Below are 72,089 nucleotides of genomic sequence, written 5' to 3' on the forward strand. Positions count from 1 at the left end.
ACCGCCATATTGTGAGTGGCACTACTGCGGAGTGAAGTTGGGAATAATGTGCTGCTTGGAATTGTACAAACCACTGAACGCTTTACACCAAATACAAACACAATACAGCTCCACTAACGGAAATAACAAATAAAACAACAAGCCCATACCGAACGCCACGGCCACAGAACAAACAAACACAACAGGATTCGGCGCCCCGCCCAAAGTCAAACTGGAGAGAGTATGGACGCCGTAAACGTACACACTACACAGCATAGTGAAGCAAAGCGGGCACGGCTCCAGAAAGAGACAGCTCGACTCACGGAGATACAAACACCAGCCCGCCTGCATGAAAACAGTGCACCATGGTAAGATCAATGAACGCAGGCGCCTACAATGCGCGTCTGAAACTGCGGAAACACAGCAGGCACGGGTTCAAAACGAACGAGCTCGACTGACGGATATACAAACACGAGCCCGCCTGGATAAAATCGATGAATGCAGGCGCCTACAACGTGCGTCTGAAATGCCGCGGGCAAAGCGGGCACGGCTCCAAAACGAACGAGCTCGACTAATGTATTTCAGGATACCCAACGCCAGGGGTAGGCGAGCAGAGGGTGGAGCCCCCTTGTTGGTTATCTAATGTCTGATTAAGAAAGTAGGCAACAATTCAAACTTAAATGCAGCTGCTAAAATCTAAAATAGACAATTAAGGGTTGTGAATGGTAACAGGCAAAAACGTATTGCTTCAGTAGTAAGTATAAGAGTTCTGATTAAGAAATTGGTTAAAGTGAAAACCAGCAGCCACTGCGGCCCTCCAGGACTGTAATCGAGGACCTCTCATTCACCAAAGACAAATTTTAGTTACGTTGTTGATCAAAGTGCTAACTAGGCCTAGAGTTCAAAACCAACTCTCATTATCATAATTAGGACACTGGCGGGAATGAAAACCAGCAGCCACTGTGGAACCTCCAGGACCGTGCTTGAGGACCCCTGATCTAGAAACTTCCCTGAAGCACTTTCTCCTAGTTTCCTAGATTTACATGCATATTACACTACGGATTTACATTTACTTACTTTAGTTGAGTTCCAAATGCTTACATGTACTTGTATTCTTACTTCTGTCTGTCCCTTCATGTACTGTTCTAAATCAGGCTGGGGATGGAGGGATGGGGGAATGGGGGGGGTCTTCGAATAACCTACTCCTATGCATCCCCAGTACATTGGTGCACCTCCTGTTGAAATGTAACTGGTCATGCAGGAGAGGTCATCTGTTCCAGAAGAAGGACAAATGTCCCACAATTCTGTGTTTCACTAACCTAACCGAAAATGTGAGTATTAAGCCTTCAGATCTTCTGTGTCTTACTTCTCTGTTACTGGCATGTGGCACAGGCATAATTTTGAAGACCACCACCTTCACAGCTCTGCTACTCAGCTTGACCCATAACGCTTTACATTTGGTTTGAGGAACCAACAGCCTGCACCTACATATTTCATTTGTTCTAACAAGTATAAGTACAACTGGATTGACCCATACTGCTTCAGCCATTTCACCCTTTAAGGTTGACATACCACCACCACCACCTGTGCTTCCAGAAGAAAACACATGTACTTGTATTTATACTTCTGTCTGTCCCTTCATGTACATTTCTAATCCTGGCTGGGGGGCAAATCCTCGACTAACCTAACCCTATGCATCCCCAATACATTAGAGCCCCTCCTGTTCAAATGGAACTGTCATGGCAGGAGAGGTCCAAGAAGGAGCCCAAATGGCCCATAATTCCATGCCCACCTTTCCTAAACCACAATTTCAGTACTGAGCCTTCTAAATCTCCTCCATTTTTACCTGTTACTGGTATGTGGCAGAAGAAGAGCACCTTGCCAGTTCTGTTCCTGAACTTGACCACGAACTCTTTAAATTTGGATTGAAGAAGTAACAGTCTGCCCCCACATATTTCATTTGTTCCCACATGTAAAAGGGCAACCAGATTGAGAGCCCTTCCCCTGCCCACCTCCCCACCCTGCTGCAGCCAGAAGCCCTTCCACCCTTTCAGGGTGTTCTCCCCACATGTGCACCCAGAAGACAACACACTGTGAGAGGCTCTCTGTCACTGGAGGAAACCTGCACCTCAATCACCTGATGAGTCCCCCTCAACTATGAATACCTCCATCTCTTGTGGGGATTGGCTTTGACCCACTGGTGCTCCCCATACCTGTTTACCACCTCAGAGTTTTCAGAGTGAACATGCCGCTCCTTCATTAATCCCAGAGTATGTTTGCTGTGTTACTCCATCACAGCACTTTTATAGCAGTTCCTGGAAAAAACAACAAGGCTAAACAGGAATTAAATTAGTTAACCTGGAAAGCAGAAAGAGTTGCACTGACATGTGAATCATGAACCTCAACAGACACAGTGGGCTTTGTTACAGTAACATCACATCATAAAATTAAAATATGGTGCTTATCCTCATGTCCTACAAGCAGTCATACATGACAGTCACACCAGGGCTAACATGGCTGAGCTACTTTGCTATGTCACTGAGGAATCGGGAACTGAAAAAGAGCTGGCGTTAGTTGTGTGGAATAAACTTGCTATACAGCTCAGGGTGGTGTGCTTTCCTTACATTTAAATGATATGCACAGACAACAAACTTGGCAGCTCAGTGAAACTACCGGCTCTTGTGTGGCTGCTAAGAAGAATAAAATGTGTCACTGGGATTTTCCATAGAGGCACCCAAGGCCTTCAGGCTTTGCAGCAAAAGCAGAGCTGGTCAGATGTTCCACAGTACAGGATGATTACTGATGTGCCAACCCGATATTGTGAGAAAATTTCTTCATTCCATACCTTTTATTGATAGGGACGCAGTTATGAAGGTTACTTGATTCAATGAAAACACTTTAATTTAAATTGTAACATTTACTTGCATTACTCACCAAGACTTCAAAATGTCAATTTGGAGACAAATTCTCATTTCAATTAGAAAAGAATCAGCAATAAATTGCAATATTCAATCACATTACACAGACCATCACAGTACTTTAAAAATCACAATACATGTTGAATCGGCAGGCAAAAATCCTCGTAATATCAAATCGAGAGGCCTCTGGCGATTTCCACCTCTATCCAGTAAGATGATTTGTTATTCTTCTTCACTTCTTCTCTTCTTAATGGATAGGTGTACGGAAATCATTAAGTCCATAAGTTCTTCTTTAATTTCCTGAATGACTTTGTCCTCTCATAATTGTGTCATTTTTTCTGCTGTAGTATTCTACTTATGCTGGTTCACTTTTTTCTGTCTGTGTGACTGTATGCTGTTTTTCCTGTTGATTTTTTGTAATTCTCACTGCTCCTCTTCTTTATCCATTGGGGTGATCTTCTCTTGTGGTTTTCCTTCAATTTCTTTTAAGTGTAAACTTTTGTTGTCACCTTCAATCTGCTGTACCTCCATCCCTTCCTTTCTCAACTCCTCCTCCTCGCTTTACTGTAAGCATTGCACTGTTTGAGAATCGCTTACTTCTCAGGACATTCCACTTCTGGGAAATATTTCTCTGGTTGTCTTTGTTCACATGTGGTTGTTAATTTCAGATTTTCTAATGTGTAAATATCTTTTTTTTGTGCAATTCTCTGCTGATGCATCCATCCGATATATGTTTGCTTCCTTTCCTGTATTATTTCTTCTTTTGCTGTTTTTTGGAGGCATTCCAGTTTCTCCACACTAATTTCTTTTCATTTTTAATTATTGCAGTTAAGTATCCTAAATTTGCATCAGTTATCTAATTTGAAAATTAAAATTACATTTCTGCCCTGCAGTTTTGCACAAACTGTCCCAGGTTACTTTTCAGTTGAGAGCTCAGGACCAGCTGTATAGAAGTAGCAGTACTTGGTGTCCTCTTTATCTTCACATGAACACTGGACTGTGTCCGGTTCTCTTATTTTCTTACTCACGATACACTTGTGTGCTCCTGTCTGTTCCACTGTGGTGATGCCACTGTTAATTCATTTGTGGCGCTCAAGTTTACTCCTTTGCAATAAGCAGTTGCCACTTTCAAAAAAGCAATATGGCTTCACTCAATTATGCATTTTTCGGTGGGTCGAAAGAATGCTCCTTTGTGAAAAGCATTTGCCACATTCAGAGCAACGATAAGGCTTCTCTCCAGTGTGAATTCTTTGGTGAATCTGAAGACTGGTTTTGAGCGAAAAGCACTTACTACATTCAGAACAACAATATGGCTTCTCTCCTGTGTGAATTATTTTGTGTGTCTGTAGAGCCGATTTTTGCAAAAATTTCTTGCCACAATCAGAACAGCAATAAGGTTTCTCTCCTGTGTGAATTCCTTGGTGTCTATGAAGTGAACTCCTTTTTAAAAAACGCTTGCCACATTCAGAACAGCAATAAGGCTTTTCTCCTGTGTGAATTCTTTGGTGTCTCTGAAGATTCTTCTGAAGAGAAAACTGCTTATCACACTGAGAACAGCAATAAGGTCTCTCCCCTGTGTGAATTGTTTGGTGGTTCAGAAGACTGTCCTTTTCTTTAAAGCGATTGCCACATTCAGAACAGCAAAAAGGTTTCTCTCCAGTGTGAATCGTTTGGTGTCTCTTAAGATGGCTCTTCTGTGAAAACCGCTTGTCACATTCAGAACAACAGTAAGGCTTCACTCCTGTGTGAAATCTTTGGTGTCTCTGTAGACTGCTCTTCTGCCAAAACTGCTTGCCACATTCAGAACACCAATAAGGTTTCTCTCCCGTGTGAATTATTTGGTGGATCAGAAGATTCTTCTTAAGCGAAAACTGCTTGCCACATTCAGAACAGCAATAAGGTTTCTCTCCTGTGTGAATTCTTTGGTGGACTTGAAGATGGATCTTTCTGGAAAACTGCTTACCACAATCAGAACAGCAATATGGCTTTTCTCCCGTGTGAGTTCGTTGGTGGATCTGAAGATTCCATTTTTGTGAAAAATGCTTGCCGCATTCAGAACAGCAATAAGGATTATCTCCTGTGTGAATTCTTTGGTGTCTATGGAGTATACCTCTTTTTAGAAACCGCTTGCCACATTCAGAACAGCAATAAGGCTTCTCTCCCGTGTGAATTATTTGGTGGATCTGAAGATCGCTCTTTTTCAAAAACTTCTCGCCACATTCAGAACAGCAGTAAGGATTCTCCAATGTGTGAATTGTTTGGTGTCTCACAAGACTGCGCTTTACTGAAAAGCGATTGCCACATACAGAACAGCAATAAGGCTTCTCTCCTGTGTGAACTCTTTGGTGTCTATGAAGAGTAGTCTTTCGTAAAAACTTCTTGTCACATTCAGAACAGCAATAAGGTTTCTCTCCTGTGTGAATTTTGTGGTGTCTATGAAGTAAACTCTTTTTTAGAAACTGCTTGCCACATTCAGAACAGCAATAAGTCTTCCCTCCCGTGTGAATGATTTGGTGGATCTGAAGATCAGTCTTTTTCAAAAAACTCTCGCCACATTCAGAACAGCAATAAGGATTCTCTGCTGTGTGAATTGTTTGGTGTCTCAGAAGACCACGCTTTTGTGAAAAGCGATTGCCACATTCAGAACAGCAATAAGGCTTCTCTCCTGTGTGAACTCTTTGGTGTCTATGAAGAGTACCCTTTTGCAAAAACTTCTTGCCACATGCAGAACAGCAATAAGGCTTTATTCCTGTGTGAATTCTTTGGTGGATCTGAAGATATCCCCTGGACTTGAACTGTTTGCCACATTCAGAACAGCATGGATGTTGGTCTCCTGTATGAAGTTTAAAAGAAAAAAATACAGGTTTATTCTTTAAGTAGACATTAAATTAAACATTAAATGCTGGATGAAATAATCAACAGCCTTTTAGAAGCATAAGCAACTGTAAAAGTTAGGTTGCAAAAGGAAAGCCATACAACTTCATAATGTTCCTTTCTCTATTACAATAACTCATTACATGAGCACAGTCACTGGACAGAAGAAGATAAAATAAATAAACTAAAGACATAATTTGTGTGAGAGACCCAACTGACAAGACTCTTGGTCACATTTATTCAACTACATTACAGAATTACATCATCATGTCATCATTATACTATTAAAATATTATTTAGAATTATATCTTGCTCTTATTTTATATTTTAACAGAGGTGAAGAGTGATAATCTTTAATTTCATTTATAAAACAGGGCACCATGCCAAACATGTGAAATGCACCTTTAATTATCAGAATCTGTTCTGACATTTCCCCAACACCAAACTCAGTTGACTTCAAAACACGTCAAAATGACTCATTTCAATCAGAAAAGCAAAACCGAGGAATTAACAAAGTGTTAATGAACACCAGAAAAAAAATATGGAGATGAGAGAAATCAGATTAATACAGTTATTTGTGTTTGCTCTGGATAGGGAGTGGCAGTGGAAACAAGGCTTGGTCAGCTTTGTGACACACCGGTGACATTCATACTCTCCATTATAATGTTAATAGAAGTGTAGCGTCACAGTTTATTTATGCCAATCACATTAATACAAGGGAAGCCCATCTGGAGTTGAACTCATTCTGATCATTTGGTCCATCCACCAAACAGATGCTGAGAAAGGTGGTCTGGACGGACTGGAAAGACAGGGCCCAGCTCCTCCCTCTAGTCCTGTTTGCCTTCCAGGAAGTACCTCAGGCCTCAACAGGGTTTTTTTGCCCTTCGAGCTCCTGTACGGAAGACAGCCTCAGGGACTGCTTAATCTCATTCAGGAGGACTAGGAAGAGGAGGCCCAATCATGTTCCCGTAGTGTGTTAGAGCATGATGCCGAGCTTAGGGACCACTTCGAGCAGCTAAGACCGGCTGTCCGGGAACAGGGGCACAGTGTGCGCAGGCCTTACTGTAACAACCGGATATCCCGCCTCTGAGAGTTCCACCCTTGGTTACCGCGTCATGGTACTTTTCCCGACAAGCCATTCCAAGCTCCTAGAACACTAGCAGGGCCCATTTGAATTTCGTGAAAGAAAAGGATTGGTAGATCATCTAGTCTATCAACCCAATCAGCGTCAAAAAGAACGGATATACACATCAACCTACTAAAGCTGAGGATAAATCATAACTCTCAGGAGTCAGCAGCTACTTCCGCTTTTTCCTTATTTACGGATGCTGAACAACTAAACTATGGAGATAAGCTCACTCCTGAACAGAGACGCTAGATAGCGGATATAATAAGCTTGGTGGAGGAGGTAATCGGAACACAGCCGGGCCACACTTTGTTAATAACCCACGATATCATCACAGAGCCCAGGGTGGTCATGTGGGAGTGTTCCTATTGACTTCTGGATGCCAAAAGTACAGAGGTGGAGCTGGAAATAGGTCAGATGCTGGAACTGGGCATGATAGAGGTTTGTCACAGCTCCTGGTCCAGACCGATTGTCTTAATTCCTAAGCTGGACGGGAGTTGGCGCTTTTGTAACAACTTCCGCTGGCTTAACCAAATTTCCCTTTTCGATGCCTATCCCATACCAACGGTGGAAAACCTACTGGTTGCCTGCTACCTCTCCAACCTTGACATGATGAAGGGCTACTGGCAAGTCTTCCTGACTGAAACAGCAAAATGAGAAGACTGCATCTAGTACCCTTAGTGGCCACTGGCAGTACCGTGTTCTTCCCTTTGGGCAGCACAGGGCTCCGACGACTTTCCAATGTCTGATGGACTGACTTCTCCAGTCCCATAATTTCTATAGTGCTGTCTACCTTGATGATGATCTTTTCCTGCACCTGGGAAGAACACCTACTATATGTGGAAGACTTCCTCAGTGCCATACACAGAGCCAGGCTCCGGATAAATCTCCAAAAGTATCATTTTGGATTGACCGAGGCAAGGTATTTGGGCTATGTGGTGGACAGTGGACAGATCAAACCACAGTGGTCCAAAATAACTGCCATTTGCGACTGGCCCCCACCACAAACAAAGACAAGTACAGACTTTCTTAGGCTTAATGGGATACTACCACAGCTTCGTGCCCCACTTCTGCTGCACCTCTAACAGAACTGATAAAGAAGGCGGCCCCTAACTCGATGGTGTGGAATATTGCGGCCGAGGCAGCATTTAGTAACTTAAGAGGCCCTGACTTCTGCTCCGATATTAAAGTCACTTAATTTCTCTAGTCCTTTTATTCTCCAGACTGACGCCTTAGACATCAGCCTGGGTGCCATGTTAAACCAAGTCTTCGAAGTAGCGCCCTCTCCCGCAGCCATGACCTCACAGTGAGATCCGTTATGCAATAACCCGTTGAGAGGAGAGATGGGGGCTACTGCTGACTTTATCCTGTTGTTGTTCTTCCTTCACAGCTCCATGAAGCCACCCAGTAAGGGCATTTAACCCCGCTCCTGCAGGAATTATCTCTATAAAAGAAACGCAGACTAAGAAAAAGGCGTCTTGTGCTGGAAGACCTGAATGAACCGCACGGCGGAGTACATGACTCTCAAAAGTCCTTAAAGAAGGAAGAATGCCCAATTGGGAATAGCGTGTTTTTTTTGTTATTTTTTCATTTTTGTTTGTTTCATCTTGTGACGATTAAAAGGGACGACCCGGTTGGCGCCCCAACATTTCGACTGTTTCCAGTCTGTTCTTCCACTATATATATATATATATATACACCCTCGTTTTGGGAACATCAGGCGTACACACTCTACTGCTCCTCACTTGGGGATCGAACCTCGGACATCAGCGTCAGAGACGAAGCCCCTTTACGCTGCGCCACAGCGTGTGTTTCGTTTATTTGATAGCCTGTAGGTCTGCAGTAATTACATTCATTGCATTCGTAGTCTGAGTCCCGACCTGAATTGTGTGGGTGGTTACCTACCAGGTAATGCTTGTGGTTGGTCTGCCATTTGGCATATATATATATATATATATATATATATATATATATATATATATATTATTTCAACCATTCTATGATCTGCTCCTCAAAAACTGAGGGCACCGTGGCGGATGTTAGCAGATTGCTGGCCAACCACAAGCGTTACCTGGTAGGTAACCACCCATACAATCAGATTGTGACACAGACTTCGAATGCCGTGAATATATATATATATATATAAATAAACACATATACACACATATATACACAGTTAGGTCCATAAATATTTGGACAGAGACAACTGTTTTCTAAGTTTGGTTCTGTACATTACCACAATAAGTTTTAAATGAAACAACTCAGATGCAGTTGAAGTGCAAACTTTAAGCATTAATTCAGTGGGGTGAACAAAACAATTGCATAAAAATGTGAGGCAACTAAAGCATTTTTTAACACAATCCCTTCATTTCAGGGGCTCAAAAGTAATTGCACACTTTTATTTTGGAAATAAAATGTTCATTTCTAATACTTGGTTGAAAACCCTTTGCTGGCAATGACAGCCTGAAGTCTTGAACTCATGGACATCACCAGATGCTGGGTTTCCTCCTTTTTAATGCTCTGCCAGGCCTTTACTGCAGTGGCTTTCAGTTGCTGTTTGTTTGTGGGCCTGTCTGTCTGAAGTTTAGTCTTCAACAAGTGAAATGCCTGCTCAATTGGGTTAAGATCAGGTGAATGACTTGGCCATTCAAGAATTTTCCACTTCTTTGCTTTAATAAACTCCTGGGTTGCTTTGGCTGTATGTTTTGGGTCATTGTCCATCTGTATCATGAAACGCCGCCCAATCAATTTGACTGCATTTAGCTGGATTTGAGCAGACAGTATGTCTCTGAACACCTCAGAATTCATTCGGCTGCTTCTGTCCTGTGTCACAGCATCAATAACACTAGTGTCCCAGTGCCACTGGCAGCCATGAACACCCAAGCCATCACACTGCCTCCACCGTGTTTTACAGATGATGTGGTATGCTTTGGATAATGAGCTGTTCCACGCCTTCTCCATACTTTTTTCTTGCCATCATTCTGGTAGATGAAACCAAGATCAACCTCTATCCAAAGAATGTTTTTCCAGAACTGTGCTGGCTTTTTTAGATGTTCTTTAGTAAAGTCCAATCTAGCCTTTCTATTCTTGAGGATTATGAGTGGCTTGCACCTTGCAGTGCACCCTCTGTATTTACTTTCATGCAGTCTTCTCTTTATAGTAGACTTGGATATCGATACGCCTACCCCCTGGAGAGTGGTGTTCACTTGGTTGGCTGTTGTGAAGGGGTTTCTCTTCACCATAGAAATGATTCTGCGATCATCCACCACTGTTGTCTTCCGTGGACGTCCAGTTCTTTTTGCGTTGCTGAGTTCACCAGTGCTTGCTTTCTTTCTCAAGATGTACCGAACTGTAGATTTTGCCACTCGTAATATTGTAACAATTTCTCGGATGGGTTTTTTCTGTTTTCTCAGCTTAAGGATGGCTTCTGTCACCTGCATGGAGAGCTCCTTTGACCGCATGTTGTCTGTTCACAGCAAAATCTTCCACATGCAAGCACCACACCTCAAATCAACTCCAGGCCTTTTATCTGTTTAATTGATAATGACATAACGATGGACCTGCCCATGAAATAGCCTTTGAGTCAATTGTCCAATTAATTTTGAGCCCCTGAAATGAAGGGATTGTGTTAAAAAAATGCTTTAGTTGCCTCACATTTTTATGCAATCGTTTTGTTCGCACCACTGAATTAAAGCTGAAGGTCTGCACTTCTACTGCATCTGAGTTGTTTCATTTAAAATTCATTGTGGTAATGTACAGAACCAAAATTAGAAAAAAGTTGTCTCTGTCCAAATATTTATGGACCTAACTATATATATATGTATGTATGTATGTACACAAACATATACATATACACATATATATATATATATACACACACTTTTCAGATTATTTCATTACATTCTCCAAGCAGAATCTAAAATTCGGCATAGGTACTTTAAAAAAAAAAAAAGGAGAAATCAGAAAGGGAACTAAAGAGGATAGAATAAGCTTTCAGCTAACAAAGCCTAACTAACTATTGTGTTTTTCTGGCATTATAACTTGAAGATCAGATCATTTTGTTGAAATGAGTTCTTGCAGAAATCTAAAGAACTCCAAAGGACTAACCAACTTTTTCTTACAATTCTATTTTTAAACAGCACTCTTTATCAAGGACACAAATGTACAACTCTAATGCAACAACAGAAAATTGAAAACCTTACAACAACATACGTGAAGCACATTAAACACACAGCAAGTTCAATCCATTTCCAAGTTTCACACAATAAGCTCAAGACCACCCTTTGATGCTGATAACCCAAGACCCTAAGGCTTACACACACTTTTATTTTTAACTTACCTGTTCTGGATTTACCCGAAGTTGATGGCTGATCTTCTGGAGTTCTAACAGATGAAACCTCCTCAGTCCTCTTTGTGTCAGACTCTAATGATTCAGCCTTCACATTGATAGAAGACTCTGGTGATGGACAGTGTTTGCTTTGAGAAGAGACAAACTCAGTCACTGCTCCATCTTGTTTGTCTTCCTTCACACTCTCAGTTCTTTTATATTTGTGTACTTCAACGCTGACAGACGTCTCTTCAGTCTCTTCTTTAATGCCCACTGACCCCAGTTGACATTCCTCATCCTTAATGCCCAGACTCGCCTGTTTAGGTTGGACACACTCCCATTCACAGTCCTCCTCCTTAACATGTGGGGTCCTTTTCTCCAGAATATTCATGTCGGCCTCACATTCCTCCTTTTTCACACCCATCTAGGCCTAACAGTACAGGGCAGTGTTTTCTCTCTGTCTCTCCCTGCGAGGGAAAAAAAAGCAGGATTTGATTCTGGCAAAACTGAAACTTTCAGATCTAAGGACATTTGTGTTGAATTTTACAACATCCTCTCAGTTAAAGTCTAAATCAAGTAAGACAGTAAACAGCATGTTGACAGTAATTTGTTGATCTTCAAATAAAATTATCAGGTGTAAAACAAACTTGGGAGTGGACTGAGGCTTCAATAGACTGGAAGAAGACAACGACAACAACCATCTCCCACAGTTGTGGGACAGCAGTTTTCATGACTTAAACATTTGGTGATGTTGGGGTCCTAGTATGTGGAGGAATTTATAAACATGTAGGGTCTCAGGATTAAAAGATAGACATATTGTTGAAGACTTCATTTAAGGATCAATGTGCTTTATTATTAGTTGTAGTGCTATTAGCTATGAATAGCTATCTAGGCCTGAGGCTGCTTTAAAAGGGCACCCATTTACTTCAGCAGAAGGAGCCTGCCTGCCTGCCTTTCTACTTGCTTGGTTTTGAACCTCTATCGCTCAAGGACGTTACGCTCTCTGAAGAAGCAAGTAAGCAGATTTTGTTTTGGGAAAACAGGTGCTGAGGTTCTCACTGACAGAAGACAAAACAAACTGCATGCTGGACCTTTGCCTGTGTGAGTACAGGGCAAGCTCTCAGGCTAGTACATAAACATACAAGCACTTAAATGGCATTTAGATCTATTAGGGCTCATCAATACTTTGAGCAATACTGTTAAAGTAAAATGCATTATGACATCTAGCTAGTCAGAGCTATATAGGGGCTTAAAAGTCGATTATCTAAAGTTAGGGACCTTTCCCTGCACACAGATGTCCATGAAGTAAGCAGCAGCTTAGCCCTGTCAGACAACTGTGCAGCTGAGCATTACGACTTAACAGTGCCACTGTCTGCGTTCACAGGCTTTTCTATTAGCATGGACATATATATATTAGATTAGCATTTAAGCTTATACTGTATGGCAATGCTTCTTTGTATATCCTAATGATAAAAACTAAAGTTACAGCAAGACATATTAGTTAGTTTAAAAAATCAAGTGCTAAAAGCTTGTCATTTTTCCTTCTTTCAAGTATGAAGCACCGTGTCATGGCCGTCCACAGCTTGGTCCTGATCAGTGAAGCTGTGTACTGCCGCTTACTGGCACAGTCGCCTATTATTTCAGCCTTACACGGATGCTAGTGCAACAAGTAACCATTAATTTGATTAATAATTAAGCAGTCCACTTTTCATGTGGGTCCTCCTGATTCCAACTTAATTATAAGAATTGATTAACCAAAAAGACCATTGATCTTTAACAGGTTGGGATTATGATGTGAGAACAAAGGGAAGGGAAATCACGTGATACTCACCTCCAGGTGGAAAATATGTCCATCAAGCCAAAATGGTTGTTATGAGGTGGTCTACTGGAAAGAAGATTGTTGTGGGGAAGTCTACAGGGGCAAGAGTATTGCTATGAGAAGGTCTGCAATACCAGGGGCCTCATGCATAATACCGTGCGTACATGGTGTACGGACAAAAGTGGAAATGTGCATATGCACAAAAAAATGTAGATGCACAAAACCGTGCATAAGCCAACTTCCATGCACTTCCACTCCATAAATTTCGGTCAGCGTGAAATGTAACGCTCGTGCACGCGCCTGTCGCCCCACCACGTCTCCTCCCAGAATTACACCTCTTTCAATATGCAAATCAAAATAAATGTTCCCTTATGTTTTGCGTTCTGTGAAAAGACAAAGGCAAAAGCACAGGGGAAAAAAGAATAATTTCAACGAATATCAAGTAGAGGCAATGAAAAACTTACTATTTGTTGGTTTAAGCAGTGATATAAATAACAAACGAAAGTTGATTGAGTGACAGGAGAGGCAGAGAAACTCAAAAGTTCAAGTTCAGAAAGTCGCACAGTGCCTGAAATAAAAAAAGAAGTTGTCAGATATCACAGTCGCCATGAAAAGGCGAGTCGTAGCCCACCATCTGTAGGTTATTTTGTCATTACAGTAGAACATCATAAACTTCATCTTAAAATCATTTAATAGATTCTCAAATGCCATCGTAACTAACTAAAGTAGCATGTTAAATGCTTTGTGATTCTTAAACAGGCGTTCTCTTCCTCTGACTGGACGCAGAATCCATTGCATTCGTGATATTACAGCTCTCTGAACAATTTAAATACTGAGATGTATATTTGATATTTTCATGATGATAAAAATTAAAACATGTATTAAACATGGGAACATGGTGGCGCAGTGATAGTGACGAGCTGACGCCCTGTCCAGTGATTGTTCTTGCCTCATGCATGATCCTTGTTGCGCTGTGCGTGACCTTCAACGAAATAATTTATTGCAGCAGTACTGTCTCTTTCAAACGTACTAACCCACAATTCCTGCCCTTCTTTTTGCTTTCTCCAAGTAACCAATCGCCACACAATCAGCTCTGTAATAGACGTTAAGCCATCTGTAAGCTTAGAATGCAGATTTTTCAAAACTTTTAAGGAACATTAAAATATCTTCATAGTACACATTTAATTATTACATCCATCTGTCAATCCAGGGTTGCACCAATCCCTGCAAGCATACAAGCAGGAACAATCCACGAACAGTGCACTAGTTCGGCACTATTGCTGTCCACCGAGGCCTCGCATATTTAATCATTAACAATGTACATTATACAGATACATTTTAAACTTCATTTAAATAATGTAATATATATACTTTAATGCATTTCATCTTTAAAATGACATCAAGAGCTCCACAAATACAGCGCCTGGAAATATAAATCGACTTAGAAGACATTCATCATTTGTAAATATGCTTTCCCTTTCATTGAACTGAATTGAATTCCTTTATTGGTATCGTATGGTACAATGAGATTCAACATACAAATCCTCCATAAACTTATTTTCCTATAAAATGGTAAAATAATAACAACAATAATAATAGGATAAAAAAGAGTGAAAAATATACAATATGAAAGCATAAGTAGCTCAGGCTGTGCAATATTAAAACTGTAGTGCAAGGTTACAGTGATACTCTTATTATCTTACTTATAAGTAGAAACAGTTCTACCGGGAACACTTAATGGACTGATCGAGTGCGTTTAGAGTTCTTGGGATAAAACTGTTTCTGAACCGCGAGATCCCTACAGGAAAGGCTCTGAAGCATTTGTCATATGGGTGCAGTTCAAATAGACTGTGCTAGAAGCTGTATTTCTTCCTGCTCGACACATTCTGCTGTAGAGCTTTCCAATCAGCTGCTCTATAGCTGTAATTCCACGCTCATATTTATTAGGTTAAAATACTCCGAGTGGAGCACTGATAATAACAATGCTAAAGCAACTATAGTATCTGGAATAGTTTGGCCATTCTGTGCACCATTATATCGTTACATGTTAATTACAATCAGATGCCTTAACCCCTTAACCGCCCTCTGCCGGATATATCCGGCACCGTTGTTTTATTGCTAACGCCATACTGCCGGAATTATCCGGCACATTTGCCTGTGGTTATATGAATGCCTGGCAAGTAGTATAACTGACGGTTTGGCGTGGGTATTATTACTACGTTGTATTTCAACAAGTCTGTGGTTGCTTTGGCCGGTCATGTGACGTGATTCGCATGTAACAGCTGTGAATATGGCGAAACGTAAACGGACTTCAAGTGAGGCTTTGCAGGCGATTTTGGACAGTTCTGATCATGATTGTAGCAGTTCTGAAGAAGATTTTAGCGACAGTGATGAGCAGCAACGTGCGCTGCATGATACTGTGAATGAAGACGCATCGGATGACGGCGCTGAGTGGGTGTATCCCCAGCATCTCAGCTGGGCTGCTGCCCGTGGTGAACTACCTTTTCTGCATTCGTTTGAGGGAACGTGTGGCTTTATTGTTGATGTAAACAATTACACTGCTGAGCAGTTTTATGAGCTGTTTGTGTCACCTGATTTGATCAGACATTTTGTTCATCAGACAAATCTGTATGCAGCACAGTTTATTGAGAAAAATCCCAATTTACCTCCACATTCCCGTGTTCGTGCTTGGTTTGACACTGATGAAAACGAAATGAAAAAATTCATTGGGATTTTGATGTTGATGGGAATAATCAGAAAACCAGATATTGAGATGTACTGGTCTACAGATCCTATGTATGCAACACCTATTTTTGCAGCTGTCATGACACGTAACCGATTCTCTTTGCTGCTGAAATTCTTTCATTTGAATGACAACAGAAACGAGCCAGATAAGAAAGATCCAAACCGCGACCACTTGTTCAAGCTACGTCCTTTGATTGATCATTTATTTGAAGCATTTCAGTTGCCCTACATGCCAGGACCGTCAGTTGCAGTTGATGAAAGTTTATTGTCGTGGAAGGGCCGCTTACAGTTTCGACAGTATCTACCATTGAAAAGGGCACGGTTTGGTATCAAGATGTTTTGCTTAGCTGAGAATTCAGGTTACATTTATAGATTTCGTGTATACACTGGCAAAGAGGATCCTATGAGTAGTATTTCAGCAGTGTTGCCAGATGAATGTAAGGACTTTGGACTTTCAGAAAAACGCTGTCATGTCTGTTCAAAGAAGGGTCAGTGTAGAGACGTCAAGACCTTCTGCTCAAAGTGTCCCAGCAATCCAGGACTTTGTGCAGTTCCCTGCTTTGGCCTGTGGCACAGCAAACTCAAATACTGGGAATGAAACTATGATTGACTGAACTACTTTTGACTTTTGAATTACTTTTGACTGTTCCGTTTTTGTAGTTGACAATAAATCCAGAAGCCTGAGAAAAGGTACATTTTGTGTTTTATTATGTGTTTGCCCATTTCTAGAACTTGCACAACATTTAGTGGTCAATACTGCTTGAATAAATGTAAAAAATGTAAAAAAAATGTAAAAAAGTAAAAAAAACGAAAATTGTTCAGATTTCGCCTGGCGTGGGGAATATTTAGGGAGTTGGCGGTTAAAGGGTTAAACTAATTAGCAATATGCGGTTACTTTGAGTGTATTTAATAAAGCCGCATCAGGGATGTGGATCAAATAAATAAATGGAAGCCACACAGGAACAGTAGCACTGCTTTAATGCTGGGTGCTGCCAGTTTGCAAAACCGAGCGGAGACATTGTGTATGCCAGGGACTTAGGTGGTGTGACAATGTGCGTGGCTTTACACCAAGTTTAGTTTTTAAATATCGCGAAGTGAACGTCGAAACGGGTGGGTGTACACAACATTAATATATGAGGCCCCAGGTGATTGTTATGAGAAAAGGTGCTGAGCGAGGTCATCATCATGAGAAATCCTGTACAGTAGATGATGTGAAATGGTGTAAAGGGCGGACATTTTTGTGAGAACAATTGGAATAAATCTGGGGCTCACTTCATGAACTAAGGCAGGCTTTATGTGCTCTGCAATTGTTTCCTATGCTGTGCAATAAAGTCTAAATTCTGACTGCCTCTCTGAAAGCTCTGCTCGCTTTTTCAGAAGATTTCTCCACAACAACATCAGAAAGGGGTAAATGAAAGGGGAGCTTAAATTTGAAAGAAAGCACAGCCGGCAACAGGAGAAGACAAGCGGGTGAAATAAGAGTCCTGCAAGCTTAGGCTGGTCAAAGGCGTACTTGTTTAATTATCCTGGATGTGCCCAATGGACAGCGGCACAGCACCAATTATATCACGGTACTCAGAGTTAAAAGGCACCTGTTGACTTACCCGGAAAATCAGATTCAATGTGGCTTACAGGATCATCGCAGTATCAAGTCAAAGTACACACAATCTCTCTACTTGTTTTGGTCCTTTACAGATGCAGCAATGTTTTAATAAAAGTGCCTGATTATTAGTACACCTCACCACTTTAGGCATTAGTTATCAAACCGGCAGCTAAGTACTGTATAATGGAGACTAACTGTGGGATGTGGGCCGATACTGATTAAGCTATTCAAAGTGGGGATTTATAAGAACTGCAAAAATGCAAAATCTGAATTTTGACAGTTATTTTCCATTTGCTTTAATGAGAAGGGCTTAGCAATGAAACAAAACGTCAGGATTCTCTGGTTTCTGAGTAAATCGAAACGGAATCAGATGCAGAACGTCTTTTTGAATGCCCCAGACAAGCATTCCGAAAATCTGTTCTGGAGGGGCAGTAGTAGAGGGTGGCAAATTTGTCCCAAACTATGTTGTGAAAGGGTCTGGGAGGCAAGTTTTAGTAATGAAAATAACAAGCTAACAACTCCAAATGATGAAAAGACTGATTGTGGAAGTGAAGTGCAAAATCAGATCTGTAGAACACTATAGCTGTCCATAGTAACTCGATGCCAAAATGAGTTCAATTATAAAATTATGGTTGTTTTACCTGATTATCACCTTTTGCCTTTGAATAAGACATTTTTAAATGAATTCAAATTATATTTGAATATCAACATTCGATCCAATAGCTCTGTTGTGTAAAAAAAAATAAATACATAAAGTAAATCTGACAAATGAGAGGGACCATTTGATCCATCAACTCAGTTTTTTTTCACTAAGATCTCAGCTGTCCCAAAATCTCATCCAGACACTTCTTAAGGGTTCTCAAGGTTTCTGCATCAGCTCCAGGTCTATGCAGTTTGTTCCAGATTCCCACAACTCAAAGAAATGCTTCCAGGCTTCAGTCCTAAATGCATGTCCCCTTACCTTACACTGGTATGTTTGAGTATGTGATTCACAGTTAAGTTGCAAGATTCCTGCTGGATCTCCTTTATCAATGTCTTTGAGGATTTTCAATACCTGGAGGAGGTCCCCATGCAGTCTCCTCTAATCAAGAATAAAGAGGTTTCATTTTCTGAGTCTAAAAGAGTACAACATATCCTTAAGTCCAGGAAAGTAACCTGATTGTTGTCCTCTTCTCTGCTCCAAATCCTGCTATGTCCTTCTTGTAATGTTACTTTAAATAATTAATAAAATCTTCTCCATCCCCTTCAATCCAATTCTTTTCCAAGATAAACACCAATCTAGGCTGCACGGTTTGAAGACTCATTGATTGACACGTATAATGGAGGCACTGGGCATCAGCAAGGAGTTTACGAATAAAACTGCCTGTTAAAGAGGTCTAAATGATGAAGGACAGTAGCCAAATGGTTCAAGTACATTTGCAGAGCTTGCATTAGAAGCTCTAAAACAATTACTTTATTGCGGTTTTCAAAAACTCAAACTAAATTTCAGGTTTATCAGTTTCATCTTGTGGAAGTAAACATATACAAAAAAAATTCATAAGTTTATATTTAACATAGCACCCCTATTAAATCCCAGCTCCTACAGTACTGTGACCTTAGTGTGGTAGAGGACTTCTGTAATTCAGTCACCCTTTCAGCTCCAATGTCTGAAGATCTGGGCTAACCTGACTGACCAGTCAACTATGGGTAACCCTAAGGGGAGGAGACAGACAAAGAACAACCCATTACTGACCTTCATGAGTAGTCTACTTAAATAAAAGAGAACCTTACCCAGAAGACAAATGCTACCTAAGAGTTCCTACTGGCACATTGGGGTGACCCATAATGCCTGGTTGGGCTAATTATGACAAAGTTACATGTAGCAGCTGCCACAAAGGACTCGGCTTCCACCTCACCACCATCGTCCAGGACAAAACAAACACAAACAGGCGCCACTGGGATATAGGATGAAAACCAGAGTACCTGTAAATGGCAGGAACCAACTATGAGAACCCGCATAGATCATAAACAGGCTGGGGTTCAAATTCAGTCTGCTGGAATTATGAAACAGTAACACTAACTACAAATCTCTATTCACTTCTCTTATACTCATTAACAGGTCAAAAATTACTACCAGCAACTGTGTTACCCTTATTTATGTATGCATTTATTTGTCATTGTGCTTTTTATATTATTTTTTGTCCTTTATTGTTCTTGCACAGTTTACAGATTTAGCTTTTATAATTTCATTCTATTGGTATGATGACAATAAATGCTTCTTTCCTTCGTATTAAGCAGGTTTCAGAATGTCTGGCCATGTTTATAACATTAAAAATATACTTTTACTGGCACGTTAACAGATGTGTTGCCATGCTGCTGCAGTATTACTACAACATTCTCCCGCTATACAGGTGTTTTAGTTGACAGCTCGTACTCAATCCGACTCTTTTCCATCGTCACGGAGTCTGGTTTGTTCAGTTCGTTTTTGTCTTTTACTAACCTGAAGCATAAAGGCCAACTCCGGACTGAGGAAGATGAAAGGGACGCAAAAAGTAACGCGCTGTGTGGGTGTGGAATCACCGCCTCTTTGAATTCGGCGATCCGAGAAAGACACGACTGTAGGAATAAACGAACAGGAATGAAGACGTGCAGGCGGCGATTTGCAGTAGGAATGGGACTCGATAACGTAAAGTGAACCTCAGACAAAGACACCGGTGAACAGGTGGATTCACTTAAGCAAAGGCCGACGGTGGGCTCACGGGCACGAACGCGCTGCTCGTGTGTGATTCACGTCAAATGCACCAACTCTAAGTGGAGAAAAAGAAAACTCACGCATGCAGAAGGCGGCGTGTTCTCGAACCCGGAGAACTTACCCCCTCTCTCTCTCTAACTCCCGATGATAATTTTTTTTTTTTTAACTCGCTTCGCCTCCCTCACTTGCAACGAGCTCTGCGCGCAAATCGGGTAGGCACCGCAGATCGGGTAGCGACAAGCTCGACAGCAGCCTTTGCTCTTGTGCACGGCCGAGTAAGCATTGGAGGTTTCCGTCGCTCTGGATGACGTCACGCGGCATATACATATGTAGATATCGACTGTTGCAAGTCGGGGGAAGCACGTTGAAGACCAGAGAGGACTTCAATCATGAATGTTAGTGTTATACTCAGGTGGCTTTGTCCCAGACTGTGTAAATAACATTGTTAAAATCTAGCATTGTGTCGATTAATATGTCGCGCTTATTTACTTATTTTTTGTTTGAAATATATGTTTGTATCCTGTAGTTCAATTAGCTACAACACCGTTAAACGGAAGCACGAAGAAACTATAGTTTCAGGCAAATATTTGCATCTGTGTTGACTTAGTAAAATTATTATAATAGGAATGGCAACGGCACCGGGTAAAAAGAGAGTTAGTGACAACATTAGGGGCTCTCACCACATTAGAAAATTGAAAACGAAATGAAAGTAACAGAATGCTGAAGAACATTCCTATGCAGTACAACCACTCAACAGGTTCGACCCCAGAAACACCAGTGAAGAGTCCTGAGACGAAAAAGGTGAAAACAAATGTTGATATTTCCCTAAACGTATTGCAACAAAATATCATTTAAATTCTGGGTGCTAAAATTGATGACTTGGAGGGGGCTGTTAAAGCCAATATCTACTCTCTCTATATACTGTATAAAATCCTAAGCCTAAAAGTGCAACGATATTGTGCAATGATTTTATGTGACGTTTTTATGTCACACTTTAAATCGGGCTTATTTTAAAACCTACACATATATGTATGGTATCATTCTTTTCTGAATTGGTCGAACTTTAATGTGATGTTGTTAGATTTCCCGATTCTTTTTCCGTTTTTAAATTATAAACTAAAATATCAAGAAAGTCGTGGTTTTTAATTTCAATAAATCATCATTTCAATAATTTTAATAATTTAATTCAATATATTTTTGATTGACTAAACTTTCTTTCACAGGAACTATTAAAAAATATTCATAACATCAATGTTTCTGTTTGGGTGATTTAGTTAGCTGAAGGTCGAGTTACTATGACCCATTGCATACCACTTTAGTTTTCACGTGATTTTTCCTGTTATTTAATAGAGAAAACTTTTATAAAAAAATTACACAATCTATAAGAATGTCAGTTAAAACAAATGGATCGTTTATTTAGTCTCTTATAAATAAATACTCATTGAGCATAGTGGTCCTCAGTTTAACAGGAATACTCCAATCAGTAAGAGAGTAAATATTTTATTCTCATTTCATGATTTTTACTCTGTTAAATAATAAATTTTTCTATACATTTATTAGAATTTTGTGATTTTTGACTCCAATAAATAATCATTTTTTATTTGTACATTTACAGATTATACTAATATTTAATGGATGGATGGACTAATATTCTGGCTGTAACTAGGAGTTGGGCTCCAAAGGCACCAGGGGGGCTCCCCCCTAGTGTTAAATATATATAGCATTAAAAAGGTATTGACTTTGCTCTCAGGGAAGTACATGAGCTTAAAAAACACGTTAAGTGAAATGAAAAAAATCATGTAACATAAATGAGCTCCAAATTAATGAAATCGAAAAGATGAATGATCTGGGGCGGTAGAATCGCAGACGGAATCTGCGGCTTTATGGTGTACCAAAAAAAGCCTCATAGAAAATTATAAAGAAAGTAACTGACATCTGAAGTGCCTTTCTTCCTGAAGCTAAGTGAAATATGCATGGAAACCGACATTGCTCATCACGTTGGAAAAATTAAAGAGTTCTAGCGACAATTTACATGTTAATCTATGAGCGATCATCCTTAGAACTGGCAGCCGGTCAACCAGAGACAGTATTTGGAAGGAAGCTAAGAATTGTACGCTCATGAAGGAGAAGAACATGATCTTCAAAGAAGGTTGAACTAAAAACGACAAAGATAAGCGTCTAAAATTATAGCCGTTTGTCGAATAGGCTAAAAAGTTGGTGGGATCTGTTGGTCCGAGAGCTTATATTGATGGTAAATTAATAAGCATTTAAGCAGCTCAGGGGTGTGGTATTCATCTTGCAGCTGAATCAAAAGAAAAAGAAGGGAATAAAGAAGATATAGTCCCTTTTCTATTTGCTGGTTTTGTAAGTTACATGATGTTATTTAATACCAGTAACAACGCATTAGTTTTCATCCTCTTTCGTTCTCTGTACGTTTACCATTCATTTGCTCAGAGGTTGATGCACCTGCTGCTTCCTGAGCAGCCCGCTTCTTCTCTTCTTTCGTTGGCATCTTTTTGTGTTAAAACTGATTAAGTCAGTGTTGTGTTGCAATTACTTAGTACATTTTCCATAATTTTTCACTTAAACTGGCACTTAAGTCTTCAATCTGCCTCAAGAATGATTTAAGATATGAAGAGGTAGGGGAAGTGACGGTGAAGGTGGTAGGGAATGAGAACAGCGCCTGTACACATGTGCTGCCCGCTGCTGGAAGTTGATTCTACAATAAAATAAAAGAATAACCTTGGAGGTCAATCATCACCCTGAAAGTGGATAGAAGACGTCACGTAGTATATGTGTACCAAATTTCAGGTCAATCCTGGTTAACCTCCTGGACAGACAGACTGCCATGGTAGCATATTATATATAAAGATAATGGAAGAATACTACAATATCGTGATGTGTCTTGCCACTGCATGGGCTGTAGGGAGTGGAAGCCGTGTTGGGGTGGAGTCTTGGGGTAACACTTTTTGTAAGGGCTTGGGGCAGCTCCCTAGAGAGAGAGTTGAGTAATAGGGTTCAGGGTTAATTAACGGTGTGAGGAAAAAAGGGGTGGTCAGAAGTGGTAGTTGTTGGTAGAGCGGAAGGAAGACAGCATCAGGTTGTGAAGGGAGTGAAAAGTTAAAGACTAGGCAAAAGGTAGATAGGACGAAAGAGAGTTATTTTGGAAGTGTCACCATGACCCAGACAATGGACGGCGGTAGGGCACCGTTTACATCTCGGCATATCCAATAAAAAGCCAGTCAGCATTTGGAAGACTCCCCCAGACAAGCGGCTTCGGAGTGTGTTTTATTCGATGGGACGTCGCAATATTTTGCTCAGGGTACTATGTGGTTGTCACTTTATTTGTACAACAAATATTCTTAGTTCTAAAATTGTATTTTTGAAAATACAAAGTAAAGTTTAGATTATAATTTTTTTTTGTGTGTGTTTTTTCTAAAATGACAGTATTCTACCAATGTAGATTATTTGTTGGATTACAGGGCTGGGTAACTGCTTGTGTTATATATTCATAGTAGTCACTAAGGCATGATTCTATTACTTGTTTGTTTTTTCATGTTATTCTCTTTATGCTCAATTAATGTGAGGAGTATTCGCAATACACTGAAACGTAAGGCTCTTTTTTTTTTGTATTGTAAAAACTTTAATGCAGACTTCTGTTCTTCTGGAGACACATGCATGCAACCTAGACTTTCATTTTTGGAAACAGCAAAGGGGTAATGATTGTCAGTTATCTAATGGTATTGATCACAGTGCAGGGGTTGCAATAGTGAGAGGAAATTTCAAAGGGAAAATTATTCACGCTCATACTCGTATTAGTCATACTGTGATCATTCAGGTAGATGGATTATTTGTACAGTGAGCCTGAGTGACTTTTTGATTAGGGAATATTTATGTGTCTACTGTTAAAAGTACTAATAATAACAACATTTGCAAATTAAATTAGAAGAATCACACCAATTTTTCAAAATATTAATCATTTTAGGTGGGATTTTAATTTTGTATTTGATAAGACAATATACATGCACCCTCCCATGTAATTGTTCATCATCTAATATTATATTAAATTATGCTTGCTATACGAAGGAGAAAAAATTGTTAAAATTAAAAAGATGAAAGAAATGGAATTTACTGAGGAAGTTATTTCCATATTTAATAAAACCAATATTGATGAAAATGAAAAATGTAGATTATCAAAATTACAATTAGATGTAGATAATATGAATGAGAAATGGGCTAAAGGTGCCTTTATAAGATCAACGAGGATATGGCTAGAGAAGGGCGAAACTAATTCTAAATATTTTTAAAATTTAGAAAAGAATGGTAAATTGCTCTCAATAAATAAGCTAAGAATAAATGAGATTGAAACTCATAACCCGGAAGATATTTCAAAATATATTTTTGTATTTTATAGTCAACTTTTTTCAAGTAAAACTGCTTCTATTAAAAATATACTTAACTTTTTAAACAGCACCGGAAAACATTATTCACGGATTGATGAGAACTTGTAGTCAAGATGTGAGGAGGGAATTTCAATTGAGGAGATCAAAAACAGTCTAAAGAAGCTTAAACTTATGAAATTTCCCAGAAACGATGGCTTCACAAATGGATTTTATAAGGAATTTCAAGATGTACTCATTGATTTTCTTTAAAGTGTTTATAAAGAGGCAATTGATTTAGGGTCTTTGCCTTCTACGATGACTCAAGGCTTAATTACTCTTCTACTAAAACCAACTAAAGATCTTTCATCTCTGGAAAAATGTATAATCAATATTCAAAAGTGTGAAGGGTCTCCAATTCTTGCTTGCATTTTTGCAGAAAGACTAAAGAGTGAGTTTGATAAGATAATAGGTACTTCTCATTCAGGGTTTATGAAGGGCAGACACCATCCATCCATTGTCTCCCGCTTATCCGAGGTCGGGTCGCAGGGGCAGCAGCTTGAGCAGAGATGCCCAGACTTCCCTCTCCCCGGCCACTTCTTCTAGCTCTTCCAGGAGAATCCCAAGGCGTTCCCAGGCCAGTCAAGAGACATAGTCCCTCCAGCGTGTCCTGGGTCTTCCCCAGGGCCTCCTCCCGGTTGGACGTGCCCGGAACACCTCACCAGGGAGGCGTCCAGGAGGCATCCTGATCAGATGCCCAAACCACCTCATCTGACTCCTCTCGATGCGGAGGAGCAGCGGCTCTACTCTGAGCCCCTCCCGGATGACTGAGCTTCTCACCCTATCTTTAAGGGAAAGATAGGGCAGACACATTTATAATAATATCAGACTAGTCTTAGATATTACTTATTATAATGATTACATTGAAGTAGACAGTTTTATTCTTTTTGTTGATTTTTACAAAGCGTTTGACACTATTGAACATTCTTTTATTTTTGAGACACTAAAATATTTTGGTTTTGGTGTTTATTTTCACCAGGTTGTTAAAATACTATACCACACTGTAAACAGTTCAGTTAAATTAGGCAGAGGAACATCACAAATGCTTCAACGAACTCACAGCCTTTGCCAAGGCTGTCCTGTCAGCCTATTTTTATTTCTTCTAGTAGCACAATTTCTTTTTTTATACATGATAACCCCTTTGGGGGATAAAGATAAAAGAAAGGGAAATCAAATCCTCACAGCTGGTGAATAATACAGTAATTTCTCTCAGAGATCCAAAAAGCTCTAGAATATTTAAGATCTTTATCTGAAGCATCTGGGGCCTCATGTATAACGCCATGCGTAGAACTCACACTATAACATGGCGTAAGCACAAAAGTGGGAATGTGCGTACGCACAGAAAAATCCAGATGCAGGAATCTGTACGTACGCAAACTTTCACGTTCTTCCACTACATATATCCCAATCAGCGTGAAAAGTAACGCACGTGCATGCGCCTTCTGTCCCGCCCCAACTCGTCCCAGAATTACGCCTCTTTGAATATGCAAATCGATATAAATAGCCTTCTGTGGAAAGACAATGGGAAAAGCACGGGGGGAAATAAGAATTTCATCGAATACCAAGTGTAGGCAAAGGAAAAACGTACTATTTGTTGGTTTAAACAGTGGTATAATCAACAAAATGAAGTTTATTGAGTGACAGAGTGTCGGAGAAACTCGAAGGCTCAAGGTCACAAAGTGCCCGAAATAAAAAAAAAATCACATTTCAAAGTCGCCGTGAAAAGGCGAGTCGTAGCCCACCGTCTGAGTGTCATATGAAAGCTTATTAGGGTACAGACAAAAAAAATAGGCACACAGTGGGGAAAAAAGCACGAAATGTCAACTTTAATCTCGAAATTTCCACTTTAATCACGTAGTTTATTTTGCTATTAAAGTAGAACATCATAAACTTCATCTTAAAATCGTTTAATTTACTAGTTTCTCAAATCCCATTGTAACTAAAGTGGCACATTAAATGCTTTGTTCTATATTTGATCTTCTATGTGCTCTACATGTGTGAATCACTACCTGTTTCTTAAATGGGCTTTCTCTTTCTCCGACAGGACACAGAATCCATTACATTCGTGATATTACAGCTCTCTGAATAATTAAAATACTGAGATGTATACGTGATATCTTTTTCATGATGATAGGAATGAAAGCATGTTATTAAACATGGGAACAGGGTGGCGCAGTGCTTGTTCATGTCTCAGGCAAGAGGCTTGCGGCGCCATGCGCGACCTTTGATGAAATAATTTATTACAGAAGTACTGTCTTTCAAACGTACTAACCTCCAATTCCTGTCCTTACTTTTCTTTCTCCAAATACCCAATAGCCACACAATCAGCTATATAGACGTGAAGCCATCTGTAAGCTTAAAAGGCCGATTCTTCAAAACTTTTAAGGAACATTGAAATTTCTTCGTAGTACATGTTTAATTATTATATCCGTCTATCCTTCCAGTGTCACGTCAGCACCAGCAAGAATACAACGCAATGCAGGAACAATCCCTGAACTAGCTAGCACTGCGGCACCGTGTCCTCACATGTTTAATTATTAACAGTAAAGATTATTTAAATGAAGTTAAAGTTTTATCTGTATAATATAATCAACATATTTTGCTGCATTTCATCTTAAAAATGATATCATCATCATATGTAAATACATGCTTCATAAAGTGGCGCAGGTTGTGCAATATTATAACTGTAGTGCAAGTTTACAGTGAGGTGATTGTACTTATAAGTACAAACAGTTCTACAAGGAGCACTTGATGGACTGATTGAGTGCGTTTAGAGTTCTTGGGATGAAACTTTTTCTAATCCGCGAAGTCCGTACTGGGAAGTCTCTAAAGTGTTTTGCCGTGGCTCAGGCAGTGTCTGCTTCATGCTGTGTACCGATAATTCTCTTTCCGATCAGCTGCTGCTGTGATTTCCCACTCAGATACAGTGATATAAATACTCCGAGTGGTGCAGTGAGAGTAATATGGAAAAGATGATCTGCTGTGGCAACACCTAACAGGACCAGCTAAAAGAAGAAGAAGATGCAGTGAGCGTAACAACGCTAAAGCAGTTATGGTATTTGGAATACTATGGCTATTCCCTAGACCATTATATTGCTGCAGGTTAATTACAATCAGATGCATTACACTAATAAACAATATGCAGTTAGTTTCAGTGTATTTATAAAGCCGCGTCAGGAATGTGGAGCTAAGAAAGAAAGCGTGACCACACAGGAACAGTAGCACTGCTTTGATGCTGGGTGCCGCCAGTCTGCAAAACCGAGCGGAGAAATTGTGTACGCCAAGGTATGAGTTACCGTGGAAATGTGCGTGGCTTTACGCCAAGTTTAGGTTTTATACATCGCGATTTGAGCGTGGAAACGTTCGTATGCAACATTTCTGTGCGTACGCACCGTTTATACATGAGGCCCCTGGTCTGACACTTAATATAAATAAATGCAAGTTACTTGGGCTTAGGAACTGTGAAACTAAAACTATTTGTGAGATACCAGTGAAAAACACTATAACGTATCTAGGTGTGAAATATGTAAAAATCAGAAGAAACGAGCCACTGTAAATTTCTCTCCAATCTTAGAAAAAAATTGAAAAGGTTCAATACTTGGATACTCAGAGATCTTTCTCTGAATGGACGAAATCTGCTGTCTAAATTGGAAGTTTATCAAGGTTGGTATACACATCAACTGTTTTGGATGTACCTTTGCCTGTTATCAAAACAGTAGACACCAAATTATTTAATTTTATTGGGAAAAACAAGCCCAACTATTTAAAGAAAGACATAATATGTGAACCCAAAAATAAGGGTAGGGTGGTTTAAATGCTCTTAATTTTAAAACATCTTAAGACCTCTATTTAAAATTAAATGGTTGCAACATTTTCTCAGCAATGAAACACAAATTTGGCACATGTTCCCCACTCTAGTAGTTTAACAGGTAGGGGGATTGGAATTTCTTCTTAAATGCAACTTAGAAAGTTTTAGGGGAATTTGACCATTTTCAAATTTTCATAAACCGGTCCTTTCAGTTTGAACACTAATTTTTAAACATAACTTTTCACCTCATAGATTACACCATCTTCTTATATAATACGCTACTATGGCTGTCAGTTTGTCTGTCCAGTATTTTAAATCACCTGTACCTCGCAAACTGTTTGACCCATTGACCTGAAATTTGGTACACATATACTACGTGACGTCCACTATCCACTTTCAGGGTGAAGATTGACCTCCAAGGTTATTCCTCTTTTTATTTTTATTTTATTGTAGAATCAACTCTCGGCAGTGGCCAGCAGGGCAGCACATGCGTATGGGTGCCGTTCTCATCCCTACCACCTTCGCCATCACTTCCCCTAACTCTACATATCTTTTATTATTCTTGAGGCAGATTGAAGACTTAAGTGCCAGCTTAAGTGAAAAATTAGGAAAACGTACTAAGTAATTGCAACACAAACACTGACTTAAATCAATTTTAACGCAAAAAGATGCAGACGAAAGAAGAGAAGAAGTGGGCCGCTAGGGTGGAGAAAAGAAGAGCTGCTCAGGAAGGAGCAAGCGCATCAACCTCTGAGCAAACAAATGGTAAACGTACAGAGGAAGAGGATGAACACTATGAATGCTCAAGTCAAGTGTATTCACTGCATGTTATCGTGCAGTGTGCCGTTACTGGTATGGAATAATAAGGATATAAAATTCCAAAACAAATATGTACAGTGGAACCTCGGGTCATGACTGTAATTCGTTCCAAAACTCTGGTCGTAACCCGATTTGGTCATGACCCAAAGTAATTTCCCCCATAGGATTGTATGTAAATACAATTAATCCATTCCAGACCATACAAACTGTATGTAAATATTTTTTTTTTAAAGATTTTTAAGCACAAAAATAGTTAAGTATACCATAGAATGCACAGCGTAATAGTAAACTAAATGTAAAAACATTGAATAACACTGAGAAAACCTTGAACAGAGAAAAGTAACATTGTAAGAATTCACACTATAGCCTTACGAACCGCTCACTGTAAACACTTTTTTTTTTTTTTTTAAATGAGTTTTAAGCACAGGGAAAAAAATGAAAATTTGAAAAATCCGTAATTTAATAAACAACCGAGAAAAGTAACATTGCAACAATGCACGCTACGAACCGATCACTGTAAACAGAAGTGAAGTGGAGGCTAAAATCCAATAGAAAAAAGTCTTCATTAAATACAACGAGGTTAAAATAATGCTCGAATCAGTCTCTTTAAAAACAAGTCCGGTACATTGTTTAACTGCCTTCTCGGCTTTATGTGGCCAGCCCTCTCTCTCTCTCTCTCTCTGCACTGGGAGAGACTGAACACGTGCGGAAATCATTGGTGCGTACAAACTGGAAGGGAAACTGGCTTGTTCGTCATTCGAGGGTGTGGTCGTGAACAGATGCAAAAGTTTGGCTTACTTTTTGGTCGTAACCTGATTTGTACGTGGTCCAAGATGTTCGTGATCCAAGGTTTCGCTGTGTTTTTTAAAAACCTATTTGAAAACAATTATTTTATTTCTAAAGCAGATTATTAACAAAGAAGGATTTATCAGTAAGTACAGTGTTACAATTTCACCTTATGAAATTGGGATTATAAGAAAAGCTCTTCCACAAAAGGTTCTTCAGTTGGTGGGTTATCCTGGAATCTCAACTGTAGATGCCACCGATTTCACCTCATCCATACCTTTAAATGGAATTGATATTAGAACTCCCAAATTTAACGATAAACATATTAGACATATTATTTGCAAGTCATTTACTCCTACTGTAGTTTTGAGATAGAGTGCTGTGTTAGAAAGTATTGATTGGAATAAAATATGGTTATTACCTAACCAAATATTACATCACAAATAAGGTGAAAGAGGTTTCTTTTAAATTGACAGCTATGATTTATCCTGTTATGCTTTTATTGCATATAGATTTAAGATTGAAACTGATGACAATGGTGTATTTTGTGAGAAAGATCCAGAAACATTCTCATCTTTTCTAAGAATGTCAATACTCTAAGATGTTCTAGACAGATTCATAAAACTTACTGAACCATTCTGTTAATCTTGTTTAATATGATAGAGATATACAGTATTTCAATGTTTCAAAAGGAATGATGTTAATCTCAAGATAAAACATCTGATAAATCTGTTAATATATTTATAAAATGAAATTGTTTAGCGGAAAACCACACTGTAACATTTTTAAGATTGACCTTAATCATTATGTCCAATCTATAAATGGCTGCAAGAACAATGGATATTGTAAATGCACCGAAATTTAAAGGTGACGTAACTATAGAACTTTTTTTGTATGCCTGTATTATGTACTTATTGCACCCCAGATGAATGTCAGTTGTAAGAATTACATACTTTGATTGTATTTTGTAATATCTTTAAGTAATAAATGTAAGTGCAAGTCAAGCTTGAGTGCAGAGTGTATAAAGACTCCCACCATTGAAAGACAACAAACAAGTGCTCGAGGTTTGGAAGTGCCAGAGTTACTGCATGCGACTTGAATCAGAAGTGAGCAGCACATTTGTGTCCATTTATCCAATCCCAGGAACTTGTTCATAGTGAATCCCTCTGTAGCCCCAACCCCCCACCGCACGTCTTTGTCATTGGTTAGTGTTAGTTAGTGATAACTGAACACTTCACCTCGAGCTCAGAGAAATCACGTAAGTGTTCTTGCAAATATCGAGAACTCGGCAAAATGCATTGAAATCAAAGGGGAAGGACTAACTGAACTAGATCTGACTGGATTATACTGGTGCAATCATCTTTAGTGTGTCTCTAAGGGCTAGAGAAACATCTGCCAAATATACTGGACTGATTATTGTAGCCAAAAAGGTGACCTAAGCTGTGTACCACTGCACCGCCGTGCCTCTGTGAGATCAAAAAGAAAGAACAGTCAAAGATGTGCAATCATACATTTCATCAAAACAAAGCAGAAAGGCCAAAATCGTAGTCAAAAGTGAGAAGCAATAAGCAGATCTTTTAAAGGCAGAAAATTCAAAGTGGTGTGTCAGGATTGAAGCTGCTGGCTTCTTCTATTTTTGTGAAGTCGCTCTGAAGGCTCACCAAACTGTCTATGCTGATGCTTTGCACTTTTTCTTGTATCAAAAAGATAGAAAGGTCTTGTAAATAGTAATAAGTCTTTCATTATTATTTACTAGCCAACCCGCGGCGTACCATACGCCGCATAATCAGGCTGCTTTTTAAATGATTTTTAAGCACAGGGAGAAAATTAACATTTGAAAAATTGGTAATGTAATAAATCGCCAAGAAAAGTAACATTTCATGTGCCCACCCCCAACTTGTCACCTGAGTCGTTTTGCTCTTTGCACAGTCCACATGCACTTGTGAGTCACGTGGACTTTTCATTGTTGTTTGCGGTTTTGGCTGCTTTTCTATATATAATCCACCAAGTCACCCGACCATGGTAGTACTGGGGGGTGGGTGTACAAAGGGCAGGGACGTAATCAGTGCGAGTGTATGACCCGCTAGCCATGTTTTTGAAAGTTTGGTCCTGTGCCTTATTAATTGTCATCACAAAGGCAAATCTAACAGGAAATTGTCTTTGTCTTAAAGTAAAAGGCAAATTATCCGCGACAAACAAACTGTTTTACACGCTGCATACCAACCCGCGGCGTAGTATACACCGCATAATCACACCGCTTTTTTTAATGTTTTTTAAGCAGAGGGAAAAATATGAACATTTGCAAAATCCGTAACGCTGCTTTCAGTAAGTACAATGCACACACGTTTAATTTGTCGGCCACTTTTTGCCAGCCGTCTTTTCTGGTTTGGGCCGCTTTTACAGTGTTACCGCTTGTGTATATTAAATCTTGAAATCCTTCGAGTAACTAACTAACACCCACCCACCCAGCTTGTGTGAAAAAAATGCGCCTGTTCTTTCATCATTTTGTTGCAGCCTATCAAAGACTTGCTGATCATGTTTTCTAGACTCAATATATATTGGCTTTTCATTCAGCGCGGGGGCGCACATTCATCTCGGATTATTACATCCTGCTAGACTAATCTGCTACACGGCTGCATTTGAAAAACCGACTTATCCCGGATGAGTTTCACCAGCATTAATGATTAGGAATCTGGTTGGAACAAAACCCTGCAGCCACAGGGGTTCACCAGGACCGAGTTTGGGAAACACTGCTGGACAGAGATGAAACCAACTCAGGTGAGGAGTGGGGGAGGGCAAAGTAGCTGCAGCTATTGATTATTCAGTGTTGTTTGCCTGGGTGTCTGATCTGCGTTGACTGACATGGCTATTTTCTGCGAATCCCATGGTTGTCTTCCGGCAGTGTGAATGCCTCGAGAGACAGAGAGTCCTTGTGTGGTGAGTTGTTGCAGTTTGTGACCATCTCGCTAAACGTTATCCCAATGTTGGCAAACAAAGCCAACAGCCATGTTGCGAAGTTTGAGAGCAACAGTTTCGTCAATGACATTTTTCCAAAAAAACCCGACTGATAGAAACAAACAGTTACCTGATGCAGGAATTTCTATAACACTGAAAGAAGTGTTGTTTCCATGAAATACATTTGAAGCCGTAGCCATGGAAGGCAAAAGAACAGTCAACGTGGCTCACAGCTGGATTTGGACAGCAGCACAGACCAAAGCGAGTATGTGTTTGATCAGCTGTTCGAGTTGGGGGAGGGGTAGAGTTTCTAGGCGGGGCTTCGTTGTTCGTTTCCCATGGTTTTCGATGGTGGACGTGGTCGGGTGTCGTAACCGAAACGAATAATGAAAAGTCAACGTGGCTCAGAGGTGCATGTGGACTCCTAGCACAGATGAAAGGGACTAACTGGGTGGTCTGTGAGTTTTTGCGTCCGGTCACATGAGCAGGCAGTGTGAATGCCTAGAGAGCGAGGGTAGACGGGGCTGGGGAAAACGTCTTCCGTGTTCCTGCAGCACCATCTAAGAAGACGCATGTTTGTCGCGGGTGCGAATTGCTGTATGTAGCGTGTAAAACAGTTTGCTATGGTGCACGCGGTCGTGTGTCATAACCGAAAAGTCAACGTGGCTCAGAGGTGCATGTGTACTGTAGGACAGACGAACCCAAATGATGTTTTTTCCGAGTCGTCGCGTCCGAGTTGGTGGGCGTGGCTCTGCGAGTTGTCGTCGTATCCAATGGTCTTGTCGGCGGCTTAGTGAATCCACGCCCCTTTCGGCGTGCTTTCCATGGGTGGCTACTTGTCTTCCGGCTTAGTGAATTATATATATAGATTATTGTTTCATAGAGTCTGTTGTGTTTGGGGGGCAGGGCTAGCATCACCTTTTTATCTGCAAATGGCTAATTATGCATGCACCTCCTTCTGTTATACTGACATGGAAGTCAAAGATCAACCTGCACATTTCGTGACAGAGACAACATATTATTTATGCTGTATATGTTTCATAAAAATAAAATTTTGAGAACCTGCATTCTTTACTTATCGTACTTTATCTAAATGGTTACTTCACACGGCTGCGCCAGAGTTGGGGTTCTCGAATCCCGTTCTCCAACCATGGGTGCTGCCCGGCATTTTTATCTGTTGGTGGAGTGGTGGCTCTGAGGCTAGGGATCTGCACTGGCAATCGGAAAGTTGCCGGTTTGAATCCCGTAAATGCCCAAAGGGACTCTGCTCTGTTGGGCCCTTGAGCATGGCCCTTAACCTGCAATTGCTGAGTGCTTTGAGTAGTGAGAAAAGCGCTATATAAATGCAAAGTATTATTATTTATTATTATCTTACTTAAATGTTCAGCATTTGATACCTGGGGGGTGATCCCATCTAATGTTTGGGTGTTACAGCTCCAGGGGATGTTGCACTGGACTCACAAAACATTATGGGGTGCTGACGAAAAAAGATCTCCTAAACTGGCCGAATTATCAATAAATGCTTTTGTCAAACAAAGGTAAACATGAATGTAGTAAATTTACTGATGACACTAGTGTTAGTGTGTCTGGCTTAATTCACATCTCCAGGCACACTGACAAGACTTCATTCCTTTCCGTTTATTCCTTCACTTGTGTTTTTCTCGGATCGGTCAGCACGAGGAGGTGACAATTCCACACACATAAACACAGCTTTCATTTTTGCCTTTTTTCATTCAAACGCGGTGTTCCATTGAAAGAAATTTGAAGAGCTGGTGAGGATTCGGCTGTTGAAAGAGCAGCAAGGGGTCAGACGGATTTTACACTTTTGATTAATAACAGAAAGAAATAAACTGGAGTCTGTGACCATGTAGAAGAGTAGCTACAAGCCAAGAGCAAATATAAAGTGAGAAAAATGTGAAGTGCCACATTGTTAATCCTCTGTTAACTTTATACCTGTAGACATGGGGCCTTCACCATTAGCATTAGTGTATTTAAAAAGTAGCACAGCCTAATATCTAAAATCTGTTTAATTCAATTTAGACAGCATTTGGAAGGAAAATTTTATGAATTTTTGTTGTTTAATGTTTATATTAGAAGAGTTAAAGATTTGTGTTTGATGGTATTACCTCAGAGCTCCAGCAGATTGAATTTGAACCTCTGCATGTTTATGGTGAATATGCAGTTTCCATGTTTGCCCTGTTGCTGATTTTTTCCCTACTTTTTAAAGATGCACAGTTTTAGTGGACTGGCAAAACTAACCTGGCTTTTTCTAGCAATAGACACGAATGTCGGTGTACTCTGTGCTGGCCCATACTTGGTTCTTGCCCTGTACAAATATGTTGGTGTTCTTCCATATCCAAATGAGTTCCATTCACATTTATTTTGTACTGGATTATGGTGGTCAGCAGTAGGCTAATTCCCTCATGCTGACTGCTACATGTAGCTTTATCGTGCTGATACAACGAGGCTATGCAGGCAGCAGGCACTCTTGGGTGAATACCAAACCTAGGGTGACATCCCCTCTTTTATCTTTGATTTAATTAGAATAATCATGATGATCATAATGGGTTGTTCTTTGCCAGGCCCCTACTTTTAGGGTTAATCACCGCAGATTGGTCAATCAGGAGAGCAAATCTCCAGATGGCAGGAAAGGACAACCGAGGCACACAAGAAATCCTCAGGCACCTCAATGGAGCTGGGATTTAGAAAGGTTTATTACAGTGTTAAACAGGTTATTGGTTATTAGTATCTTGAAAAGCATTTGCTTCCACTGGATGAAATTAATGGACATGAGTGTTTTGAAAACCAAGCTAAGTTGTGGTTTTAACATTTTTTTTAAAGTAAATTCTTCAGACATTCATTAAGGCCCACATCATGTGACTGCTGTCCTCCATCGTCAAGCACTCTTTTTCCAGACATTTTTATGTGTAAACCCTCTGCCTACCTCATAATGCCTCCATTTTACATGACTGTCCATTAGTCTTTAAACTGTGAGGTCAAAACTGCAGTTATGACTGAGGACACAAGCAGGGGCTGCAGAATATTATGCTAATTAACAGTACACCATGGCACTGGTTTATTTGTTTTTTTGATTTAGAGTGAAAAATTCAGAAATGGTTGTTTTGATTATCATACCAGAACAGTCCAGGTCAAGGATAACAATGATCACCACCAGTATTGTTAGCCAACAGGGAGCTGTTGGAAATTGGGCTACTGTTGGTTGAAGAAGGAGAAGAAGAGGGGGGAGATGTGTCCGGAGGCAGGAGGAGAGGAGGTAGGTAAAAAGAGTGGAACTGAAGATAGGAACTTTGAATGTTGGCAGTATGACTAGTAAGTGGGGAGCGTTAGGAAGGTTGATATATTGTACGTGCAAGAAACTAAATGGAAGGGGAGTAAGGCCATGTGGATTCAAATTGTTCTATCATGGTGTGGAGGAGAGGAGAAATGGGGCAGGGGTTATTCTGAAGGAACAGTATGTCAAGAGTGTTTTGGAAGTGAAAAGAGTGTCAGATAGAGTAATGATTATGAGGATGGAAATCGACTATGTGATGATGAATATTTTTAGTGCATATGCCCTGCAAATTGGGTGTGTGATGGATGAGAAAGAAGATTTCTGAAGTGATGATCAATGTACCCAAGGGAGAGAGAGAGTGGTTATTGGAGTGGATTTCAGAGGACATGTTAGTGAAAGGGGCAGAGGAGATGATGGGTAGGTATGGTGTCAAGGAAAGGAAGGGAGAAGGTCAGATGATAGTGGATTTTGCAAAGAGAATGGACATGGCTGTGGTGAATACATACTTTAAGAAGAGGGAGGAACACGGTGACATACAAGAATGGAGGAAGATGAACACAGGTAGATTATATCGTATGGAGGAGGGTCAATCTGAAGGAGATTGAAGACTGTAAACTGGTGGCAGGGGAAAGTGTAGTTAAGCAGCATAGCATGACGTTGGAGATCAAGAAGAGGGGTGGCAGAGTCGTGGATGAAATGGTGGAGGTTGAAAAAGGAAGACTGCAAGGTTGAGTTCAGTGAGGAGGTAAGACAGACACTGGATGGGAGTGAGGGGTTACCAAACAGTTGGGCAACTGCAGTGGAAGTAGTAAGGGTGACAGCAAAAAGGGTGCTTGGTGTGACATCTGGACAGAGGAAGAAGAAAAAGGGAACCTGGTGGTGGAATGGGGAAGTACAAGAGAATATTCAGAAGAAGATGTTGGAGAAGAAGTGGGATAGTCAGAGAGATACAGAAAGTAGGCAAGAGTACAAGGAGATAAGGCATAAGGTGAAGAGAGAGGTGGCAAAGGCTAAAGAAAAGGCGTATGATGAGTTGTATGAGAGGTTGGACACTAAGGGGGGAGAAAAGGACCTGTACCAATTGGCTAGACAGAGGGACCGAGCTGGGAAAGATGTGCAGTAGGTTATGGTAATAAAAGATAAAGATGGAAACATACTCATAAGTGAGGAGGGTTTGCTGATGACACTCTGATCTGCAGCAAGAGTAGGGAGCAGGTCGAGGAGACCCTGGAGAGAATGAAGGTCAGTATGAACAAGACAGAATACATGTGTGTAAAAGAGAGGGAGGTCAGTGGAATGGTGAGGATGCAGGGAGTAGAGCTGGCAAAATTGGAGGAGTTTAAATACTTGGGATCAACAGTACAGAGTAATAGGGATTATGGAAGAGAAATGAAAAAGAGAGTGTAGGCAAGGTGGAATGGGTGGAGAAGAGTGTCAGGAGTGATTTGTGACAGACGGGTATCAGCAAGAGTGAAAGGGAAGGTCTACAGTACAGTAGTGAGCCCAGCTATGTTATATGGGTTGGAGACGGTGGCAATGACTAAAAAATAGGAGGAGCTGAATGTGGCAGGGTGCTGAACAGATCAGTTACATGCAGGCTGCCGTCCGATCACCAAAGGGCTTATCCGATTACTCAAAGGATACATCAGGCCCCATTATGGTGGCAGCAAACCCCGATATAGTAATGAGTGAGTAACCATTCAAGTATCATATTGGCTTAAAGAAGTAAACACCTACTGTAATAATTTTAAAATGTCCTCTTCTTCTGGACAGGACTCCATTGGTACGGTGTCTCTTCGGAGAATCCTTGGGTACCACTGGTTTGACTTTATGCTGCTCACGGAGTCCTGAATGAGGCACATTACATGAATTGAGAGACAGCATCAGTTACAGCATTACAGCCATGTGGCACGATTTCCCATGGGTGAACCAGCTTGCAGGATTCTCATTTTTGAGGACCTGAGAGGCTGGACCAGGCCAAGGGGACACCCAAGTAACACCTGGCTGTGGTAGATAGATGGTTGTGGGTGGGACTGCACCACATGTTTGCATGTGGAAGGGGTTGCCAATCAGGATCCCGAACTGCTTTGTTGTGTAGTGGGTGCTGCAACGAACTGTACTGGTACATGTTCCCTAAACTACAGTAATCTAACCTGACCTCCTCCTCTCTGATTTGTAAAACTCATTGATACTTGTTTAAATCCATGATGTAAAATTCAAGTTCCTCCTGGATTCTGCCATCATTATTTTTCATTTTACTAGGGAGCTTCACCCCACTGCTCGCTGCGATTGCCAACCTCCCTGCCTGCGCTATGCACCAGGAACTTCGCATCTCTGCCACTCACGTATGTGGATTTCACTTTCATCAAACAACAAAACTTTTAATTCTCCTCATTGGGAAGAAACACTACTTTTCCCTGATGGCAACACAAATTAGACGATCTACAAGTCTCCAACTTAAAGTTTAAAGCCGAACAATATATTTGATCTCTTTTTGCTGTTCCGTTATTTCACCGAGTAATAATTTCCATTTGTTTGCACTAATGCGATCTTTATTATCCTTTTTTTGAGTCTTTTGAATTTTAGTACTTTCATTATCTCTAACCTGCTCTGCATGTGTATCGCGCCAACGTTTTTGAATTCTTTACGACGTTCTACTTTGTCATCTACTCTTTGTCTTTTATTTCCGGCCCCGCTTCCTTGTCGCACCATTAAATTGTCCTTCATACGTCACACTCTCACACCTATCTCTACCAATTCCTAATCTCTGATATAAATGCTGGTGTCCTTTCCTGTATTATTTCTTCTTTTGGTGTTCTTTGGAGGCATTCTAATTTCTCTACACTAATTTGTTTTCTTTTTAAAATTATTCCAGTAAGTATCCTAAATTTGCATCAGTTATCTAATTTGGAAGTCAAAATTACATTTCTGAACTGAAATTTTGCACAAGCTGTCCGAGGATACTCTTGAGTTCACAACGAAATGACCAGTTCTGTAGAACTAGCAGTATTTGGTCTCCTCTTTATCTTCACATGAACACTGGACTGTGTCAGATTCTCTTATTTTCTTACTCACAGTACACTTGTGTGGTCTTGTCTGTTCCACTGTGGTGATGCCACTGTTAATTCATTTATGCTCTGAAGGTTACTTCTTAACAATAAGCACTTGCCACATTCAAAAAGCAACATGCCTTCTTCTCAAGCATGAATTTTTCGATGGGTCAAAAGATTGCTACCTTTTGAAAAGCACTTTCCACATTCAGAACAACAATAAGATTTTTTCTCCTGTATGAATGCTTTTGTGAACCTTAAGAGCTGATTTTTGTGAAAAATTCTTCCCATATTCAGAACAGCAATAAGGTTATTCTCCTGTGTGAAGTCTTCGGTGGCTCTGAAGATGGCTCTTCTGTGAAAACTGCTTGTCACACTCAGGACAGCAATAAGGTTTCTCTCCTGTGTGAATTGCTTGGTGTCTCTGAAGATGGCTCTTCTGTGAAAACCGCTTGTCACATTCAGAACAGCAATAAGGCTTCTCTCCTGTATGAATTCTTTGGTGGATCTGAAGACTGCTCTTCTGCCAAAACTGTTTGCCACATGCAGAACAGCAATAAGGCTTTTCTCCCGTGTGAGTAATTCGGTGCATATGAAGACTGGTCTTTTTTGAAAAATGCTTGCCACATTCAGAACAGCAATAAGGCTTTTCTCCAGTGTGAATTGTTTGGTGGATCTGAAGATTCCATTTTTGTGAAAACTGCTTGCCACATTCAGAACAGCAATAAGGTTTCTCTCCTGTGTGAAGTCTTTGGTGGCTCTGAAGATTCTTCTTAAGTGAAAACTGCTTGTCACACTCCGAACAGCAATAAGGTTTCTCTCCTGTGTGAATTGTTTGGTGTCTCTGAAGATGGCTCTTCTGTGAAAACCGCTTGTCACATTCAGAACAGCAATAAGGCTTCTCTCCTGTGTGAATTCTTTGGTGGATCTGAAGACTACTCTTCTGCAAAAACTGTTTGCCACATTCAGAACAGCAATAAGGCTTTTCTCCTGTGTGAGTAATTCGGTGCATAATAAGACTGGTCTTTTTTGAAAAGTGCATACCACATTCAGAACAGCTATAAGGCTTTTCTCCCGTGTGAATTCTTTGGTGGATCTGAAGATTCCATTTTTTTGAAAAATGCTTGTCACATTCAGAACAGCAATAAGGTTTGTCTCCTGTGTGAATTACTTGGTGTCTATGCAGTAAACACCTTTTTAGAAACCGCTTGCCACATTTAGAACAGCAATAAGGCTTCTCTCCTGTGTGAATTCTTTGGTGGCTCTGAAGATCGCTCTTTTTCAAAAACGTCTTGCCACATGCAGAACAGCAATGACGATTCTCTCCTGTGTGAATCGTTTGGTGTCTCAGAAGACTGCACTTTTCTGAAAAGTGACTGCCACATTTTGAACAGCAATAAGGCTTCTCTCCTGTGTGTACTCTTTGGTGTCTATGAAGATTACTCTTTTGTACAAACTGCTTGCCACATGCAGAACAGCAATAATGCTTTTTTCCAGTGTGAATTGTTTGGTGCCTCTGAAGATGGCTCTTCTGTGAAAAACGCTTGTCACATTCAGAACAACAGTAAGGCTTCTCTCCTGTGTGAATTCTCTGGTGAATCTTAAGGCTGCTCTTCTGCAAAAACTGCTTCCCACATTCAGAACAGCAATAAGGCTTTTGTACCATGTGAATTCTTTGGTGGACATGAAGATCCTTCTTAAGCAAAAACTGTTTGCCACATTCAGAACAGCAATAAGGATTTCCTCCTGTGTGAGTTCTTAGGTGGATATGAAGACTGATCATTTTTGAAAACGGCTTACCACATTCAGAACAGCAATAAGGCTTTTCTCCCGTGTGAACTCTTTGGTGGATCTGAAGATTCCATTTTTGCAAAAAATGCTTGCCACATTCAGAACAGCAATAAGGCTTGTCTCCTGTGTGAATTCTTTGGTGTCTATGAAGTACACTCATTTTTAGAAATCGCTTACCACATTCAGAACAGCAATATGTTTTCTGTCCGGTGTGAATTATTTGGTGGATCTTAAGATCACACTTCTTCAAAAACATCTTACCACATTCAGAACAGCAATAAGGTTTCTCTACTGTGTGAACTCTTTGGTGTCTATGAAGATTACTCTTTTGTAAAAACTTCTTCCCACATGCAGGACTGCAATAAGGACTTATTCCTGTGTGAATTCGTTGGTGGATCTGAAGATATCCTGTGGACTTGAACTGTTTGCCACATTCAGAGCAGCACTGATGTTTGTCTCCTGTATAAAGTTTAAAAAAAAAAAATCAGATTTTTTTTTCTTTAATTCCCAACATTAAATGCCGGATTAAATTATGAACATTCTTTCATAACCATAAGTAACTGTAAAACATAGGTTTCAGAAGGAAAGCCATTCAACTTCATAATGTTCCTTTCTCTATTACAATGACTCAGTACATGAGCACAGTCACTGGACAGACAGAAGAAGATGAAATAAGTAAACTAAAGAGATAATTTGTGTGAGAGACTCAATTGAGAAGACTGCTGGTCACACTTTGTTTTCTACATTACAGAACTGCATCATAATTTTGTCATTACGCTCGTAAAATATTATTTAAAATTATATCTTGTTCTTATTTTATTTGATCAACAGAGGTGAAAAGTGATCATCTTCAGTTTCACTTATAAAGCAGAGCACCACATTAAACATGTGAAATGCACTTTTAATGATCAGAATCTGTTTTGACATTTCCCCACACCAAACCCATTTAACTTCAAAACACATGTCAAAATGACTTATTTCAATCAGCAAACCAAAACTGAGGAATTAGCAAAGTGTTAATGAACACTGAGAGAAAAATCTGCAGATGAGAGACATTGGATTAGGATGGTTATTTCTGTCTGCTCTGGATGGGGAATGGCAGTGGAATTAAGGCTTGGTCAGCTTTTTGACACACTGCTGATATTCACACTCTACATTACAAGATTAATGGGTGTGTAGTCTCACAATTTATTTATGTCAATCACATTGATTAGGTACAATACAGGAGAAGCTCATCTGGAGATGAACTCTTTCAGAAAATTTGGGTCATCCACTTGAGTCAGCTCAGCACCAAGCGGTGATCACTTGACTTCTCAGTAGTGCTGGGAAGTATGACCAAAATTCTATATCACAGTATTTTTCAAAATTATACTGATTTCATGGTATTCGACGGTATTTTTTCCCCATGTATGAGTAGATATTTAAAACATAATTAACATGATAGTTATAATTTGTTACTAACTCTCACCTATTCGGTTTCTCTTCTTGGTACTCAAACGTGGCACTTGGTGCCACCGCCCACCTGCCAAGTTGTTTTCCCTGCCTATGGTAAAGTCATCCCTGATGGAGGATCCCATGAATCGTGGGGTAGGGGGGTCCTTTCATTGGATTGGCTGGCCCAGCACTGGCTAAATGGGGGAGGCAGCTTGATGGCTGAGGTCTCCAGGATTCTAAACAAATCCAAATCATATTATGTGATATCATCTACTGTTAAATTCTGGTCCGTACTTGTAAAATTTTTATTTTTATACTATATTGAGGATTTGTTCTGTTCTGTGTACTGTATTGTATTGACCTCCTTCTTTTTGACACCCACTGCACGCCCAACCTACCTGGAAAGGGGTCTCTTTTTGAATTGCCTTTCTCAAAGTTTCTTCCATTTTTTCCCTACAAGGGTCTTTTTGGGAGTTTTTTCCTTGTCTTCTTAGAGAGTCAAAGCTGGGGGGCTGTCAAGAGGCAGGGCCTGTTAAAGCCCATTGCGGCACTTCTTGTGTGATTTTGGGCTACACAAAAATAAATTGTATTGGATTGTATTGTATGCTAACCACATTTTCCACTGCAATTACTGCAGTAGACTGGCTAAGAATAACCTACTCCACTGTCACGAGAATTGTACAAAAAAAAACATTTTAATGTGCACACAAGTATTAATACAGGTTTGCATGGCCCCATAAAGTGATAGTTTTCAAGGGGGTGGCACTAATGAAGAGAAGGAATCACACTGCATGACAGTTACAGTCAAAATATAGAACCTATTTATTGAACAAATTTTACAAACAACTTAAACTACAATTTTGACAACATATTTTCAACCATCCAAAGAGATGAGTTTTAAGTAAAGGGGAAAAAAATTAAATGCCACTTCTCTTGCAAAACTTTTCAAACCATTCTCTACTGGCTTTAAATTCCTCACCTGCGCCACTCAAAGAAGGATTTTTTTTCAGCTAATCGCCATGAATCTTCCTGGCTTTCTCGCATATGATCGCCTCGCTTACGCTATCCCGTGCAAGTTGCTTCTCGTTCAACCACACTAGCAAGAGTTTTTCCACCTCTTCCAGCACTTGAGGCCTCTGCTTGGTTAACATTGTAACTCCGTTTGCAACATCAGCTGCTTTGTTAGGCCCTGTATACGCAAACAAAAGAAAATGGAAAACGGAGAATGGGAATTCATTGGCACATAGGGAAACTGGCCTCCGATGTTTTTGTTTGCCACCAGAGCCTGTGGTCGTGAACAGATGCAAAATTTTGGCAAACTTTTTGATCATAACCCAATTTGTACGTGTTCGGAAACGTTTGTGATAAGAGGTTCTACTGTACATAAATGATAAAACTGTAACTTGTATTTATAATGCTATTTGTGGTATAGCAGGTCCGCCGCTTCAAAAAAAAAAAATATGGCCAGTTTTTAAATCCAGTTAGCGGTGTCCGTCTCTGTGAGTTGAAGAGGTAATTGGGGCGTTCTCAATTGCTTCATCAGCTTCCTAAGGCATGTGATTAAGGCGCTGCGTTCACAGAGATGTATATTTATGGGCCGGCAGGATAGGGGGAAGGAAAAAAGATAGAACAGAAAGAGGTTAAAGAAGGGAAAAGGCAGTCATGGGAGATGAACCAGACACTAGGAAGGAGAAGTCAGCATGAGCTGGGGCTCCGTGAGGGAGCGCAGGCTAAGGCCCTCTAGGGACAGGTTCGCCCCACTGACTAAGTGTGTAGAGTTGGGCGAGCGAGATGTAAGGCAACAATAATAATAATAATTCATTTTATTTATAAGGCACTTTACATTAGTAGTAAATCTCAAAGTGCTACGTTAAAATATTTAACAAAGACAAAACAAGATAAACACAGAGATAAAACAACAATAAATAGTGGCATTCTTGTTAATATGCTTTCCTAAATAAAAAAAAAAATCTTTAGCTGTTTTTTTAAAACAGCCCACAATTTGCTGTGTTCTCAAGTTCTCTGGTAGGGCATTCCAGAGCCGTGAAGCAGAGACTGCAAAGGCCTCCCAATGCATCCGAGGAGCAACTGAGTGAGCGCGAACGAAGACAGGAGGTGTGCCGACCTCAGACGGTCTGGCTGCGCAGTGTGGCGGCAGACAAGTCGGGGGTTGGCAGAAAGGAGTTCGTGCAGAGGCTCTGCCAGCAACACCAATGATGGGTGAGCCGGGGAGACAGAAGGTGGTGGGCTGCGATCGGGTGAGGAGAGAGACTGCATTTTAACGTTTATTTTAGCGGATTATTTATTATGGATTTTATCCCCACGTTTCACTGCTTTAACGGATTTGCTATTTATTTTGGTACTGTTTTTATTTATTTATTTTTTTAAACACTGCACAATGGATACTTGGTTTTAGTTTTGACTGTTTTTAATAAAAGCACTTGAGCACTTTCCACCATCCCATGGCTTCAATGAGATTTGTCAGCTCATCTCGGTCATAACTATCGACTGTGTTGGTTCAACAGACTTCCATGTGGGAAGAGGAAGTCTGTAAGGGACCAGCATCGTCACACTATTATATAGTATTGAGGTACATTACACAGTATTCAAGTATTGGAAATAAAAACCCAAAAAAACAAGTGCTACTTGGCTTGCAGTATTATCCAGTACTATAGAAACAGCAGTCACACATTTGAAATAATAATGGTCCACATCCGACCTTTTAAAATCAAAGTATCTCCAGACAATAGGCAGGACTCCTTTTTTCATCAAAAGTTCTTCTGTGTCATCATATTCAACTTTATCGTCTGCTACAGCTTCAGTTTCACAATTTTCTCGGTCTATTTTCACAGCACACTACCTCCACTAACGCATGTACTCTGTTGCATGCGTGTTCAGTGGTGTAGCAGTGAAAAAGGTCCCCCGCTTAAACAGTTTCCCGCTGCGCCATGTTCTGAACGTTGTTTAGGCTATTTAAACCAGTGTTGCGGTATAAGAAAAATCCATATCATAACAAAAATAAAAAATGGTTTTTGGTATGAACCGGTATACCTCCCAGCAGTACATCTCACCATCTCTTGTTATCCAAATGTCCAGAACATTTGGCCTCAGAGTAGACGACATTTAGATACAGAATAGACAGCACAACCACAGTCAATCTCTGACCTTTAGCCTACGGTATGCCGGTACCAGGTATGCTCATGACAACCCTTGTGATCAAATATCGTGCCTGTTAAGATAATCCTTAACTAGAACAGAAGTCAAATAATTCACCACTTCAGTAGAAATTATACAGATCACTCCTATTCTTACCATGTGCCTCAATTATTCCCCAGAAGACTGTTGAAGTCACCCTGTAGATCTACACAGCAAGAAGGTGGTAACCTTTTTTCAGCACTGAATCCAAAGTCTCTTAAAAATCCATATACCTTGGTTCATGCACACTCACACAAACAATGATGAAGCTTCTCCTGTATGGAAGTTGAATTCTCATTAAGATGACTTTCTAATCCTCTGGCAGAAACTCAGACTGCAAGGAACTCAGCCGAGGTCTGCTTAGCACCCACACCACTATTTACAGAGGAGTCCCTGTTGTACAGCGGGTCCACAGCTCAGATCAAAGGCCACTTTTAAATAAATAAATTGGTGCCTCGCGGCTTAGAGAGAGGGTGTGGTAGTGTGGCCGGAGCGGTTTCCGGGTTATTCGTGATGCGGGCGGTCCTCTCTTAAGTGCACAGGTGAGGAGTCCCAACCTGGATCGAGGCATGAGGCACAATATTCCTGTTCTTAGCAAGGGTCTCTGTAATTGAGCTGAAAGGGCCACTCATGGGTTGTTTTATGTCAACATCTCATCTTAGACTAGTTTTCTATGGCTAACCTGGTCAGCACAGTAGGGCTGTAGGATTAATCCATTTCTCTACGGCATAACTTGCATTTGTAAATGTGAAGACCTGTGATTTTAACTACCCTATGCATTATAACATACACAGCACTGCATGCCTAAATGCTATAAAGTCACTGCAGAGTGGGAAAGCAGTAGGCCCTGATGGCTACCCTGACGAATTTTATAAGAATTCTCAACTCAACTAAATCCCCTCTTATTTGCAACATTTACAGAAGCTAGAGACAATAAAATTCTACATCAAACTTTTCACCAAATATTAATTAATAAGGACTTATTACAATGTGCATCATACACACCAATTTCACTCCTGAATAATGATGTTAAGATATTCTCCAAAGTCCTGGCTAGAAGGATGGAGAAAACGCTGCCTTTGGTAATAGCACAAGATCAAACTGGATTTATTAAAGGCCGACACTTAGCTTCCAAACATCGACGCCTGTTTAATGTAATATATTCACTGCAAAGTCAACCACCCCAGAGATGATGATATCGTTGGATGCAGAAAAAGCATTTGATATTGTTGAATGGAACTACCTTTTCACTGCATTGGAGAAATTTGGGTTTGACCCAAAAATGTATGCATGGATCAAGCTACTGTATACCAATTAAGAGGCTTCTGTTTGTACTAACATTATTTCAGACTACTTCAAACTAGAACATGACACTAGACAAGGTTGCCCCTTGTCACCATTGCTTTTTGCAATCGCCATTGAGCCACTGGCAGTTCACTGTGGAAATGCTTATGAGATAAAGGGGATTATCACAAAAGGACTGGAAAAGAATTTTTTTTTTTTATATGCAGATGATATGATACTGTATATATCAGATCCACAAAATACTGTGCCTGCAATCCTAATAGCACTAACAGAATTTCAAAAGATTTCTGGTCTCAGAATTAATTTGAATAAAAGGGTGCACTTTCCCGTGAATTCTCAAGCACACAATATTAGATTGGACACCTTCCATTTTATCATTGCAGATCAGTTTAATTACCTAGGGGTAAACATCACAAAGAAGTCTGTATGGAAAAAATTAAGCAAGATTTGCATAGATGGTCAACCCTTCATATCACTTTAGCTGAAAGAATTAACATTGTAAAGATGATTATCCTTCCTAAGCTTCTCTTTTTATTTCAAAACAGTCCAATATACATCAATCAATAAATCATTTTTTAAGAAATTAGATTCAACCATAACTTCATTTATTTTGGAATTCAAAATATCAACGTATCCAAAGGGCAACCCTACAAAGACCTAAGGCAGAAGGTGCCATGCCTCTACCTAACGCTCAGTTTTATTACTGGGTAGCAAATATACAAGCTATAAAAACCTGGACATGGACACAAATTGATGAATATACAGTGGAACCTCGGTTCACGACCATAATTCATTCCAAACCTCTGGTCGTAAACCAATTTGGTCATGAACCGAAGCAATTTCCCCTATAGGATTGTATGTAAATACAATTAATCCGTTCCAGACCGTACAAACTGTATGTAAATATATTTTTTTTTAACATTTTTCAGCACAAATATAGTTAATTACACCATAGAATGCACAGTGTAATAGTAAACTAATGTAAAAACATTGAATAACACTGACACAAACACCCAGGATCCCGGCTCAGCTGCATGCGCAGGCTCTCTCTCTCTCTCTCTCTCTCTCTCTCTCTCTCTCTCTCTCTCAGCAGCACGCAAGCCCCCTCTCTCTCTCTCTGTAACATTGCAGCAGTTCGCGCTATAGCCTTACAATCCGATTTGCTGTATAAACACTTTTTTTTTTTAAAATGAGTTTTAAGCACAGGGGGGAAAAAAAGGAACATTTGAACAAATCCAAACTATATTTAAAAGCCAACCAAGACAGTAACATTGCAGGAGTTCACGCTAATAGCATTACAACCCGATCGCTGTAAACACTCTTTTTAAATTAGTGTTAAGCACAGGGAAAAAAATTAACATTTGAAAAAAGAGAAAAGTAACATTGCAACACTTTCTTCTCACCACTCTTCACTTGCTTAGAAGCCAAGGTTAACTGCAAAAGCACACAAAATACTGTAGAGCACAAAGAGTTCACAGGTAAAGCACGCACGTCTGACTGAGAACAATGAACAGGGAGAGGCTGAACACGTGCTTAAATACAGTAATCAGTGCGTACGAACCGGAAGGGAAATGAAAAATAGAGCACAAAGAGTTCACAGCGAAAGCACGCACGCACGTGCAAGCATGCACGTCTGACCGAGAACAATGCAACATGTGCGGAAATCATTGGTGCGCACAAACGGAAAGGGAAACTGGCTTGTTCGTATACTGAGTGTGTGGTCGGGAACCGAGGCAAAAGTTTGGCGAACTTTTTGGTCGTAAACTGAGTTGTACGTGTACCAAGACGTTCGTGAACCGAGGTTCCACTGTACACCAGCCTGGTATACAATAGAATTAAAAACTTGGAGTACATCTTTATATTCTCCGCTCTGTACCCCAGTAAATACAACCTATCATCAATACACTAATAATCCAATTGCCGTTCATTCACGCAGAATATGGAACCAATGCAGGAAGCACTTTAAGACAGAGAAGCTCTTACCGGTTTCACCTCTACATGACAGCAACTCTTTTCCACCCTCTCAAACATGCACAGTATTTAATGCTTGGAAAATGTCTGGATTAAAATGTTTAAAGATGTACATATCAATAATGTTTGTGCATCCTATGTGCAATTAACATTCAAATTTAATTTCTCATAAACACGTTTTTTCCCACTACTTTCAAGCTAGAAACATTGCTAAACTGAACCTGCCCAATTTTCTTCACCTTCCACCTATTTCTACTCCAGAAGAAATATTGATCAATCTTGAAGACTCAGAGAGCATCTCCACAACTTATGAAAACATTTTAAAGTCCCTTCCTTTCAAAGATCCCAGAGCACAATAGGGAAAGGGAACGGATATCCCATTTAACATTTCAGAAAAGGAGTGGAAGGCAGCCACACACAGAACATACTCAAGCTCCATATCCACAAAGCACTCAATTATTCAGCTTAAAATCTATCAAGAGCATTTAGCTCAATTAAAACTATCCAAATGCTCCCAGGGCAAGATTCAACCTGTGAACATTGCAATGTAGCTCCAGCCTCACTGGGCCACATGTTAACCAAATTAACATCATTTTGGAGAAAAATCTTTAAATGCCTTTTAGACAGTCTTGGTGTCACAACCCTCCTAATCCACTAACAGCTGTTTGGTGGGCTCACAGTGGGACTTAAAGTGGAGAAGAACAAAAACTGTGGTTGCCTTTACCTCACTATTGGCACGGAGACTTGTCTTGCTTAAGCAGTTCCATTGCACTCTGCGAATACGAAAAATGTTGCACGGGAATTGGTAGCCCATTTTTCCCCCCGAGTAGGTATATCTAAAGAAGTCCTCACGGACCAAGGTACATCGTTTACTTCGGATACGTTCATGGAGGTTGCCAAGTTACTCCGTATTAAGCATCTAAAAATGTCTGTGTATCATCCTCAGACGGATGGGTTAGTGGAACGATTTAACCAGACCCTCAAACAGATGCTCCGCAAGGTAGTCGACGCGGACGGTAGGAACTGGGATCAACTTTTACCTCTGGTCCTGTTTGCTTACCAGGAGGTGCCACAAGCCTCTACGGGGTTTTCCCCCTTTGAATTGTTATATGGCCGCCAACCCCGGGGAATATTAGATATACTTAAAGAAAAATGGGAAGGAGAGGCACTTCCCTCCTCCAATATTTTGGAATACGTCGCGCAACTGCGCGAACGATTAGAGAAGGTTTGGCCTCTGTTAAAAGAACACATGTCAAAGGCTCAAGCAGTGCAGGCACATCATTATAACCGAAACACCACCCTCCGGGAGTTCCAGCCGGGGGATCGTGTAATGGTACTGGTGCCTACTTCCCACTCTAAATTGTTGGCTCATTGGCTGGGCCCTTACGAGGTAAAAGAGAGAAAAGGGCTTGTCGACTATCTGGTGAAACAACCAAATGGTCGACCAAGCGAGAGGATATACCATGTCAACTTGCTGAAACCCTGGAGAGACCGGGAAGACTGTCCTCTCCCTCTTCTCACAAAAAGTAGACCTTAACCTCGGACCCGATTTGACGGCCACCCAAAGACAGGAGCTAGAGTCCGTCATCCTGTCCGTTCCGGAAGTAGTCAATGAGACACCAGGACGCACCTCGCTGATTGAGCACGATATTGTGACTGACCCGGGGAGGGTAGTGCGGGAATGCCCCTATAGACTCCCGGAAGCAAAACGAGCCAAGGTGGAGCTGGAGATCCAAAAAATGCTTGCGTTGGATGTAATTGAGGAAAGTTACAGCCCCTGGTCCAGTCCCATCGTCCTCGTTTTTAAGCCCGACGGCTCATGGAGGTTCTGTAATGACTTTAGACGTCTGAACCAGATCTCCAAGTTTGATGCCTACCCCATGCCCCGTGTAGACGAGCTCATTGAGCGCCTGGGTACGGCTCAGTATTTGACTACCCTTGACATGATGAAAGGATACTGGCAAATTCCCTTGACCGCATCCGCCAAGGAAAAGACAGCCTTCAGCACCCCTAGTGGGCATTGGCAGTATAAGGTTTTCCCATTTGGGCTGCACAGAGCGCCAGCGACCTTTCAACATCTGGTAGACAGAGTGCTAAAAGTCCACCAGTCTTATTGTGCCGCCTATCTGGATGGTGTAGTCATCTATTCTGGCACCTGGGAGGAACATATCCTGCAGGTTTATGCCGTTCTCTTAACGCTAGCGAAAGCCTGCCTCCGCATTAATCCGCGCAAGTGTTACCTCAGATTAACTGAGGCTAAATATTTGGGCTACCTGGTGGGCGGAGGAGTGGTAAAACCACAATGCTCTAAAATTAAGACCATCCTAGAATGGTCCCGTCCGACTATCAAGAAACAGGTGCAAGCTTTCTTGGGGTTAGCGAGCTACTACCGCCGGTTTGTACCTCGTTTCTCTGAGAGGGCCACACCATTGACCAATTTGACAAAGAAGAGGGCCCCTTTGCATGTGCTATGGGATCACCTAACGGAACAAGCATTTAGTGACCTAAAGTTGGCCCTGACCACGGCACCAATATTGAGAACCCCTGACTTTTCTCTCCCTTTTGTCCTCCAGACCGATGTTTCGGACACAGGTCTTGGCGCCATGCTGAGCCAAAGCATCGACGGTGTCGAGCACCCTGTAAGTTACCTGAGCCGGAAACTCTTGGACCAGGAGACGAGATATGCTGCGGTGGAGCGGGAAGCCTTGGCCATCAAGTGGGTGGTAACTCACCTGAGGTACTATCTGTTGGGTCGGGAGTTCACCCTAGTGACGGACCATGCCACCCTCCAGTGGATGGCTGTCCACAGGGAAACGAACCCCGGGTAACCAGGTGGTTTTTGGACCTTCAGCCTTACAAGTTTACTGTCACTTATCGTCGGGGTAACCTGCAGGCCAATGCTGATGCTCTCTCCCGGGTCCACGACCTCTCGGTTCGGGCCGCCCGACCTGACATGTCATGTCATGTCATGTCATGTCATGCACGCGCGTCTAGGGGGCCACGGAAAGACCCGATGAGCAGCGTACAACAGTCTGCCAGGGGACGGAGTCGGGGCACTAACCTTTCTTTCTCTTGTTCCCGCAGAAAGCCAGACGCAGCGCTGCCTTAAGCGTTCTCAGGACGCCATTTAATCCACCCGTAGCCACTTCCGCATTTCCATCCCTTCCTCTGGCCTGACTTGATGACATCATCTACCCATAAAACACCTCGGTTCCTCCCAGCATTCCAGTCACCAGCTTCCGGTCCCACCTTATTTATGTTCCCCTCTGCGAAGGGATGATGTTCTTGGTTGGACGCATGTTTGAGCATATAATTCTTTTGAGTGCAATTTTGACAGATACAGGGCCGGAAGCCCCAACCCTTTATGCTTGTCTTGTCTCTTATTTACATCGCCTAGGCAGTGGCACTGCACTCTGAGCAAATCTCCGTCACTCATCACATACACCGCTGCTGCTAAAAATTTAATAACCAAAAAATTGTTGTGTCTGGTGAAATGAATAGAATATTTAAAAACATTCCAACTCGATCCCAAACCCATCTGACTGTTACATCACGCCTATATTTCTCCACTTTTTTAAAAAACTGCTTATTTTACCACAATTACAGTGAACACAAACATAAGGCAATGTTTACTGCCATTTAAATATTTTAAATCACATTGCTGTACTTTTTCTATGATTTCAAGGTTTTAAATGTTATTGTGTAACTTTATAGTGCAAACACTTTGTTACATAGGACTTGGGATCTGTTTCAAATATGCAGAAGCACAGATGTGACTATAAAAGAATGCTGTTGTTTAATAAGGTTTTTCAAAAGACAAGTTGAATTCTGCTCATGTGTTAGATGTTGATTCACAAATTCAGCACAAACAGCACTAATGAATTCTTAAAATAGCAGAATTGACAAGTGGTAAAAACTACATAAAAGTGTGAGTAAATCAGTTTTTCAAATATTCTTTTTCAAAATATAATCAGAATTTGCAAATCTGTATAGCTTTCAAACTGAGGGCACAAATGTACAACCATAAGAACAGAAAATTGTTAAACTTTACAACAACATGAATGAAGCACATTAAACACACAGTAAACAATCCCTTTCTAAGTTTCACACAAAAGGCTCAAGACCACCCACCATGGTTCATAACCCCCTGACCCTAAGGCTTATACACACACTTTTATTTTTGACTTACCTTTTGTGGATTTCCCTGAAGTTGATGGCTGATCTTCTGGAGTTCTAACAGATGAAACCTCCTCAGTCCTTTTTGCGTCAGACTCTAATGATTCAGACTTCACATTGATAGACGACTCTGGTGATGGACAGTGTTTGCTTTGAGAAGAGACTAACTCAGTTACTGCTCCATCTTGTTTGTCTTCCTTCACACTCTCAGTCCTTTTATATTTGTGCACCTCAACGCTGACAGACGTCTCTTCAGTTTCTTCTTTAATGCCCACTGACCCCAGTTCACAGTTCTCATCCTTAATGCCCAGACCTGCCTGTTTAGGTTGGACACACTCCCATTCACAGTCCTCCTCCTTAACATTTGGTGTCCTTTTGTCCATAATATTCATGTCGGCCTCACATTCCTCCGTTTTCACATCCATCTAGGTGTTACAGTAAATGACAGCTTTCTCTCTCTGTATCTCCCTGTATAAAAAAAAAACAGGATACGATTCCAAAATATCAGCAAGCTTAACATCAAAAGACATTTGCATTGAATTTTACAACATCCTCTCAGTTGAGGTCTAAATCAAGACAGACAGTAAAATGTCAGTAATTCACTACTCATATAAAATTATCAGATGTAAAACTGTGGAGTGGACTGAGGGTTCAACAGACTGGAAGAAGACGACCATCTCCCACCGTTGTGGGTCAGCAGTTTTCATTACTTGGATTAAACACTTGGTGATGATGGGGTCCTAGAACAGAGTTATCAGTTATGTTGAAGGTTTTTTTAAACAAGTAGGGCCTCAAGATTTTTAACAAAAACTGACACATCAGAAACAGGGAAATGAAAGGGGAGCTTAACTTAGAAGGAAAGCACAGCCTGCAACAGGAGAAGACAAGCGGGTGAAATCAGAGGTTTGCAGGCTTAGGCTGGTGGAAGGCATACTTGTTTTATTATTCTGGACCTGCTCAATGGACAACAGCACAGCACCATTTAAATCATGGTACTCAGAGTAGTGCTGGGCGGTATGACCAAAATTCTATATCACGGTATTTTTCAAAATTATACCAGTTTCACGGTATTCAACTGTATTTTTTCCCCGTGCATGAGTTAATCACATTTTCCACTGCAATTACTGCAGTAGACTGGCTAAGAATAACCTATTCCACTGTCATGAGAATTGTACAAAAAAACATTTTAATGTGCACACAAGTATTAATACAAGTTTGCACAGCCTCATAAAGTGATAGTTTTCAAGGGGGTGACACAAATGAAGAGAAGGATTCACATTGCATGACAGTTGCAGTCATAATATAGAACATTTTTATTGAACAAATGTTGTCAACCATCCAAAGAGGCATTTAGACTTACTAAAATATCCAGAGGTGCTTGTCAAACGTTGTATTACACTGAACATGTTTTAGAAAAGGAAGAAATGGTAAATATTTTTTGTAAACCAACTACACTTTCTGTTAATGTTAACAATCTCTGTCCACTGACATGTTAAAGTGACTTTTTAAACAACTTTACCATCATTAAACTGCATAATATTTAAACTAATAAATAATAATACAATAAATAAAAGTGCAAATTCCAGTAATAATACTATTACTTCAAGACTTCAAGCCCAGGTGCATTACACAGGACAGTATTCAACAAATAAAAATAAAATAAAAGAAATGCAACTTGGTGATGACATCTTTACCAACTGAACCATCATTTAGGCAAACTGCATTAATATGGACCTTGCTTCAAGCTAAGCTATATACATAAATAATAAAACTGCAACTTGCATTTATAATGCTATTTGTGGTATAGTGGGTCCGCAGCTTAAAAAAAAAAAAAGGGCCGTTTTTTAAATCCAGTTCGTGTCCGTCTCCATGGGCACGATTGCATGGCCGCGGGGAGTAGATGAGGTGATTGGGGCGACTCGCACCCGATCGTTCTCAATTGCTTCATCGGCTTACTGCGGCGTGTGAATAAGGCGCTGCGCCCACAGAGATGTATATTTATGGGCCGGCAGGATAGGGGGAAGAAAAAAAGAAAAGATAGAACACAAGGAGGTTAAAGAAGGGAAAAGGCAGTCATGGGAGAAGATCCAGAAACCAGGAAGGAGAAGGCAGCATGAGCTGGGGCTTCGTGAGGGAGCGCAGGCTGAGGCGATCTAGGGGCTGACTAAGCATGTAGAGTGGGGCGAGTGAAATGTAAGACCTCCCAATGGATCTGAGGAGTGACTGAGTGAGCGTGAAGGAAGACGGGAGGTGTGCCGACCTCGGATGGTCTGGCTGTGCAGTGTGGCAGCAGACAAGACGGGGGTTGGCAGAAAGGAGTTCGTGCTGCAAAGGCTCCGCCAGCAACGCCAGTGAAGGGTGAGCCGTGGAGACAGAAGGTGGTGTGCTGCGATCGGGCGAGGAGAGAAACTGCATTTTAACGGATTTATTTATTATGGATTTTATCCCCACGTTTCACTGGCTTTATGGATTTGTGATTTATTTGGGTACTGTACTTTTCTGAACACTGCACAACGGACACTTTTGGTTTTACATTTGACTGTTTTTAACAAAAGCACTTGAGCACTTTCCAACATCCCCTGGCTTCAATGAGATTTCTCAGCTCATCTCGGTCATAACTATCGATGGTGTTGGTTCAACAGATTCCCATGTGGGAAGAGGGAGTCTGTAGGGGACAGGCATCGTCACACTATTACACAGTAACCAGATACATTACACAGTATGGAAAAAAAATAAAATAAAACAAGTACAACGTGTCTTGCAGTATTATCCAGTAGTATAGAAACAGTATTCACACATTTGAACATAATGGTCCACATCCGACCTTTTAAAACCAAAGTATCTACAGATACGGCACTTTTTTTCGTCAAAAGTTCTTCTATGTCATCATGTTCAACTTTATCGTCTGCTACAGCTTCCGTTTCGGAATGTTCTCTGTCCATTTTCACCGCTCAATACCTCCACTAACATATACATAGAATTACTAGACACCTCATGACCATCAGCATTGTACGGCAATGTTGCCGCCATATTGTGAGTGGCACTGCTGTGGAGTGAAGTAATGGATAAAGATGCCTCACACATGTGCTGCTTGGGATTGTACAAACTGCTGTACGCTCCAAACCAGATCACAGGGATTACATTTCATAGGTAAAGCTGAACAATTGTTTTGGTTATATTTGGCCATTAGAAAATCCCGTTTTATCATCTTAACTTTAGCTACGCCAGGCTAAGATAACAAAGCTATGCATTTATGTGCTCAAGTGAGCCTCCAAACAACGTTTTGGCTAAACGTATTTAGTCACTAGCTATGTAGATTGTTGTTACCTGTTAACATTTCACAAACTTTGAAGGTTTCACAAAGAAATCTACCTCAGGAAGCAGTGGGAGGTAGCCCTTAGACGAGATTTTGATTTAGCTGTCCTGTGATGTGTGCCATGCTACTTTGGTAACAGATGCTGTACCGGCATCATATGATCAAAGCTACCACTCGCTCACATTAAAAAACAAAGGAGGTTTGACGATTCCTTCTGAAGGTACAGTCAAGGTGGTCAAAGTAGCTGAGCGTGTTATCCGACAGTCGATATTAGAGCAAGCTGTCAGTGTATCTTTGATCAATCAGTTTGTTCGGGCTGAGATTGGTTCAGATGATGTGTTTTTTCTCAAGGACCACATCAACGAAACACAGTTTGAAATTGACAACCATCATTTTATGCTCATGTCTTTAGTTGTGTCTGTTTTCCACAAACTAAGGCTGCACCATATTGCCAGACAGAATACTCTCAAATTACAGAGTGGCAACACAAGGAAAAAGCTATAAGACAATTCTGTTTCAAAGATTTTAGATCCTATCCTGTATATATTTAATTAACCACATTGTCTGTGTGTGTGTGTGTGTGTGTGTGTGTGTGTGTGAGAGAGAGAGAGATAGATTGAGAGAGGAACGAGTGAAATGTTTTCATAAATTATTAAACCAATTTGTATACAATAAAATTGTTAATTTTTGTCATTGAGTGTATCATTTCACTGTTAAAAGAAAGACAAAGATAACGGGCAGTAACAGTGGAAAATTCACAATTGGTATGCCAGTTTGAAAAGATAAGTTTTGAGGGCAGTTTTAAAATGTGTTATTGAATCGAGCTGACGTATATGAGACGGAAGTGAATTCCAGAGTTGGGGAGCACTATGAGAGATGCTCGAGCTCCCATAGAACAGAGTTTGATGTGCGGTACAGAAAGTCAAGCTGCAGAGGAGGATCGGAGTGATTGAGAGGGAGTGTAAGTCTGTTGGAGATCAGTGAGGTTGTGGAGAGCTTTAAATGTTAAGAGCAGTATTGTGTATTGTATTCTGTAGTTAACAGGGAGCCAGCAAAGTTGAGAGATAATAGGTGTAATATTTTCAGTGGATTTAGAACAGCAGGTTATTATCCTGGCAGCAGAATTTTGAAGAAGTTGTAAGCGATGGATACATTTTTGTGGGATGCCAGATAGAATAGCATTACAATAATCTATACGTGAGGTGACAGGGGCATTAACCAATATTTCAGTACTGTGTTGCATAAGAACAGGACAAAGTCTAGAAATGTTTCAGAGATGGAAGAAGACAATCCGAGAAATGTTACTTATATGGGAGGAATTATTTAATAATAACAATTATTATTATTTTATTGTCATTATTAGTGTATAAATGGATATAAATAATTGCATTTAAATGACTCGCCAAAATCAGTTGTATGTAAACGATACTATTTTATTGTTTTTTCATCAGAAAAAACGGTTTCCACGCCTACCTGTATTAGTTTAAATGGCACTTTTGCCACTTGCAATATGGCGTACGCGCTGGCGTATCGTGTCGACTGGGCAACACAGTGAATGCAGCGTCTACCTATATATGTCTATGTCCACTAACTCATGTACTCCGTTGCATGCGTATTTAGCAGTGCACCAGTGAAAAAGGTCCTCCTTAAACATTTCCCGCCGCACCGCGTTCTGAATGTTGTTTAGGCTATTTAAACTGGTGTTCCGGTATAAGAAAAATCCATATCATAACAAAAATAAAAAACGTTTTTTTGGTATGAATTGGTATTCCGCCCAGCAGTAACTCAGTTTAAAAAGGCAGTTAGCACATGTGGACTTAACCAGAAAAATCAGAATCAGTGTGGCTTACAGGATCATCACAGTATCAAGTCAGGGAGTACACAATCTCCCTTCTTGTTTTTCTCCTTTACAGATGAAGCAATGTTTTAATAAAGGTGCCCTAAATATTAGTACACCTCATCACTTTAGGCATTAGTTATCAAACCAGCAGCCACATACAATATAATGGAGACCAACTGTGGGATGTGTTGTGTTGGCTAACACTGATGAAGCTCTTTAACACTAGAATTACCAAACCCTACGAAAAAATACACAAACCCGGCCCACCTTAAATCTCTTCGCACCTCTCCGTCAGCGTCTTCTGTGTTGCAATCGTAGGCCGCTTGCTGCTTGTCTTGATCGGCACATTTGCATCCCCCCAAAACCGTAGAACGGCCACAGAGTTCTCCCAGTTCCAGCCTTGAATATCTGGGAGTCAGGTACCTAGAGCAGTACAAGGAAATAATAGATTGTTATTTGGAACGCATGCATTTCGTGTGTATTCCGTTTCTTCAATAATCTATGTAAACACATCATTAAAACAGAAACATTTTTCATATTTTAGTAATAAATGACAAAATGTACACAAACTGTATAATGTGTGAAACCTGAAGTCCAAAGATCACATAAACACTTTCACAAAAGGTACAAGGATGATGCAACAACTTCCGTGGTGCAGCGGTAAAAATTGCTGACTTGTAATCAAGAGTCCCCCGATTCCATCCTACACTGCCTTGTATATTTACCATTTTGAGTAGTGAATTGCTCTTATTGTTAGTATTATACAATAAACGTATACATTTGATCTGAGTCTGTAACAGCCACTGTACATTTATAGTACTTGTAAAAGTTAGCGTTTTTTTTTTTTCACTTTTATTCTCTCAGTCACGATCACGATACATACTACCGCCCCCAAGGATCTGATGCTAGTGGTTTTTATTTGAAACTGGGAATAACTGTAGATGTGAGTGGTGTTTTGAGACAACGGAACTGGAAATTCTCTGATCTGGAAGGATAAAAGTTGACACAAACGCTTGTGAATCTGCCTTCTTCGAAACAGTAAAAACACGAGGCGGTGTAGGATGACAGGAAATGCAAGAAATTTTGAACACATACCTAAAAGACAAACTTTCTTCATGTTTTAGTACTAACGACAACATTTTGACATGAAGTGTATAATGTGTGAAGTCCAAATATCAAATAAGCACTTTCACAAAAGGTACAAATATAACAGAACAAGTGTGCTTTTATTCAAGAATATAACCAAAGAAAAAGGTCGGTTTAGTGTGGCTTTTTGTTGCGGCTTCTTAGGTAGTACTGCGGTAAGAACTGCTGCCTCCTATTCAAAAGGTGACTGGTTCAAGCCTTCCCACGTCTCCAAATAAATGTTTTGAGTAGTGAATACTAAACAGGTTTATTTCTCTGAGTAAGTCATAGTAAAAAATGTCCTTAAGTCCTGGGATGAACCTGTTTATTGTCCTGTTTACAGCTTCACGTACTGCTATGTCTTTCTTGTAAAATTATTTAAATTGATTAACATAACTTCCTCTGTCCCATTTAAACCATTTCTTTTCTAAGATGAACCACTTCTGCCAAAGCCACATCATCAATTTAGGCTGCACGGTCTGAAGACTCATTGATTGACACGTATAACAGAGGCATTGGGCATCAGCAAGGGGTTTACAAATAAAACTGCTTGTTAAAGAGGTCTACTTAATGATGGACAGTGGCCAAATTGTAGAATTCATAATGAGCATTTGCATAGCTTACATTTAAAGCACTAAAACTGACAAAATCTTTACTGCTGTTTTCAAAAACTCCGAGCTCTGCTAACCTGACTGACCAATCAACAATGGAGAACCCTAAGGGGAGGAGACAGACAAACAACAACACATTACTGACCTTCATGAGAAGTCTATTTAAATAAAAGAGAACCTTAGCCAGAAGAGGAATGCCACCTAAGAGATACTAGTGGCACATGGGGGTGATCCACAATGCCTGGTTGGGCTCATCATGTTAAAGCTACATGTAGCCGACACCACATGGGACTCCACTTCCACCTCACCACCATGGTCCAGTACAAAACGAACACAAACATGCCACTGGGATATGAGAAGAAAACCAGAGTACCCGTAAATGGCAGGAACCAACTATGGGAAACTGCACAGATAGACCATAAAGAGACCAACGTTCAAATTCAGTCTGCTGGAATTATGAGATGGTAACACTAACCACATATCTCTATTCACTTCTCTAATACTCATTCACAGGCATTAATGGTTTGGGCTTTAGCAAGATACTGTATATTTGGTTCGGTCTGTAAAATAATACATTAAAATAATTGTCCATCCAGACAATGCATGTAAATGCAGTCTACTTTGCATTAAGCAGGTTTCAGAAAATTAGGCCATGTTTATAAATACACACATCCTGAGGTCGGTGGCCAGCATTTGCCAGTTATTAACACTCACTGTATACTTTTACAGGCACGTTAACAGAAGAATACAGCAGCACTACAATGTTCTCCAGCTATACATGCATATTCGTTCTCAGCTCGTACAGACTCTTTTCCACGGTCCTGTTTGTTCAGTTCGCTGATCCCCTTTATTAACCGGAAGCATAAAGCCCGACTCCGGACTGATAACGAAGAAAAGAAAGCAAACAGTAAAGCGCTTCGAGGGTGTGGAGTCACCGTCTCTTTGGGATCGGCTATCTGAGAAGATGGCGATACGCGTAGGTGATGTAAAGTAGAAATGGGCCTCGATAACGTAAAGTGAACCTCTGACACGGACACCAGTGAGCAGCAAAGACACGCGGACCCAAGAGCGGCGTTTGGGGGTGGAAAGTGGGGCGAGGGCCCCGCTATTGAGTTCTGCGTGTCCCGTTCGAGCGGTTGTCAAATTGAGATACTTCTATGAGGAACTATGAGAATGACGAAGCTGCTTGGATAAGCAGTGAAACGTATCTACCGAACAAGAAAGAAGTCCAGTTGTCTTGAGTCAACTACCAGAAAATTTCACCTGGATGACAGAATCTTCACAGACATACTTCTACGAGGAACCCTTATCACATATCGAGACTCAGCGTATACTTGCAATTTGGGTACTTTCTAGAAGAGGCCCTGCTAATTTCTGCACGACACCGCATCGCATTGTCGTGGTGTTGTCATGAATTATGAATTGCACTTTTAAAATAATTTATACCGTTATTTTATTAAAATCCACGTGTTATCTTACAGAAATGAGCTGAATACTGTAACGAGAAATCTGGTGTATGCTAACATAATTTTTATTAAATTCGTGCGCAAGTTTATACAGTCCACACATAACGGTTAACACTGTTTGACGTAACCGGCCCCGTACACCCCAAGCGTAGTCGTTCAAAGAATGACCAATGGTGAGCTCACGAACTCTTCGCCTCTCATTTACGTCGTGTGGACTAAATCTGAGTGGGGAAAAGGAAAACTCACACATGCATAAGGCAGCTTCCTCAAAGCCGGCGAACTTACCTTATATCTCTCCGCGATAAAAAAAAAAATATTATAACTCGTTTTATCTCCCGTCTCACTTTCACACAACTCGATAGCAGCCTTTCCTTACGTGCACAGCAGACTACGAGGAGGTGCTAGCGTGGCTTCAGTTTCCGTCGCCCAGAATGACGTCACGCGCCACATACATACGTATGTTGTCGACTGTTTGCAACTGACAGGGACACTGTTAGGTGCCTGTCGCTACCCGCATGCGCTAAATGAAAAAAACGTTAAAAACAAAAAAAAAATCCACTTTACGGCACGGCCTGATCGGAACTGTGCATTCAGTACAACTTGACATTACTGTATATTCATATTAGTTCCACATTAGTTGACAATAATGAAAATATTCATTCTGCAAAATAAACGAAGCAGCTTTTGCGTCGTAACGTTGATGTCCAATGTTCGATCGCCGTAAGAGAAAACTTAAATGTGCACAACTGAAACACATGCTGTGTACTCTTTGTATTATTTGGCAGGTACTATATATATGTTATATAAAGTATGTAGTGTTTTTATTTTCCCACTCACGTAATAAATCATATAAAGTTTCCTTTCCGTTTTGATCTATTGTTGCAATTTCCCTCTTATGAACAAATTGTGTTTGTTTAAAAATATCTTTAGACATCAATTATTATTAATACAATTGCCATTTGTCTTAAGGCATCAGGTTTACAAAACCTAATGTTTCCAACCAGTTTTATAGAAATATATGGTCCTTTTTCAAAAAAAAAAAAAAAAAAGAATTAACACTGTGTTGCATTGCATGGCATTGTGCTGACTGTCCCCCTTAGTGTTAACTGTGACTGTCCACTGTCCAAATTCTTTAATTCGTTGTCAGTTGTGCAATCAGGTCATATGCTGAAGAAGTCAGGAGTATAAAGTCACTGGTTCAAATCCTCATTTATTCCAATGGCTATTAGTCTTACAAAGAAGTTTAACTTTATATCCACAGACTTAAATTAAGGAAGTGATCTGCTTTCACTTGAATCAATCCATTTGATCTATTTTTTTTACAGTAAGTGCTTGCTGCTATACTTCATACTTGTAATACATTTGTTCTTAGTGATATGTTTTTAATGTTATTTCAAGGTGTCTCTGTCAAACCCGCTGAGAAACCAACTTACCTATTAATATAATAAAACTGAATTTCACAGCTGTAAAATAAAATATTCTCGACTGAGCAGAATTTTAACAGCATGAAATAGTTCAGTATATGATGAACACCATGTGGACAGAGGGCAGTGATATTCTTTCTGACAAGTTTAATCAACATAACACACCGCTGTTTGTGTGCAGACTCGTCTCATGTCAATGGTTTTATTCACCCATATTGATACAGAGCCAGTTCATTTTTATAACTTAAAAAAAAGAAATAATACATTTATTCATACATTTTTATTGAAGAAATAAATGGTATGTTTAAAAATAAAAGTGAAAGATCTGTGAACAATGTTTCTCAAAAAAAAATTATACACACATCCATATTTATATGTATATATACTGTGTATATATTATGAGTTGAAAATTCAGTAATCATAAAGATGTATAAATGGTAAATGCATTTAACTAGGACACAACGACAATGAAAATGGCCAACTAGGGAAGGTATTAAAAACTATTAGGGAAGGAGAACACAAATATATTTACAGATTTTTACCTTAGTATTTAAAAAAAAATGTTAGTCAAGGTTTTGTACACAATAAAAGAGAATCATTAAATTTGTCAAAAAAGGAAAAATGCTATTTTAGCTTTATGAACAAGTTGCTACTCAGAGTCAAAGAGTTGTTATCCAGCAATATTCCATAAAAATGTGTTCTATTTAAACTGACATTTTTCCTTATCTGTCCTTTAATATTTGTTCACTGATAATATTTTTATATCACCTTTGCTTACAAGTGTTGCTCAAATTGCTCCACAAAAATATACAGTTACAAAGAAAACTGAAGATATTATAAAAGTAAATAGGAAGCAAATGCAGGGGTCCTTGTCCTTTGTAATAAATACACTGCGTGGTCAAATGGCTGAGGACAAAGACAAACTTGCAGCCTTCAAGGACACTGGAGAAAATAAACCTCTGGGGGTCCCAAGCCAAAGCCCAAACAGCCCCCTCTGCACATCCCAGCATACAAGGTTGTGGCCGTCTCACTCCAATCACAATTCCATTTCAGGACGTCTTGTGAACTTTTCTTCTGTCACAGGCAGTTGGAGTTGATGTAACAGACGGTGGAGACGCAGGAGGGCACCACTGCAATAAACTGGAAAAAAACAACAGAGAAAAACAGCAGAAGTTAGTGCCCAGTGCAGAGCTTACAAAGTGTACACAGTACCATTTCTAATCTATTACAACCAATGCAAGTAATTAAGAAAAAGCCAAATTAGAAAAGTGGGCTTGTTGAAGTTTTTCGAAATGCTTGACATTTGTAGCCTGGCACTTCTCTATTGATTGATCTTGGAATAAAAAGCAAAGTAACATTTGAGAAAGAAATGTTGGAAGCAGACACTCCAAAATACATGCAGGGTCTAAAATACTCAAAGCCTTCTAATTATTTAATAGAACCTTGAAATCAATTCTATGTGAGACCGGCGGCCAGTGTAATGAGACCGAGACAGTTTTCAGAAGAAAAGAAAACCAAAATAGTCCAATACCTCGTGATCACTTGGCAAAGGCACAGCAGATCAGAGCAGAGGTTTAGATGGAGGATTCTAGAAGAGCGGGCAGGAGGACCAGCCGATACTTCAACATGGCACACATCTCTCCATCCTTCTTCTTCAACTGCTGCCCCATAACACAACCGGACTCTTCTACTTCACTGTAACTGTTAAAAACATAAACACAGTAGATACATGATGTTCACTCACAGAGTTCAAACATTAATAAAGTGTACTATTACTTCTTCTTCTGCCACCTTTCTTGGTACACCTGTAGATCAATTATTACCAAAGTAAACCATCACAATAGATAAAGTTCTGCATAGAGTAAAGTCTAACTAACAATATTATTTTTAATTACTGTTGTTTTTTGTTGGATTTTGAAAGAACCCCAACTTAATTGTCCTTATATGTAGCATCATTTTTTTTTTACTTTTACATTATGCATACAGTAGACATTGTGTTACAATCTCTGTATATCTGAACTTCTAATGTGATGTGCTCAGGTGTCATTACTTACATGAAAACATCTTTGTTTTTCTCTCCTGCAGTTTCCTGCGGATCTGTTTCAGGTTGCTCGTTGCATTCCAGCTGGTTAAATTTGAAGAAAAACAGAGGTGTTGTAAAACTTTGGAATGGAACTGTAACTTTCTCTTGCTTTATCTAATTTATCCAGCTTGAACCCTGTGCCACAGTTCCGCCGCGAGACCTCTGACGAACTGGCCCTGAAGGCCTCTGCTGAGGCAATCCAGGTCGCCAAGGCATACGGCCTAAGTGGCGCTGTGCCATCCAGGGTCAAGTCGGCCGAGATGGTCAAGGAGCAGGCCAGGAGACATGTGCGGGCAGCAGGCGGTGACCCCGGGGACACCAACCTGGTGCGCAGCGCCAGCGAGCTCCAGTTTGGACAGTACCAGGGTTAAACTTTTAAATGGTTGCTGACCCATGACCTCGGCTATGCCGTCATGGTGTTGGCAACGCACCAGAGGGAGCGCAAAGATGGCCAGGTGTCGGATAGCCTGCTGGCAAGCAATAAGAACACCCTGAAGTCCTACGCCTGGCTCTTTCCCGACGTTGAAGACGTCCATCCATCGTCGACGGGAGAGAGATGGGTCAGCCAGGACCCTGGACAAGGGCAAGGGGCTCGTCGGCTTCGGCCAACACGGACACCTGACGTTTCAGGCCCTTTATGATGCAGAAGATTGGGAGGCTAAGAGGTGAGAGACTTTTGGGTGCGGTCTGAGGGGAAGGGCACAGCAAGGTAGTGGGACCCTGCTTCCATTTGTTCACCTATTACCGTTCCCGCTTTCGTACCCCAACGCAGTTACATCAAATGGCTCCGGCGCCAGAACACCAAAGTCGGGACCAAGATGCATGCGCTCCAGCTGTATGTGCAGCGGAGAGACGAGGCTAAGGCAGCAGCAACCTCCTCCCTTCCCAAAACCACCACTGTTACCCCCACCGCCTCTCTCTCTGCAGCAGCCTCCATCGTCGAGATTCCCGATGACGTGCTGATGTTGGCCAGCATGGAGTTGGAGGCTGGTAAGTGACCGCCACCCATGGAAACTGGTGGTGGCTCCTTCACTTTTTGGTTTAACCTGTTATTTGTTTGAATTTGTAAACAACCTTCCCCAGCATCTACCTCCCAGTCTGCAACCAGTGAAGGGCCTGTGCCATCCCAGTGCTCCCAACCTACGGCAGCCTTCGCAAACGCTGTCTGTAGCCAGGAGAGAGGTGAGTTAAAAGGATGTGTTTCTTTAAATTGCATTGCCGGGAAAGGAACAGGCCCTGTCTGATTCTTTTTATTTCTTTTTCTCTTGCTCATGCTGTCTCTCTCTTTTTCTTTCTTTCTCTCTCTCACACACACAGCTACTTTTACCCAAGGGCTGGAGGACTTCACTACCTAAGGAACAGCATGTGTGGGTAAGTCAGGTCCTTTTCACCACGGGCAAGGATGGAAAGCCTGTGCTGACCTCCAACCTTCGCCTTTGGTGGCATCATCCCGGCCCCCGCAATGTGCACCTCCAGCCCCCGACATCGCCCGACACCTTTTTTCAGCGCCCGTTCTTCCTGTGGATGCCGTACTGCATGTGGGGCTACAAGCTCTCCTGCACAGTGTGCAGCCACAGGTTGTCGGGAGCCGGACTCTACAGGACTGTCCGGAGGGTCCTGGACACAGACGGATGGTACTTTATGGCCACGGAGTACCTGGAGTGCTGGCGCTGCAGGAAGAAGGTGGCGGGCTGGTCGCAGGATGTCTTGGATCAGCTGCACCACACCCACCGGGATGGGTTTCCAGCTATCCTGACTTACAGGTCAGACAAGGAGTCTCCGATGGCTGGGTCAACTCTCCACAGGTAGACGGGCACACACGGGCAGTCCTAACGTCTCTGTTCTCTCTAACACAGGTTATCCTGCGACAAGAAGCTCATTGGGCAGATGCGTGAGCACATGCTGGGCAACGGGGCCAACCGACTGCGCAGATATCTGCTCGAGGAGCACACCAGGTCCTGGATGTTGCGGTCCAAAAAGTTCATGTCCGCGGTCGCCAAGTTCATCACATCGGGTGCCAAGCCATCTGCAACTCCGCCTCTACCACCACGGATGACGCCAGTGCCCGGTGCAAAGTGGTTGCTGTCCGTCTACGCCAGGGAGGTGGTTTCGAGGCTAGAAGAGACCAAAGCCCGGATCACCTCCATCTTTGGCTCAATCTCGAAGATGGACTCAACCAAGAAGGTGAGCGATATCGTCATCCCCTCCCTCCCTCCTTCTTTCCTTCCAGCTTACCGTCACTCTCCCTTTCATCGTTCAGGTGACCAAGAAACTTGGTGGTGCCACGGCAGAAACGGCAGCCTAGGTGACCAACGTGGGGAATGAGTACGGCCAGATCTTGATCAGCATCCTCACTGCAGCTGAGGGCGCTGGCCTGCACCCCATGGCCACCGGGCTGATGCAGCGATACCGTGATGCCAGTGTGTCCCCGCCTCTGGTCCTCTATGTGGACCGAGACTGCTGTTCCCACAGAGGATCATCCAAGGTGTCCCTCTTATTCCACCAGTGGGATCAACTAGTGGTGCGGCTCGATATGTGGCACCTGATGCAACGCTTCGCAGCAGGTGTTACCACGGAGAGCCACCCACTATACAGCCTCTTCATGGCGCATCTCTCGTTCTGCATTTTTGAGTGGGACCGGGGAGGTGTCGCGCGGCTGCAACAGGCCAAGGCTGGTGAGGCGGGGAAGGGTCCCCAAGGCTCTGGCCAAGGAAACATCCCGTTGAAGGAGCTGGCCCGCCACTGCCGCCGCCGCACTCGTGGGGCGGAGGAGACCAGACGACCACTGACACCATGGGTATCCCGCTTTTGGACCACGCCAAGATCCAGGACATCTGGAACACTCAGAGGCGCCACCTCCACTGCATCCAGGACCCACTGGGCGTGCACCTGTACATGCAGACCAGGCGGCTGGTCAAAGGGGGGGATCACACTGCCGGTGTTCAGGTGTGCGCAAGGTTCGACGTCGTTCGAGTCGTTCCGTCTGCATCTGGACCGCTTCATACCTGGTAAGGGTGCCCAGAAACCTGTTCTTTGTGACCTGTGTTGTGTGAGGGAGTGGGTGGCATTGCATTTTTCTCTCTCTCTCACCATGTCTTTCAGGCACTTCAGCCAGTACAGCCCACTTTCAGGCCTATCTCCTGGAAGGCCTGTCGTGATGGAACGAGAACCGTGCGGCACAAGCAGTGGAGGCAGCAGACAGTGATATGGTCTGCTACAGTGGCCAACTCCAGCACTCCCTCAATGAGCTGAGCGAACTGGTATATCACAAGAAGCTGGTTGAGGATTACTCCCGGCCTGCGAAGTACACTGGTGAGGCGGGTATCGAGCCTCTGTCTGTCTGTCTGTCTCTCTCTCCATTTTAAACCAGTTCCCTCTTTTTCACAGGTGAGCTCATTGGTGTCCAGTACTTGTTTTTGCAGACCGGTCGAGTGCTGGAGTAAGTGATGGGCAGGGATCTCGACACTCCGGATGGGACTAATACAGACGACGACAGTGTCAATGAGGGCTTCCAAGAGGATGAGGGGCCGGTAGTGGAACCCCTGGAAAACACCCTCTTCGGCCTTGAGGAGGACTTCGCCCGACAGGAGACCAGGAGACCTCCCTTGGAGACAAGGCCATTCAAAGGGTGTCCCACGAGCTGGTAAGTCCCTCCCGACAAGTCGTGATATACCTGTGGAATATCTGATGAGTACTCCCCTTTCTCACTTTCGCTCTTTTCCCCCAACAGAATAGCCTTGGACCTGACACTGGCCAGGGTTACCAGCATGTGGTCAACATGGCCTGCAGTCTCTTGAAGCTGTGTCACCATGCCTACATGACGCAGCAGCAAGTGGCGGAGATCATCACCCTCTGGGAACGATTGCCCGAGGGTGCCAAGGCCCCAGTCTACTTCCCACCACACCACCAGGAAACACTGGTGAAGGGGAGGTTCCGACGCAAGCACTTGCAGACCAGTGTCACACCGGGAGTGGAGGGCTTGCAATGGTAGGTGCTCAATCTCTTTGGTGTGGCCTTTTTCCTTTAGATCAGATATCGATGGCAGGACTGACTGACTGACTCTCACTCACACACACACTCTCTCTCTCTCCCTCCCTCCCACCCCACGAATTTTGCAAGCCACACAGATGCCAAACATCAGCCGCCTTGTGGAGGCCGTTTGTATAGAGCTGTCCAGGATTCACCCTGAAGGAACCACCATCTGTGGCGTGAGGGTGATCCACTGGGCAGCTGTAATGCGAGATTACATCTGTATTCAAGAGAATGTCCTTACAAACCCGGTACTCGTGGCCCAGACACGCATTCAGTTATTTCCCCTCAATCAGCGCACCCTGGCACAATGGTAAGTACACACTGGACAAGTGAAATCCACCATGCCCCTCTCCTCCCTCCCACCCTGACATACTTTGCTTTGTGTCCCTGTAGGCACTACGCACACACCAGGGAGCTGGTACAGCGGGCTCTGGAGATGGTCATGCCGTTACCAAGCAGGTCGGCCCTTGCTTCAGAGCCTACCCCTGCCATACGCCCAGAATCCACGGGCCCCGAACAGTCCGCTACACAACCACTGCAGTTCCATAACCCACCTGACCAGACACAGCGACCTCAGGGCCCCGTGGATGTGGCACCAGCCATCATTGGGCACCCCCCCGTGCCACATGAAGCACCCGCTGTTATGTTGTGTGCTACTAATTTCACAAACACACCGATACTGACTTTTTCCGTAATAGTGCAGAATATCTGACCACTCACTTCTTTATTGCCTTAACAAAAACTCTCTAGTATGCACCACATATCCATTGCTTGGTGCCACCTACTGGTTACTATCGGCATTGTGAAACAGGTACTTTAATACAATACATAACATATCTCCTCCCTGCTAAGACTGATTGTCAATAACAAATATTTGTTATAAAAAAAAAAAAAAAAGAAAAATAATCTATCTCAGAACTCTGAAAAAGAATATGTCTCTGAACTTGAACAGTCACACACTTGTATGTTCTCCATCTCAGTGGGTGTTCACTCATCATGGTAGCATAGTGGTGGTTTAGTGATCCTCACAGGATAAAGTCTGACAGTCCCTGTTACCAGAGTATGCTCCATGTTTCGTGAATCAGTGGACTTGGGTGTTTTCGGTGGTATATCTATCTCTGGAACTTGATCATTCTTGTCATGGTGAGATGTACTAGGGTGATGTGTGGTACTACTATCACTCTGGGGTAGTAAAACCGGGGGGTCCACAGGAAGGTTCACTGCAGCCTGCTGAAGCTCCGGATTGGGTCGTGTCAGCATCTGGTCCACATGGCGTTTCCATACCCCTTGTTGCCCCACATTTATCTTGTATGACACTGGTCCAGTCTTCTCCATGACAACACCTTGGGTCCACTTCTCCTCCCCCTTCCTATAATCATGCACAAGGACAGACTCTCCTATATCAAACTGTCTGTTCTTGGAGTGTGGTTGGCGGCATTCTTGTTGAGCATCTTGTGACCTGTGCACTACACCAGCAACACTGGGTTTCAGGAAATCCAGCCGTGATCGCAGCTTGCGTCCGAGGAACAACATAGTTGGTGTCTCCTTTGTTGTTGCATGAGGGGTATTGCGGTATGTTGAAAGAAATGTATCCAGGTGTTGTTGCACAAGTGCTGTGCCTCTAGAAGATTTTAAGGAATGTTTGAATGTCTGCACGAAATGCTCAGCCAAGCCATTGGTGGCAGGATGGTACGGTGCGGAGCAGATGTGTTTTACTCCATTGGACTTAAAGAATGTACTAAACTCTTCAGAACAGAACTGAGATCCGTTGTCGCTCACAAGGATGTGTGGAATGCCATATCAACTAAAAAGGCTCCTGAGCACTTGAATGTTCTTACCGGCTGTGGTGTTGTCCATAATATGCACCTCAGGCCACTTGGAATGTGCATCTATCATGAACAAGTACATATTTCCTTCAAATGGACCCACAAAGTCCACATGTATCCTTTCCCAGGGACTAGTGGGCCACATCCAAGGGTGTAAAGGTGCTAGCCCAGGCTCTTTTTGCATACTCTGACAAGAGTGGCAGGATTTAGCTTGGAGCTCAATTTGAGAGTCTATGCCAGGCCACCATACATAACTGCGTGCCAAGCTTTTCATTCGCACTATACCTGGATGTGCTATATGGAGCTCTTTCAGAACCCGGGGGTTCAGTTTTGGTGGAACAATCACTCTCACACCCCACATGAGGCATCCCAGTTGTATTGTGAGATCATGCCGGCGCAGTAAGTAGGGTGCCAGTTCTTCATCTGCATCCTTTGCAGCTGGAAAATGCCCAGTTGTGACCATTTCCACAACACAAGATAAAATGGGGTCAGACATGGTGTGCCATCTGATCTCGGTGTCACTAACTGGTAGGGTGTCCAACTGAGACATGTATAATACGTCTACTGCGCTTAGTTTCTCTTCATGAGCATGGGGGATTGGTAAGCATGAAAGACCATCAGCATTTGCATGTAATGCACCTTTCCGATATTGAATGGTATAATCATGCGCAGACAGGAGGAGTGCCCAACAATGAAATTCAGGCGGCAGCCATTGACGGTGTACTTTTCGATGGGCTCAAGATGGAGGTTAATGGGTGATGGTCCGTGAGCAGCGTGAACTTGTTACCATAGAGATACTGGTGGAACTTGCATACTCCAAAGACTATCGCTAGCGCCTCCCTCTCGATCTGAGCATAATTTTGTTCTGCTTTACTAAGAGTTTGTGATGCATAGGCTATCGGTTTTTCTTTGCCATCAGGCATGACGTGCGAGAGCAAAGCTCCGACCCTATAAGGTGAAGCGTCGCACGCGAGTCGAAGGGGCAGTTCTGGATGATAATGAGTCAATACCTCCTGCGATACTAGGAGTAATTTAGCTTCCTGGAAAGAGGACTCACAGGCTGATGTCCACTGCCATCGCTTCTCCTTATTTAGCAGTTCAGTCAGTGGTTTCAAAATAGTGGACAGGTCAGGAAAGAAACATCTGTAGTAGTTTAACATTCCCAGAAAAGAACGTAATTGACTAACCTCTTGTGGTGCTGGGGCCTCCACAATGGCACGCAC

General features: G+C 41.5%; 3 protein-coding genes across 3 annotated transcripts; 1 reads left to right on the forward strand and 2 right to left on the reverse strand.

Moving 5' to 3' along the window:
* Positions 1-3,374: 3,374 nt before the first annotated feature.
* LOC127525828 (zinc finger protein 260-like) lies at positions 3,375-13,625 on the reverse strand. Its single transcript, XM_051925370.1, has 3 exons — positions 13,508-13,625; positions 11,237-11,691; positions 3,375-5,730 (listed from the first exon to the last, which is right to left on the reverse strand). The coding sequence occupies exons 2-3, from the start codon at positions 11,646-11,648 to the stop codon at positions 4,049-4,051; spliced, it is 2,094 nt and encodes a 697-aa protein (XP_051781330.1). The 5' UTR covers positions 11,649-11,691; positions 13,508-13,625; the 3' UTR covers positions 3,375-4,048.
* Positions 13,626-39,503: 25,878 nt separating this feature from the next.
* On the reverse strand, positions 39,504-58,670 carry LOC114669256 (zinc finger protein 260-like). Its single transcript, XM_051925232.1, has 3 exons — positions 58,567-58,670; positions 53,157-53,611; positions 39,504-41,521 (listed from the first exon to the last, which is right to left on the reverse strand). Exons 2-3 carry the CDS (start codon positions 53,566-53,568, stop codon positions 39,582-39,584), a joined length of 2,352 nt encoding a protein of 783 aa, XP_051781192.1. The 5' UTR covers positions 53,569-53,611; positions 58,567-58,670; the 3' UTR covers positions 39,504-39,581.
* Positions 58,671-66,164: 7,494 nt separating this feature from the next.
* LOC127530008 (uncharacterized) lies at positions 66,165-67,333 on the forward strand. The gene is made up of 2 exons (XM_051935586.1): positions 66,165-66,771; positions 66,865-67,333. Exons 1-2 carry the CDS (start codon positions 66,533-66,535, stop codon positions 67,331-67,333), a joined length of 708 nt encoding a protein of 235 aa, XP_051791546.1. The 5' UTR covers positions 66,165-66,532.
* Positions 67,334-72,089: the final 4,756 nt, after the last annotated feature.

This window comes from Erpetoichthys calabaricus, chromosome 1 (genome assembly GCF_900747795.2).
Source record: "Erpetoichthys calabaricus chromosome 1, fErpCal1.3, whole genome shotgun sequence".
NCBI classification, from domain to species: domain Eukaryota; kingdom Metazoa; phylum Chordata; class Cladistia; order Polypteriformes; family Polypteridae; genus Erpetoichthys; species Erpetoichthys calabaricus.

Bases quoted from the DNA above. Each gene is read 5' to 3' on its own strand.
- LOC127525828 (XM_051925370.1), bottom strand. From the start codon at position 11,648: ATGGGTGTGAAAAAGGAGGAATGTGAGGCCGACATGAATATTCTGGAG. The intron at 5,731-11,236 runs GTAAGTTAAAAA...AACTTCATACAG, and splicing joins TTCGGGTAAATCCAGAACAG to GAGACCAACATCCATGCTGT.
- LOC114669256 (XM_051925232.1), bottom strand. From the start codon at position 53,568: ATGGATGTGAAAACGGAGGAATGTGAGGCCGACATGAATATTATGGAC. The intron at 41,522-53,156 runs GTAAGTCAAAAA...AACTTTATACAG, and splicing joins TTCAGGGAAATCCACAAAAG to GAGACAAACATCAGTGCTGC.
- LOC127530008 (XM_051935586.1), top strand. From the start codon at position 66,533: ATGCCGTACTGCATGTGGGGCTACAAGCTCTCCTGCACAGTGTGCAGC. The intron at 66,772-66,864 runs GTCAGACAAGGA...TCTCTAACACAG, and splicing joins CCAGCTATCCTGACTTACAG to GTTATCCTGCGACAAGAAGC.